At 44.1% G+C, this 71,227-nt stretch overlaps 4 protein-coding genes and 1 long non-coding RNA gene across 15 annotated transcripts; all 5 read left to right on the top strand.

The window, feature by feature from the left end:
• The first annotated feature begins 15,364 nt into the window (after positions 1 to 15,364).
• On the top strand, positions 15,365 to 18,255 carry LOC123119352 (glucan endo-1,3-beta-glucosidase 8). Its single transcript, XM_044539140.1, has 2 exons — positions 15,365 to 16,070; positions 16,811 to 18,255. Exons 1-2 carry the CDS (start codon positions 15,727 to 15,729, stop codon positions 17,937 to 17,939), a joined length of 1,473 nt encoding a protein of 490 aa, XP_044395075.1. The 5' UTR covers positions 15,365 to 15,726; the 3' UTR covers positions 17,940 to 18,255.
• A 2,379-nt stretch (positions 18,256 to 20,634) lies between these two features.
• Positions 20,635 to 24,354, top strand: LOC123119351 (uncharacterized). The gene is made up of 2 exons (XR_006458615.1): positions 20,635 to 20,798; positions 24,016 to 24,354. It is a non-coding gene; the product is annotated as an uncharacterized lncRNA (long non-coding RNA).
• Positions 24,355 to 27,186: 2,832 nt separating this feature from the next.
• Positions 27,187 to 30,148, top strand: LOC123119350 (DNA-binding protein HEXBP). Its single transcript, XM_044539139.1, has 2 exons — positions 27,187 to 27,352; positions 28,181 to 30,148. The coding sequence occupies exon 2, from the start codon at positions 28,195 to 28,197 to the stop codon at positions 29,620 to 29,622; it is 1,428 nt and encodes a 475-aa protein (XP_044395074.1). The 5' UTR covers positions 27,187 to 27,352; positions 28,181 to 28,194; the 3' UTR covers positions 29,623 to 30,148.
• A 3,176-nt stretch (positions 30,149 to 33,324) lies between these two features.
• On the top strand, positions 33,325 to 43,470 carry LOC123119348 (uncharacterized). Of its 7 annotated transcripts, none has more exons than XM_044539135.1 (6): positions 33,337 to 33,557; positions 37,635 to 37,723; positions 38,527 to 39,478; positions 39,841 to 41,915; positions 42,028 to 42,174; positions 42,717 to 43,470. In XM_044539135.1, exons 4-6 carry the CDS (start codon positions 41,832 to 41,834, stop codon positions 43,395 to 43,397), a joined length of 912 nt encoding a protein of 303 aa, XP_044395070.1. In that variant the 5' UTR covers positions 33,337 to 33,557; positions 37,635 to 37,723; positions 38,527 to 39,478; positions 39,841 to 41,831; the 3' UTR covers positions 43,398 to 43,470. The 7 variants fall into 7 exon arrangements, 5 of the variants coding, with proteins under 5 accessions (XP_044395070.1, XP_044395071.1, XP_044395069.1 ...); XM_044539136.1 differs by having other exon boundaries at positions 38,307 to 39,478; XM_044539134.1 differs by having other exon boundaries at positions 37,635 to 39,478.
• Positions 43,471 to 48,780: 5,310 nt separating this feature from the next.
• LOC123119347 (uncharacterized) lies at positions 48,781 to 51,988 on the top strand. 5 transcript variants are annotated; one of them, XM_044539129.1, is made up of 3 exons: positions 48,781 to 48,926; positions 49,479 to 49,548; positions 50,029 to 51,988. In XM_044539129.1, the coding sequence occupies exons 2-3, from the start codon at positions 49,500 to 49,502 to the stop codon at positions 51,879 to 51,881; spliced, it is 1,902 nt and encodes a 633-aa protein (XP_044395064.1). In that variant the 5' UTR covers positions 48,781 to 48,926; positions 49,479 to 49,499; the 3' UTR covers positions 51,882 to 51,988. The 5 variants fall into 5 exon arrangements, with proteins under 5 accessions (XP_044395064.1, XP_044395066.1, XP_044395063.1 ...); XM_044539131.1 differs by having other exon boundaries at positions 49,441 to 49,548; positions 50,035 to 51,988; XM_044539128.1 differs by having other exon boundaries at positions 49,441 to 49,548.
• Positions 51,989 to 71,227: the final 19,239 nt, after the last annotated feature.

Below are 71,227 nucleotides of genomic sequence, written 5' to 3'. Positions count from 1 at the left end.
ACTCATGTATGTAATAATAAACTGGTTAGTCCATCCACAGGAATAACATTCAGCCGGGTTTACCATTCATGTTTATTCACCGGGGATTTTCACTGAGATTGACACAGAGACTGACGCTGAGACGGATGTTGAGACTGATACTGATACTAATATGGATATGTTGACCACGATCCTTGACCATGGACACGGTTACTCGGATGGGTTTTGACTCTGCAGAGTTTGTACTCTTTAACCACAGCCAACGGATTTCAGTAGTCACAAAGGACTAGTTCCGTTTACGGTATTTTAGGAGAAACACATCTAACCAGTACACACCCATTCCACATTCCACTGCCAGGGATCACCCTAGGCAACGTTCAAGAAAAACTTTAAGACGGGGAGGCCACAACCTCGAGTAGCATGGGATCAAATTTATATCGCGCGCTCTAAGGGGTGCCCCCCTCTCGGTCCCAATCGGAAACACCCATGCCCCCTGACCGGATGACGGGCTTTAATCCAGGGCCATGGAACCCTCATCACGGCCCCTCTATTTGGTGTGTACGAGGAAAGAGGTTTGCAACTTACTGAACCGTATTCTTTGCAGAAAACATGTGGCAGCACGAAAAGGGGACGGACGGTAACGTGGCTTGATCCACGTTAACACTGGAGTTTAACGGTTGACATAAGACTGGCATGCTTCAACAATACCATCTTACCACCTTTCATGTCACCACATGATCATGTTATCTCCCATCAAATGATCACATCAAGTTTCGAAGCATACTGGTAGTTGCCTTGCATGCAATATAACACTCACTGATGCTCATATAAACATGCCATGAACTAACTATTCAAGAAAACATGCAAAACACTCATCATATCAAAGGTTCAAACATGCTTGCCTGGTTCGGAGCAGTCGGTGTCTAGCTCGGTGAAGTTTGCGGCTCCGTCACCTCCTCCGGTATCTACGGTATAAAGAGAATGCGTACTAACGTAAATACCGAGTGTGCATAAAAGTTGTTCCAAATATTTTTCAAATAAATATGATAAAAAACTAGACAGGAAAATAAAGCTGGCAGAAAAAGAATCAACTCAAAATCATCTTTTGTTTAAAAGTTATTAAGGTTTTAGTCCAGGGACCCATCTGTAATGAAACAGAAACTTTCCAGGGCTAGTTCATAAAAAGGACAGAAAACGTATTTTGCCCGAAGGCGTTTTCAGAAAATGTTTTGAAAAAGAGAAAAAGCTAACGAGGGGGTCCCACCCGTCAGGTTTGAATTTCAAACAGAGCACACCGGCGCCCGAGGACCGCGGTGGCCGCCGGCGTCGATCTCCGGCGAGGTAGGGGAAGTGGTTGGTACCTACGGACTCTCGGTGCTCTTCCGCACCTGTGGGTGGTGGAGTTGGTCGTCGGCGAGCACCACGTCGACGGCGGCCTCTACTCCGGCGGACGGTGGTTCGGGTGGTGATGGATCTCGCCGAGGAGGGCTGCAACCATCAAATTGGGGCTCGGGTTAGAAGAGTGGGTGCATGATGAGGCTGCTGGCAAGGTTTGGGAGGCGGGGGTGGTCTCACCAGAGGGAATCGTGCCGGAGCCCAAAGCGGATCGGGGCGGCCGGAGTCGGGGAAGAAGGCCTCCCCGAGGTCTCCCTAGTAGCTAGGCGTGGCTCTGGTGAGGTGTAGGAGTGGTGCTGGGTCGAAGGCGAGCTCGAGGCTCCCTTTCATAGCCGGTCCGAGGCGGTTGCCAAGAACGGGATAACTCTGGCGATGATTACGGCGAGGCAGCGGTCGAACGGGGGTTTTAGGCGACTGGGCAGCTACGGATTGGTCTACTGGTCCCATCCAGAGGCCGATCTTGGTACAACTTGGGTGATACTCCAGGCCTTCGACGGAACGGCCTCACGGGCTCGTCGGCGGCAGAGAGCGCGCTCTGCGCATCTCAGGCCACGGCGACAGTGCTGCAGCGCGTCCAAAGAAGAGGACGGCCACGCGGAGGCTCCTGGTGGTGTGGGCGGTGCTGGACGGCGCCGTACCTCGCTGAGCTTCTCTGGCGGCCGCAGCGAGCGTTGTTGTCGCCGCTCACGGGGGCAGTGTACCTCTGCCAGCTCACCGCCGATGCTCGCAACCGTCCAGACGACCGTGCGGCGCGATGGATAAGAAGAAGGAGCAGTGAGCAAGAGGCCAGAGCGAGCACTCGTGAGATTGACGCCGAGGCTCTGAAGAAAATGACGCTGTCGACTGAACCCAACACTGAAACTCTGAATTTTCTGAATTTGAACAGAAACAGTGCATGCCAACTGTTCGATGAAATGATTCTGGCATGTGGAAAAAATTTCTGGAGCTGATCTTTGGTGAGGTGGTCTCTCAATGCATCTGGGGGCTGCCTGATTTATCTCGGAATTTTTGGAGAAGAAAAATAATGAATTTCACCCAAAATGGCAAATCTGGTCCAAACTTGCAGCAAGCAAAATTTGAAAATTTTGAATTGTGGACAAGTGGATCTTGAGGGATCTAGGTTGGGGGTACTAAGGACTAGTCAGAGGAGTTTGTTTGGAACCAAAACTCAAAAGGGATCTGGTGGTTCCTTTGTAAATCACTAAGGTTCAAAATAAATGACAGAAATAGTTTTGAGGATAAAATAAATAGAGTCAAAATCAAAATGGGTTGAACTTGCTGGGATTGGATATATGACTTGACTCAAAGTGGAGGGAGGGGTTTTGGAAGAAAATTTTCAACCTAGGTCCTGGCAAGAAAAAATTTCTGAATGAGGAAGAATCAATTCATAAGTCATATGGTTATTTTTAAAAGAAAGGATTTCAAAGACTTTCCCAAAAAAAAAATTTGTGTTGAGTCAACACTAAATGAAAAGCCCTCAAGACCAAAGTAAATGTTGGGAAGAACACATAAAATACTTGCCTTAAAGGTTTTTGAGAAGGAGAGGTTTTAAAAAAAAATAACCTCCTTCCCCTAAAAAGGAAATTAATAAAACCAAATAATTTTTTTTTGGGTGATACACCTCGTGGGCCCCCTGTTGGCCCTCCGGTGCCCATCTTCTGCTATATGAAGTCTTTCGTCCGAAGAAAAATCATAAGCAAGCTTTCGGGACGAGACTCCGCCGCCACGAGGTGGAACCTTGGCGGAACCAATCTAGGGCTCTAGCAGAGCTGTTCTGCCGGGGACACTTCCCTCCGGGAGGGGGAAATCATCGCCATCGTCATCACCAACGCTCCTCTCATCGGGAGAGGGCAATCTCCATCAACATCTTCACCAGCACCATCTCCTCTCAAACCCTAGTTCATCTCTTGTATCCAATTCTTGTCTCTAAGTCTGGGATTGGTACCTGTGGGTTGCTAGTAGTGTTGATTACTCCTTGTAGTTGATGCTAGTTGGTTTATTTGGTGGAAGATCATATGTTCAGATCCTTTATGCATATTAATACTCCTCTGATTATGAACATGAATATGCTTTGTGAGTAGTTACGTTTGTTCCTGAGGACATGGGAGAGGTCTTGCTATTAGTAGTCATGTGAATTTGGTATTCGTTCGATATTTTGATGAGATGTATGTTGTCTCTCCTCTAGTGGTGTTATGTGAACGTCAACTACATGACACTTCACCATTATTTGGGCCTAGAGGAAGGCATAGGGAAGTAATAAGTAGATGATGGGTTGCTAGAGTGATAGAAGCTTAAACCCTAGTTTATGCGTTTCTTCGTAAGGGGCTGATTTGGCTCCGTATGTTTCATGCTATGGTTAGGTTTACCTTAATGTTTTTTTTGTAGTTGCGGATGCTTGCAATAGAGGTTAATCATAAGTGGGATGCTTGTCCAAATAAGGACAGCACCCAAGCACCGGTCTACTCACATATCAAATTATCAAAGTACCGAACGTGAATCATATGAACGTGATGAAAACTAGCTTGACGATAATTCCCATGTGTCCTCGGGAGCGCTTTTCTCTATATAAGAGTTTGTCCAGGCTTGTCCTTTGCTACAAAAAGGATTGGGCTACCTTGCTGTACTTTATTTACTTTTGTTACTTGTTGCTCGTTACAAATTATCCTATCACAAAACTATCTGTTACCTATAATTTCAGTGCTTGCAGAGAATACCTTGCTGAAAACCGCTTATGATTTCCTTCTGCTCCTCGTTGGGTTCGACACTCTTACTTATCTAAAGGACTACGATAGATCCCCTATACTTGTGGGCCATCAAGACTCTTTTCTGGCGCCGTTGCCGGGGAGTGAAGCGCCTTTGGTAGGTGGAATTTGGTAAGGAAAAATTTATATAGTGTGCTGAAATTTACTGTCACTTGTTACTATGGAAAGTAATCCTCTGAGGGGCTTGTTCGGGGTATCTTCAACCCGACCAGTAGAGCAAAGAGTTGCTCCTCAACCTACTGAACCTACTGAAAATGAAAATTTCTACTTTGAGATTCCTTCGGGTATGTTAGAAAAACTGCTAGCTAATCCTTTTGCAGGAGACGGAACAATGCATCCTGATGAGCACCTTATATATGTGGATGAAGTTTGTGGATTATTTAAGCTTGCAGGTATACCCGATGATGTTGTCAAGAAGAAGGTCTTCCCTTTATCTTTGAAGGGAGATGCATTGACATGGTATATGCTATGTGATGATACGGGGTCATGGAACTACAAACGATTGAAATTGGAATTTCATCAGAAGTTTTATCCTATGCATCTTGTTCATCGTGATCGCAATTATATATATAATTTTTGGCCTCGCGAAGGAGACAGCATCGCTCAAGCTTGGGGGAGGCTTAAATCAATGTTATATTCATGCCCCAATCATGAGCTCTCAAGAGAAATGATTATTCAAAAAAATTATGCTCGGCTTTCTGATAACAATCGCACCATGCTCGATACTTCTTGTGCTGGCTCTTTTATGATGAAGACTATTGAATTCAAATGGGATTTATTGGAAAGAATTAAACGCAACTCTGAAGATTGGGATCTCGACGAAGGTAAGGAGTCAGGTATGACACCTAAGTTTGATTGTGTTAAATCTTTTATGGAGACCGATGTTTTCCGTAAATTTAGCACTAAATATGGACTTGACTCTGAGATAGTAGCTTCTTTCTGTGAATCTTTTGCTGCTCACGTTGATCTCCCTAAGGAGAAGTGGTTTAAATATCATCCTCCCATAGAAGTAAAAGTAGCTGCACCTATTAAAGTTGAAGAAAAGACTATCACTTATAATGATCCTATTGTTCCTACTACTTATGTTGAGAAACCACCTTTCCCTGTTAGAATAAAGGATCATGCTAAAGCTTCAACTGTGGTTCGTAAAAGCAATATTAGAACCTATACACCTCCTGAGCAAGTTAAAGTTGAACCTAATATTGCTATTGTTAAAGATCTCTTGGTCGATAATATTGATGGGCATGTTATTTATTTCTGTGAAGAAACTGCTAGAATTGCTAAACCTTATGCTAAAGATAAACATAGACCTGTGGTAGGCATGCCTGTTATTTCTGTTAAAATAGGAGATCATTGTTATCATGGCTTATGTGATATGGGTGCTAGTGCTAGTGCAATACATATTGATTTATACAAAGAAATTAAGCATGATATTGCACCTACTGAGTTAGAAGATATTGATGTCACAATTAAACTTGCCAATAGAGATACTATTTCACCAATGGGAATTGTTAGAGATGTTGAAGTCTTGTGTGGGAAAACTAAATATCCTGCTGATTTTCTTGTTCTTGGTTCCCCACAAGATAGCTTTTGTCCCATTATATTTGGTAGACCCTTCTTGAACACTGTTAATGCTAGGATAGACTGCGAAAAGGATGTTGTTACTATTGGTTTGGGTGATATGTCTCATGAGTTTAATTTCTCTAAATTTAGTAGACAACACCGTGAGGAGGAATTGCCTAGTAATGATGAAATAATTGGTCTTGCTTCTATTGCCGTACCTCCTAGTGATCCTTTAGAACAATATTTGCTAGACCATGAAAATGATATGTTTATGAATGAAAGAAGGGAAATAGATGAAGTATTCTTCAAACAGGAACCCATCCCGAAACACAATTTGCCTCTTGAAATCCTAGGGGATCCTCCTCCACCCAAGGGTGATCCCGTGTTTGAGCTTAAACCGTTGCCTGATACTCTTAAATATGCTTATCTTGATGAGAAAAAGATATATCCTGTTATTATTAGTGCTAACCTTTCAGAGCATGAAGAAGAAAGATTATTGAAAACTCTGAAGAAGCACCGTGCTGCTATTGGATATACTCTTGATGATCTTAAGGGCATTAGTCCCACTCTATGTCAACACAAAATAAACTTGGAGAAAGATGCCAAACCAGTTCGTGATCACCAACGACGGCTGAATCCTAAAATGAAAGAAGTGATAAGGAAGGAAATACTAAAGCTTTTGAGGCAGGTATTATTTATCCCGTTGCTCATAGTCAGTGGGTAAGTCTTGTCCATTGTGTCCCTAAGAAGGGAGGTATTACTGTCGTTCCTAATGATAAAGAGGAATTGATCCCGCAAAGAATTATTACAGGCTATAGGATGGTAATTGATTTCCGCAAATTAAATAAAGCTACTAAAAAGGATCATTACCCCTTACCTTTTATCGATCAAATGCTAGAAAGATTATTCAAACATACACATTTTTGCTTTCTAGATGGTTATTCTGGTTTCTCTCAAATACCTGTGTCAGCTGATGATCAATCTAAGACCACTTTTACTTGCCCTTTCGGTACTTCTGCTTATAGACGTATGCCTTTTGGTTTATGTAATGCACCTGCTACCTTTCAAAGATGCATGATGGCTATATTCTCTGACTTTTGTGAAAAGATTTGTGAGGTTTTCATGGATGATTTCTCCGTCTATGGGTCCTCTTTTGATGATTGCTTGAACAATCTTGATCGAGTTTTGCAGAGATGTGAAGAAACTAACCTTGTCTTGAATTGGGAAAAGTGCCACTTTATGGTTAATGAAGGTATTGTCTTGGGGCATAAAGTTTCTGAAAGAGGTATTGAAGTTGATAAAGCCAAGGTTGATGCTATTGAAAAGATGCCATGTCCCAAGGACATCAAAGGTATAAGAAGTTTCCTTGGTCATGCCGGTTTTTATAGGAGGTTCATTAAGGACTTCTCAAAAATTTCTCGGCCTCTGACTAATTTATTACAGAAAGATATACCATTTGTTTTTGACGATGATTGTGTAGAAGCATTTGAAATACTTAAGAAAGCATTGATCTCTGCACCTATTGTTCAGCTACCTGATTGGAATTTACCCTTTGAAATTATGTGTGATGCTAGTGATTATGTTGTAGGTGTTGTTCTAGGGCAAAGAGTTGATAAGAAATTAAATGTTATCCAATATGCTAGTAAAACTCTAGACAGTGCCCAAAGAAATTACACTACCACTGAAAAAGAATTTTTAGCAGTTGTATTTGCATGTGATAAGTTCAGGCCTTATATTGTTGATTCTAAAGTAACTATTCACACTGATCATGCTGCTATTAAATATCTTATGGAAAAGAAAGATGCTAAACCTAGACTTATTAGATGGGTTCTCTTGTTACAAGAATTTGATTTGCATATTGTTGATAGAAAGGGAGCTGAGAACCCCGTTGCAGACAACTTGTCTAGGTTAGAAAATGTTCTTGATGACCCGCTACATATTGATGATAGCTTTCCTGATGAACAATTAAATGTCATAAATGCTTCTCGTATTGCTCCATGGTATGCTGATTATGCTAATTACATTGTTGCTAAATTTATACCACCTAGTTTCACATACCAGCAAAAGAAAAAGGTTTTCTATGATTTAAGACATTACTTCTGGGATGACCCACATCTTTATAAAGAAGGAGTAGATGGTGTTATTAGACGTTGTGTACCTGAGCATGAACGGGAACAGATCCTACGCAAGTGTCACTCCGAGGCTTATGGAGGACACCACGCTGGAGATAGAACTGCACATAAGGTATTGCAATCCGGTTTTTATTGGCCTACTCTCTTCAAGGATGCCGTAAGTTTGTCTTATCTTGTCATGAATGTCAAAGAATAGGTAATATTAGTAGACGTCAAGAAATGCCTATGAACTATTCATTTGTTATCGAACCGTTTGATGTTTGGGGCTTTGATTATATGGGACCTTTTCCTGCCTCTAATGGTTACACACATATTTTAGTTGTTGTTGATTATGTTACTAAGTGGGTAGAAGCTATTCCAACTAGTAGTGCTGATCATAACACTTCTATTAAGATGCTTAAAGAAGTTATTTTTCCGAGGTTTGGAGTCCCGAGATATTTAATGACTGATGGTGGTTCACATTTTATTCATGGTGCTTTCTGAAAAATGCTTGCTAAATATGATGTTAATCATAGAATTGCATCTCCCTATCACCCACAGTCTAGTGGTCAAGTAGAATTGAGCAACAGAGAGCTCAAATTAATTTTGCAAAAGACTGTTAATAGATCTAGAAAGAATTGGTCCAAGAAACTTGATGATGCATTATGGGCCTATAGAACTGCATATAAAAATCCTATGGGTATGTCTCCATATAAAATGGTTTATGGAAAAGCATGTCACTTACCTCTCGAACTAGAGCATAAGGCTTATTGGGCTATTAAGGAACTCAATTATGATTTCAAACTTGCCGGTGAGAAGAGGTTATTTGACATTAGCTCACTTGATGAATGGAGAACCCAAGCCTATGAGAATGCCAAGTTGTTTAAAGAAAAGGTTAAAAGATGGCATGACAAAAGAATACAAAAGCGTGAGTTTAATGTAGGTGATTATGTATTGCTATACAACTCTCGTTTAAGATTTTTTTTCAGGAAAACTTCTCTCTAAATGGGAAGGCCCTTACGTTATCGAGGAGGTCTATCGTTCCGGTGCCATAAAAATCAACAACTTCGAAGGCACAAATCCGAAGGTGGTGAACGGTCAAAGAATTAAACATTATATCTCAGGTAATCCTATAAATGTTGAAACCAATGTTATTGAAACCGTAACCCCGGAGGAATACATAAGGGACACTTTCCGGAACGTTTCAGACCCCGAAAAGGAATAGGTATGTGGTACGGTAAGTAAACCGACTCCAAAACAGTTCTAATGGCAATTTTTCTCCGTTTTGGAATATTTAGAAAAATAGAAAAATAAGAAGCAGTCCGGGAAGGACACGAGGCCTCCATGAGGGTGGAGGGCGCGCCCTACCCCCCTGGGCGCGCCCCCTGCCTCGTGGGCACCTCGTGCGCTCTCCGGACTCCGTTTTCTTCCACGATACGTATTTTGGTCGGTAAAAATTCATTATATAATCTCCCGAAGGTTTTGACTCATGTATCACGCAATTTTCCTCTGTTCTTGTTTCGAGCTGTTGCTGCTGCAGATTAGAGAAAGATGTCTTCTCAAGAGTCAGTCGGAGAGAGCCGGGTGTCTCATCCGGCATCGAGACCAAGGACAAATAGCGATGCTGACCACTTTGGGCCAGCAACGGAGGAAGAGATGGAGGCTGATTTGATGAGGATAGATACCACGGAGGAGGATCAAGAAGTCACTTCTCGCTTCCGGGCTGGATTCACGATGGGGGAACTACATAGCTCAGCTATTCCAAACTCGGTTATCCCTTCCAATGTTAGATTTCTTTCTTATGAAAATATGAAGAAGAGTGTCACTTGTTCTCCCGCAGCTATGCAACACCCTTGGGTGCAAGGAGCTTTAGCCGTTACAGGGAAGCTTCGTAAGGAGATAATGGATCTCAAGCAGCAACTCAATAAGCTCGAGGAAGAGAATCGTATCCTGAGGGGCATTATCGCCAAGAATATCACATCACCATCCCCGAAGAAGGAGACATAATCACATGGGTATGGGCACTCCCCTTGGCAACTGCCAAGCTTGGGGGAGGTGCCCCGGTATCGTATCACCATCACATCTCCTATCTTTACTGTTTTTCTTAGTTCGATCCTATTAGTAGTATCTTGATCTAGTAAAATAAAGTTTTGATATGATTTAGTTTTGAGTTTTGCTTTATGATCCCTCTATGTAATCAAGTCCGTGAGCTATATTTAATAAAGATTAGTGTTGAGTCAAGGGCTTGATTATCTTGCTATGATCTTGAGTGAACAAAAGAAAAGAGAAAAGAATAAAAAGAAAAAGAAAGGGAGATCATATTGATCTTATGGAGAGTAATGACTTCACATAGAAAGAGTATGATGATTAAAAGTTGTTGAGAGTTGACAAACATAGCTTTAGTCATCGTTGCAATTAATAGGAAGTAATAAAGAAAGAGAGGTTTCACATATAAATATACTATCTTGGACATCTTTTATGATTGGGAGCACTCATTAAAATATGACATGCTAAAGAGTTGATGTTGGACAAGGAAGACAACGTAATGGGTTGTGTTTTCTTATATCTAAGATAAAGTATATTGTCATGGATCATCCAACATGTTGAGCTTGCCTTTCCCCCTCATGCTAGACAAATTCTTTGCACCAAGTAGAGATACTACTTGTGCTTCCAAAAACCCTTAAACCAGTTTTGCCATGAGAGTCCACCATACCTACCTATGGATTGCGTAAGATCCTTCAAGTAAGTTGTCATCGGTGCAAGCAATAAAAATTGCTCTCTAAATATGTATGATTGATTGGTGTGGAGTAAATAAGCTTTATACGATCTTGTGATGTGGAAGAAATAAAAGCGGCGGACTGCATAATAAAGGTTCATATCACAAGTGGCAATATAAAGTGACGTTCTTTCGCATTAAGATTTTGTGCATCCAACCCTGAAAGCGCATGGCAACCTCTGCTTCCCTCTGCGAAGGGCCTATCTTTTACTATTACCTTCTACCTTATGCAAGAGTCATGGTGATCTTCACCTTTCCTTTTCACATTTTATCCTTTGGCAAGCACAGGATGTTGGAAAGATCCTGATATATATATCTAATTGGATGTGGGTTAGCATGAGTTATTATTGTTGACATTACCCTTGAGGTAAAAGGTTGGGAGGCGAAACTATAAGCCCCTATCTTTCTCTGTGTCCGATTAAAACTCCGTAACCACAAGTATTGCGTGAGTGTTAGCAATTATGAAAGATTAAATGATAGTTGAGTATGTGGACTTGCTAGAAAGCTCTGACATAGACCCTTTCTGATGTTATGATAAATTGCAATTGCTTCAATGACTGAGATTATAGTTTGTTAGTTCTCAATAAAGTTTCTGATTCATACTTTGCATTGTGAATAGATTATTACTTGAGCATTAGGAATCATATGACAATATCCATATATGTTGCTGTTATGAGAATAATCATGATGCCCTCATGTCCGTATTTTATTTTATCGACACCTCTACCTCTAAACATGTGGACATATTTATCGTTATCGGCTTCCGCTTGAGGACAAGCGAGGTCTAAGCTTGGGGGAGTTGATACGTCCATTTTGCATCATGCTTTTATATCGATATTTATTGCATTACGGGCTGTTATTACACATTATGTCACAATACCTATGCCTATTCTCTCTTATTTTACAAGGTTTACATAAGGAGGGAGAATACCGACAGCTAGAATTCTGGGCTGGAAAAGGATCAAATATTAGAGACCTATTCTGCACAACTCCAAAAGTCCTGAAACTCCACGAAAGTTGTTTTTGGAAATAATAAAAAATATTGAGCGGAAGAAATACGTCAGGGGGGCCTCCACTTGTCCACGAGGGTGGGGGCGCCCCCCCTGCCTCGTGGGCCCCCTGTTGGCCCTCCGGTGCCCATCTTCTGCTATATGAAGTCTTTCGTCCGAAGAAAAATCATAAGCAAGCTTTCGGGACGAGACTCCGCCGCCTCGAGGCGGAACCAATCTAGGGCTCCGGCAGAGCTGTTCTGCCGGGGACACTTCCCTCCGGGAGGGGAAAATCATCACCATCGTCATCACCAACGCTCCTCTCATCGGGAGAGGGCAATCTCCATCAACATCTTCACCAGCACCATCTCCTCTCAAACCCTAGTTCATCTCTTGTATCCAATTCTTGTCTCTAAGTCTGAGATTGGTACCTGTGGGTTGCTAGTAGTGTTGATTACTCCTTGTAGTTGATGCTAGTTGGTTTATTTGGTGGAAGATCATATGTTCAGATCCTTTATGCATATTAATACTCCTCTGATTATGAACATGAATATGCTTTGTGAGTAGTTGCGTTTGTTCCTGAGGACATGGGAGAAGTCTTGCTATTAGTAGTCATGTGAATTTGGTATTCGTTCGATATTTTGATGAGATGTATGTTGTCTCTCCTCTAGTGGTGTTATGTGAACGTCGACTACATGACACTTCACCATTATTTGGGCCTAGAGGAAGGCATTGGGAAGTAATAAGTAGATGATGGGTTGCTAGAGTGATAGAAGCTTAAACCCTAGTTTATGCGTTGCTTCGTAAGGGGCTGATTTGGATCCATATGTTTCATGCTATGGTTAGGTTTACCTTAATACTTTTGTTGTAGTTGCGGATGCTTGCAATAGAGGTTAATCATAAGTGGGATGCTTGTGCAAGTAAGGATAGCACCCAAGCACCGGTCCACCCACATATCAAATTATCAAAGTACCGAACGCGAATCATATGAATGTGATGAAAACTAGCTTGACGATAATTCCCATGTGTCCTCGGGAGCGCTTTTCTCTATATAAGAGTTTGTCCAGGCTTGTCCTTTGCTACAAAAAGGATTGGGCTACCTTGCTGCACTTTATTTACTTTTGTTACTTGTTGCTCATTATAAATTATCCTATCACAAAACTATCTGTTACCTATAATTTCAGTGCTTGCAGAGAATACCTTGCTGAAAACCGCTTATCATTTCCTTCTGCTCCTCGTTGGGTTCGACACTCTTACTTATCGAAAGGACTACGATAGATCCCCTATACTTGTGGGTCATCAAGCCTCTGCGTCTGATCCCCCGTTTTGGAAATCATAATTCCTTTGCATTTGCGCTTTGAATTAGTCAGTTGTTTCTATAATCTGATTTCTTTGCATGCTTTCTTCTTCTGGTTGAGTACCGATACTCACATCAGATCCCTCGTGGACCACCAGATCCTTTGTTGGGTTTTATCTGACAACGTCCTTCGTTTTCAATAACCTTGTGAGCCTTTGCTCGGATACATAATGCCTTTGGTAAATTGTATCCCCCGCTCTTGTCAACCATACTCTGCTTCCGGGCTTTATGTACTCATGAAGTTTGCGTTATTTGTTCCTAAGATGCCCCGATGGGTTGAATCTATGTCTTCCCTAAATCCGTGTGAACTCAAAAGTTATGCGGGTTATACTTTGCTGGCTTTTCGTCAGGTAAAATTTCAACGCTACAACTTCTTCGAATGCGAGAAGTGAATGGAAGGTTGTGCATTAGAGAAGTGGGAGTCGACCTTGGACCTTTGTGTTCATGCCCATGGACCCGATGTGGAACTTATCATGGAAGCTTCTTGTTATAATAATAATCCCCTTGTGATACTGGTATCTATATTTGGTCCTTTGCCACTGTGGTTCCGACCATATTGTTCTTCTTTGATCCCATTTCTCGGACAAGTTAAAGTACTTGTCTTCTGCAGATCTTTTTCACTTGTCCAACCTCTATTCTGCTCTACCCTCGAGTATCACCCTCTGGTATCTCGAGAATATCACGGAACTACGTAACTTCTTATGAGTTCTTCATCAATTATTATTTCTCGCTGATTCAAATTTTCGACGTGTTCTGAGTTGTTAGACACTCGGGAACACCGATAACTGATTCGAGTCTACACTTTCCCTTTCATTGTTTTGTTTAAACTTTCTTGTAGCCTATCATATCTGAGCAGAGATAATTCCCTGCTTATGTAAACACCTCGGTGTACAAACTCTGTCAGTAAGACCTTGTTACTATTATTGATGACATTCCGGTAGCCACCGATGGACCAGAACTTTGCCTATTGGTCCGCCTCGTCTTAACAAGCAGGAAAATGGTTCTCTTCGTCCCTCGCCCTTGGTACCAACGTTGTTGCCAACATAATTGACATGCTACCCTCTGACATGCCTTGCTATCATGACCATGCAAAATGATTAGCGCCTTCCTGCTTTTAACCCACATGGTGGGCCCATAACCCATAGTTCCACAGGATCGAAACCTGACTCTCCTGTACATCCCTGTCTTCCAAAATTGTTCCTCACGCTTGGCTTCGTATGTAATTCACGAGCCACCTTCCTGTGATCTGTTCTGGTATCAGATGCAATACTTATTCGCGATGCTCTGAACCCCTTTCACACTCTGTTTCAGACATCGAACGGTTGTCCATCCGCTTGAAGCTTCTTATTGCACCTTCTTACCTTACTCTCGACGTCTTTCTTAAATTTCAACTCGAGAGATGCCTCTTTGCCATGTTCACTGAGATAGCCCCCAGGTACCTATCTTGTGTTGAGCTCCGTCCTTCTCGAGTCTTTCCCCCTTACTTCACCCCTTAAATCTCGAGACGAGATTTCTTGTAGTGGAGGAGAATTGTGACGCCCAAATAATTAAGCTACAGTAATCCTCTGCTAATGATGCCACGTCACCATGATTACTCTTGGTAAACTCGCATTGGTTCGAAACCGGTTCAAATTTCAAATTCAAATTAAAGTCCAAAACTCAAAGTTTTCAAACATGAAAGCTAAAATGTTCAAAGTGTGGCAAATATTCTCTAGTTATTTGTCATGTTGGAACCAACCTCTTTTGGATTCCCAAGTGCCCCTGGAAATTTATTTAGTGGTCTGCCAACATTTAAAATTGGCCTTTTTAATTTTTAAAAATGGTTAGACAACTCCTTTTGGCCTCAAACTTTTTGTGACTCGTAGAAATAATGTGCTTGAGTTATGTGCCTAGGGCAGCGCGCGGTGAGGCGCGTTTTTTTATGTTTATTTAGGTTTAAGTGGACTTTGGTCAGCGTTTGACCAGAGTTTTAATGTTTAATTATGGTTGTTTGGAATTCAAATGCTAGGTTCTTTTTTTAGTCCACGCGCAAAAAAAATTACGCCGGGCCTGCGTCGGGTGCATGCCCCGACCCAAAACCATTAAGTTTGACATTTTTTATTTCTCGGTATATATTTCGGATTTGGATATGAATTTTTTAGGGGATGTCAACATATATGTCGTGAACATCCATGATTTTTTTCAGAATTTTTTGAAACGATTAAATTTGACATTTTTTGAGTTTGTATCATGGGAGCATTTAAGAATTGGTATCACCTTATGTTGGGAGGTGTTCACCCAGCCCAACGGCCGAATATGACTGTGCACGAAGTCTCTGGAAAATCAGGCGAAAAGGCCTTTGTTTGTGAGAGTTGATAAGTCCCCAGTCCCCACGTGACCGCGTGCGCCCGATTCTAAACATGAGCGAATAGACCGAAACGCCCCTCCCGTCCTACCCAAGCAAAATCAATGCAAACACCATCAGATCCATCTGCACTGGTTGGACTCTGGCCGCCGGCGCCCGCCCGTTTGATTGAGCTTCCCCCGTGGGCCGTGGCCGTCCTCCTCCTCTTTGCTCGATTCAAATACTCAAATTCTTACTTTCGTTTTGGTGGCCAGTTGCCCAGACAGACTCCCAGCATTGGTGAGCTGGGTTCTGGTGGTGTGGACCTGCCTCAAATTCCCCATCTTGAATCCCTCGCCAGTCGCCACTACGGCTCCCGTGTTTCCATCCCCCCCGCCCTTGCTTGCTGGTTCTCTTCGTTCCATCTCGCCACCGCACTAGTGCGCATTGCATCTAGTTCGAATCGAGCTCATGAGGAGGCTCGAGGCGGCGGCGCTGCTGCTGGCCGCGGCGGCGGCTGTGCTGGTGCTGGCGGGGGCGGCGGAGGGGCTGGGGGTGAACTGGGGCACGCAGGCGTCGCACCCCCTGCCGCCCAAGGTGGTGGTGCAGCTGCTCAAGGACAACGGCATCAAGAAGGTGAAGCTCTTCGAGACCAACATCGACGCCATGAAGGCGCTCGCCGGCAGCGGGGTCGAGGTCATGCTCGCCATCCCCAACAACCTGCTCCGCCGCATCGCCGGCGACTCGGGCGCCGCCAAGGACTGGGTGAAGCGCAACGTCAAGCGCTTCGACTTCGACGGCGGCGTCGTCATCAAGTAAGCTCAGCTCCCCCTTCCCTTTCTCTCACCCGTCGCCACTACCACCTTATCTTAGTATGCAAACATTCGCCGTGATACTGTCACCAACAATTTGGGTGTAGCACAGCACACCACACAGAGTAGCGATAGCTTCAGATTCCTCTTCTTCCTGCACAAAATTGTACTTACTACTTAATCCGGTGAAGATCTTCAGAACATCAATGTGCTTATAGAATGAGGGTTGGAGGGGGACACTGGTCAGTGGAGGAGGTTGGTGGGACGTTTTGGTTGGTCGTGGTGTGCAACCCAAGGGATCATATTCTTTTGGCGGGCCATCTTACAGCATGGATAATGTGGGCTGGCTGTCAATTTGTCATGGTTTGACAATTAGTTTGTTGAAACTCAATAGAGTTCTATCAATTTTTTTGACAGATTGGTAGTGCGATTTATATATGCTTCTTCACTGACAGTGGTAGCTTTAGGCCTTTAGTACATACTGGGATGCAGGATAACGGAGATGTGTCATGTGTGTGTGTGTGATGTTTGAAAAACAGAGAAAGAAAACCATAGCATGTCTCGCTATATTGGGCCGATTGACATAATAACCGTCGATATGGCGATTTCGACCGAAAATCACTCTAGCAAAGTCGTCATAATGCGAGTGCCCCGCCACGACATGGTTTTTTTTATTTTATTTTTGGCTGGAGTTATGCCATCAATTGTGACTGAATGAATTGTCATGGTGTGCTGCAATGCAGGTACGTGGCCGTGGGCAACGAGCCATTCTTGGAGGCGTACAACGGTTCGTTCATGAAGGTCACCTTGCCGGCGCTGGAGAACATCCAGAACGCGCTCAATGACGCTGGCGTCGGCGACCGGATCAAGGCGACGGTCCCTCTCAACGCCGACGTGTACAGCTCCCCGGCCAGGAACCCCGTGCCGTCGGCGGGCCGCTTCCGCGCCGAAATCTCCGGCGTCATGACGGACATGGTCAAGTTCCTGGCCAGGAACAAGGCGCCCTTCACCGTCAACATCTACCCCTTCCTCAGCCTCTACCTCGACGACAACTTCCCCCTGGACTTCGCCTTCTTCGACGGCGGCGCGACGCCGGTGAACGACAACGGCGTCATGTACACCAACGTGTACGACGCCAACTTCGACACGCTGGTGGCGGCGCTGGCGGCGGTGGGGCACGGCGACATGCCGATCATCGTGGGCGAGGTGGGCTGGCCCACCGACGGCGACAGGCACGCCAAGGCGTCCTATGCGCACCGCTTCTACGACGGGCTGCTGAAGCGGCTGGCGGCCAACCGTGGCACGCCGGCGAGGCCGAACCGGCACGTCGAGACGTACCTGTTCGGGGTGGTGGACGAGGACCGGAAGAGCGTGCAGCCGGGCAGCTTCGAGCGGCACTGGGGCATCTTCCGGTACGACGGGCAGCCCAAGTTCGGCATGGACCTCAGCGGGCAGGGCCGCCGGGACGCGACGCTGGTGCCGGCCAAGGGGGTGCAGTACCTGTCGAGAACGTGGTGCGCGCTCAACCCCAAGGCCAGCAGGGACGACCTCGGCAAGCTCCTGGGCGCCAAGATCGACTACGCGTGCAGCAACGCCGACTGCACGACGCTGGGGTACGGGTCGTCGTGCAACGGCATGGACGCCAAGGGCAACGCCTCCTACGCCTTCAACGCCTACTACCAGACGCAGAGCCAGGAGGACGAGGCCTGTGACTTCCAGGGCCTCGCGCTGCCCACCCAGACGGATCCCTCCACGGCGACGTGCAACTTCACCATTCAGATAGCCACCTCGGGGGCGGCGGTCACGCGGCTCGGCGTGGCGCCGGTGGCGGCCGCCCTGCTGGTGGCGTTGCTCCAGCTCTCACTGTTGTAGTGGTAGTATTTCGCATTCCCGCGGTTGATTTGTTCACCAGATCAATTGCCACTGTTGATTTGTCGCATTTCTTTTGAACGCATTAGGCCTTCTTTTGTACTACTACTGTTGTAGTGGTAGTATTTGGCATTTCTGCTTTGGAGATGCTGCTGGTGAGGCGGCTGCTGATTATGCCGACCTGTTTGGTTGTGCACATGGCCAATTTCCGATTAAATATCTGGAAATGCCGATTCATTATCAGCGTTTCATCATTGCGGAGTGAAAACATGTAGAGGGGCGTTTAGAGAAACGGTTGAGCAAGATGCTCTTGGTTGGAGGTCGGCTGGTTTTGATTAACTCTGTCCACATGTTGGCGCGATCGTTACCCTTCTTCACATGTTGTGCCCAGTGGCGATTCCACTAGGGGGGCTTCAATAGGCTTAAGTCTACCCTCCAAATATCCTATTTCAGCTAAGCATACTAGTTGACAATTTTACTCAGATGTTTAACATGTAAATTGCAATGTATTTGCTAATTAGACTTAGAAACGTGATGTTTTGGGCCTACCCTTCAATTTTGTGCTAGATTCACCACTGATTGCGCCTGCCATGCCGGGTCACACCACATGTCAACCAGGGCCTCTCGACAATCTTCCTTCATCCAGGGTTACCTCGGTTACCTCACCTAGTCAGACAAAATCGAATCATTGACTAATGCATCTAACAAGCGGCGGATGACTCAAAGTACTAACAACCAATAGTGTGACTTACCACTGACAAGTATTCTTCTCTCTCCAAGTACGTCTGGCAAGCAAATTTCCTCGTCATCTTCAACCCCTTGTCATCAAGTTGCCAACACTGCATCACGCCCTTGTACCGCAGCGTGTGCTTGACGTGAAAGAGTATCATCCGAGCTGATTTCATGAGGGCTTTTGTCGCCTTCTCTTTCTCACCATCCACGCAAGGAAATGCTTCCTACAAGAAAGCATATGGCAGTTAATTACAAGAATTTGAATACGAAACAATGCAGTGGCAAAGATACTACATGAAAACTATTGATGACCCGGCGGCCATGGTGACATCATGCTCATCCTTAGTGTGCTGGTAGTGCTCCCATGTGAAACCTGGCGACGGCGGGTCGTCGTCACCCGACTTGGCCAACCCGGGGAAGTACTTCCTCACGAGGGAGTCGATGATGTGGTTCGGCAGTCGCGCCCCCTTAGGCTTGGCAGGGAGAAATTCCCACTAACTGCATAATGAAAAAGACAAGCATATGTGAGTGGAAAAGTTGGGGTATCCAAAATACTTTGCAAATCAAATACTTACCACTCTCCCGTCGGAGTTATGATAGGACGGTCGTCGGCAACCATTGGTTCCGGGACCTTCCCCGGACCACGCTCGGATTTTTCCTCTTGGAAGTGTTGCTCGACGTAGACCCCGAGCCGTCCGAGGCCACCACGTCGGCCGACTCGGTAGCGAGCGGATCCTGTCCTTCAAAGGCCCCTCCGACATCGTCATCCGATGTCGAGTCCTCGTCGGTAGCGAGCTGATGGGAGCCGGACGACTCGGTCGTGGTAGAGTTGTCGACGTGGGTAGCTTGCTTCGCCAAAAGGCAACCGATTATGGGCTAGCACAGTAGCGCCGATGTCACACCCGCCTTTTCTTCTTATAATTTTTTTTTCTATTTTTTCTCTTATTTTTTAATTTCCATTCCAATTTTCCTTTTAGTTTTCAAAGTGTTCATCGTACATGCATTCAATTTTGTTTAACCTGGTATAATTTAATTTTTTGTTGGCATGGTTTTAAGTAAAAGATGATAACATTCAAAAAATAAGTTTGTGCCAATATAAAAAAATCCCGTCTTTAAAAGACAAATGTATGCGAAATTATTAAGAAATGTGTACAATTTTTAATTTTTTTCCATAATGTAAAAAATTGTTTTGTGCCATTAAAAAATGTACATCACATTTGATAGAAACATTCCCACATATCCAAAAAATGTGCATGCATTTAAAAAAAGATATATAAAATATGTAAGAAAAAATCATGTTGATTAAAAAAATCCACTAAAAAAATCGTATCGTGACATTTTCAAAATATATTCGTGTGTTTCCGAAAAACATCCATGATCTTTAAAAAAATTATACAATGTAAAAGCAATGTTCATGACATCTGATTCATATTAATTATTGTTGATTTACTAGTATGTTTAAAAATGTTTACGTGTATTTGAAAAAAAAATGTTCCCACATATTCAAAAAAAAAATGTTCCGCGCAATTAAAAAGGTATATGTCACGCATTTGAAAAATGTCTAGCTTGTATCATAGAATTGTATCCCGTGTGCTCTAAAATGTACATTGTGTAATGATAAAAATTAGACATGTGTTGAAAAGAGAAATCCGGTAAAAACCATAAGAAACAAAAAGGAAATACGAAGAAACCCCTAAAGGAAACGAAGAAAACCTATGAGAAAACAAAGAAACCAAAGTATAGCGGAAGAAAGAATAAAACAAAGGAAAACCAATGAGAAAACAAACAAACCAAAGAAAAGTGAAGAAAAAAAACCCAAAGAAAACCAGTGAAAAACAAAACAAATCAAAGGAAAAAAATAAAAGGAACCCAAAAAGAAAAGAAAACGAAAAACCCCGGAGCGAGCGAAGCACCCGCGCTAAAATGGGCAGGCCCGCAGCCCGCTACTGTCGGTCCGTTAGGTAATTCCCCACTGCCTGCCTGCTTGCTTCAACCCCCAACCAAAACAGAGAGCAGCCGCCGCCGGCTGTTGACCCCGCCGCCACCAATTCACCACCGTCGTCGTCGTCGTCGCCGCCGCCGCCGGGGCTCCCTTCTCCTGCTCCCCGCTACTCACTCCCCTGCCCTCAGGTAGTAGGCCTTACGCTCCCCATCTCCTCGTGTGTCTCCCCCGTCTTTTCTTGATCCATTCCCCTTCCATTTAGATCGATTATTATCCCGCCTGCATCCACTAATTCGGTAGGTGATTTGGTGCATGCGGTAGGTTAAAACGTTGGTTGAATTCCCATCATACCGAGCAGAGCAGTCCCTCCCACTGAACCCTCTTCTTCTCCCCCATGATTAGGTCTTGAATCCTATTTGTTCATCCGTCACTATTTCCCCCCCTCTTTCATATATGCTCCTGAAGCATTTGCCCTGTTTAGTCGTTTCTTTCTTTACAAAGGACAGAGCTTTGTACATCACAGAGTTATGCTGTTACAATCTCTCGCATCACATGTTAGATTTTTCGCATCGGCAGTAGGAGGATATCAACACTTATGCTCAAACACAAGTATATGGTTGAGGCATTGTTTTGCACCTATATTATATAGTTGAGGCATTGCTTGTATGGGCGCACATCAGTGGATGCTGTTTAGCTGTATGGGCTACAGGGGCGCAACCAGGATTTGAGTATAGGGGGGGCCAAGCTAAGTAGATAAAAAATCCAGTGTAAAAGATAATTATAGCACGTCAGCCTCATTAACAATTTCAGTATGTCAAGAATTTGAAGCAACTGGCTTCGAAAACAAATTAATCTTAATGTGGTTTCGCAGCGTTATCTCTCTTCATGGTTGAGGAATTTCAATTTTAGAAGTAACTAGCTTAAAAAATGAATTAATATTAATGGTGTTTGGCTGCATTTTTCTCCTCATAGTTGAAGAATTTCAATTTCAGAATTAGCTACTTTGTAAGGTCCCCATAGAATTCTTTTGCATCAATAAATATAAACTCATACAAGATAATTTGCATCACGGTAATTTTAGGACACGTACAAGGTATGAATTCTTGATAGAATCTCAAATGAGAAAACAAAACAAATAAAATCTGATATATATAGTTTCAACACTGAGATGAGAAGTGAGAGAGATTAGTATAGTGTGATGTGTGAACCTGCTAGTTCGTTGGCTGAAGCTATGAAGTAGGTTGTGTCGCTGAGTCGTCGTACAAATCAGATCGTGAGCGGCAAAGCGGGGAGATCAGAAGCTGATCGGCGGCGGCGGCGGAAAGGGCACACGGCGCCGCAGCCGTCTATGCTTGTACGTCTGATTTTGCTGGTTGCGTACACCAGCTCCAAGAGTATCGGGGGGGGGGGGGGGGGGATGGGCTGGCCCCTGCTCGTCCCTCCCTCCTTGCCTCCGCCACTGATGGGCTATATTCTGTTGCATCTGTGGCAAAAATCATTTGCGCAGTCTGTGGCAAAAATGGCCACTGTAGCATGTGGTGTTGCCAGCAGAACAAGTCGGAGAATCGCGCTTGCACCCGCTGTGGAGAGATAGGGCACAGTACCAGTACACATGGTCTCAGTTGCTCAAGCTGTGACGAGTATCATGAGGATGGAGAGTGCCGATTGGGCGGTGTTAAATGCTTTCTTTGTGAGTGTCAGGATCATTATCTTGCTAAGTGCCCCTTGAATTCAGTATTGACTGAGGCATTTCAGAGTCAGAGAGAGAACTTCCAAGCTGCTCTGCGGCTTGCACTATCAAAACAACGCGACCCATCATCTACACCTCCCAAGTGTTCCGCAAAATCAGAAGGAAAAGTACTGGCCGCCAACAAGCCTAAATCGATTGTCCGATGTGTAAGGTGTGGTGAGGAAGGGCACAGGCGCAAGAAGTGTCCGTTGAAACATCAATCGTAGACCGTGCACAAGTCTAGTCCTTTGGTTACAGTAGACAACACATCAACATGAGTGGTTACATGCTTCCGTTGCAAGGAAGAAGGCCACTGCGCCAAACGATGCCCTCAGAAGCACCGGAAGCATTAAGACTGCTCCACCAGGAGCTATCGGTATAGCAAACAGTGGTACTCATAATGACTATACATGGCATTACATTTTCAATCACGCCGAGAAGCAGCTTGGGAAGAGATCTTGGCACTAAAGATACAACCAAGGGAAAAGATACTCACTGAGCTGAGCCAGACCTCCTCCCTTGACCAAAAAGTTACTGCACAGTTACTGTCTTTTTCTTGTGATACTCTAGCGGTTGAAAAGTTTTCAAGGAAGGGCATTTTATATCATGTGTTTTTGGAATGTCTTTCTCTGAGATGATATTGGTGCCAATTGATGATCTGATGAGAAGACATTCCCAAGATGGGATTCACAACCACTTGCATTGTGCAAGTTTACTGGCATATTCCTTGGTAGTAAATGCTTCTCCATACTTCATGCACTTGATGAACAAGTGTACGGGATACATCTGGGTAAGAACCTTTTTGTTTTGTTTCTGGTAGAGGGCCTAGTGAAGTTTTTTGGCAGGAGCACACATAACAAACTTACTAACTTAGGCATCAGGATGGGAACGGGCCGATCCGGACCTGGCCTTGGACCCGGCCCTAACGAAGGCTTAAAAAGACTAGTGTTGGCAGACTGAATGTTCACTAACGAATAACCTTCAAAGTACTGCAATTGCTTTCTTTCAAACCAATCCTCTGTATAAGTGTTATTTGTATCGAAATACATACTGCTGTTGTCTTCTCAAAGATCCAAAATAAGCTCCCCACTTAACCATTCCATAACATGCATTCAGAATAAGGATTTGCCGAAGAGAAAATGGTTACTCATCCTTGCTCAATACATGGGGGGTCGATTGCTGGAACATAGATAATGTTGATCCATAAGTTATACTGTGGTTAATTTGTAGAACCGCACTTTAGGACCATTGATTTTCAGTGACTACATAATGATATAATCATACAACTTCATTCTAGCCTGAAAACGTGGAAACCCTACATTGAACTTCTACATGAGTATGCCCCAAGTTTTGTTGCTTGTATAGTCAAAGAAGTTTGAACTTTGAACTGAAAAATGCTAATGTAGGATGCAGTCTGTTAGTTTGCACTTAGCAGCTTTTGCTTATAATGCGCCAGATTAGCACTTAGCAGATTACCTTGTACAGTAATGTAAAATTAGGTATAGAACCAACATTTGAGCGCTAGTCCATCGCCTGGGCGATCCCTGATTTGCTTGCTGCTTACTTTAAAGTTATTTTCGTGTCACTTCTATTATCTTCAGAAAGAAGGAGCTAGCTTCATTTGCTTGAATATTTCGGAGTTCTACTTATGATTATTATCTATGTGTATGTAACAGGGCATCAGTAGACAGCACAGAGGATGGAAAGTGGAAACTCGCCGTGTGTAATTCGAATTATCCGGCGTTCGTATTTTGCTCACCAGGTTTCATGGCTTGTCTGTATAAGGGCTGAAACTGTGCGCTCTTGAGGGCTCATCTTTGAGAGTGGGGTGTTTTGGAGCCCCTTTCTGTTTTTTTTTCTTAATTACAAATCATATTTTTTTAAAGTTTACAAAATATATGAAAGTATACACAAGTACTTAAGGATGTATTCTACATGTGTGTAAAGTTTCATGATGAGATACTTGAAGAGTTGAGCTCCACAGGAACAACAAAAAACAAGTTCATGTGTAAATATCTTTGGCCTCTCCTTTTTTAAATGTTTAATTTTTCAGGGGAAACCCCGCTAAGGGCGTCTCCAATGTGGACCCTCAAAACGCCAGCAAATATCCGGACCGAGGGGCCCCACATGGCTGCCCCACGCATGTGGGCCCCTAGCTTTTTGGCTTGGCCGTGTGGGGACCACACCTGGCCCCTCTCGAAATTTTCTGAAATCTTCATAACTTGGAAAAAATCATATTAAATCCCCGGTATAATTTGACCTTCGTAGATATGGATTTTCTGAAAAGTCGAAAACATGTAGAAAACAACAACTCGCTTTGGCCACTGAATTAATAGGTTAGTTTGGGATTTTCTTTTTGCTATGTATAGTATTCAAAGTGATATTATAATAGCATGAGACAATAAAATTTTATGGATACGTTTGAGACACATCAAATATATATTATGTTCGAGATGTCGAATCCGAACCTCCTACACTAGCTCCCTGACTGAAGGCGTATTTTTGAAAAAACAAAACTGGAAGTATTCCTTATTTTTTGGATCTTGGCTAAATCAACCCGCCGTGAAGTATTTTTCGATGGTGGTCCTCCCTCTCGAACACAACATTTTTTTATGTCTTCCTCAAGAGACCCAATCTTTCCATCATACCCTCAAGATGATCCATTCCCCTCTTCTGTGATGAAAAATCTGACGGATTGCTAATCACAAAACACTAATCAATCTACTCGGAGAAACTCCTTGAACCCCGTCGTTGCCACGTATCACCAAGGCCGAGCATCATTGTAGAGACCGCCTGGATCAACCCGAGCGAAAGTCATGGTGAGTGATGCGACACCGTCTTCGGACAAGAGGGTGTACAAGGGGAGGTCCGATCTTCACGGCGTAGGATCGATAAATGGATGCGGATAACAAGTTGCAAGCAGCCGAAAAACAGAAAATAAGAGATTATGACGCGACGAGGAGGATGCTCACCGAATCCTGCAATCCGAACATTCGCTGATCCACAACCCGCAATACTACCCCACACAACCACGCTCAAGTCGTGGAGCACGGGATAGGTGCAATCCGCAAGGGAAATCACGAACTCTAACCCACACAATACGATCTAGTCGTGGAGCACGAATTAGGAGCAATTTCTCAAGGAATCACGAGAATAAGGATAATAAGAGCTCTCCAATCTCAGGAGGAGTCTATGTCTTGGGTCTTTGATAGAAATGGCAAAAGTCCCCAATGAAGGGAAGAGCTAGCCTATTTATAATCAGGACAACCCCCTTTGATAGGTGTCAAAACAAAACTAGCTTTGGGAACCAGCTTAGATGTGAAAAGAGAACCAACTTTGGTAGGACTAAATGGTTTCGAGACTTAATGAGGTATCTTCTGGAAATCTCTCATCGGAGGTGGTTGGCAGTTCCCGACCAAACATTGTTCACTGGGGTCGAACAATGTTTCCTTCAACAACAAACTCGAGTTCTGAAAACCTTTCGCAAGTTGGGATATCCAAACTCGTGCAAAACATTGTTTCGCCAGAGTTGGAACAATGTTTCTTCAGCAGACAACTCATTTCTTCATGAACTCCTAACTTTGTTTCTTCACCATAAAACATTGTTTTGCACGAATTGAAATGTGTTTGGCTTTCTTCGACATTGCACCTGAGTTCAACCAACAACAAAGGAGGTGATGGCACAACCATGTTTTCAAGGTCAAATGGTAAACTTAAGTTAGTGTTCACTTGATCATATATTTGCATTGCGCGACTTCTTGTAATTGACCCGTTGATGATTGGTGGTGTGGTGTCCATGGTTGGGATGTCCTCATCAGTGAGGATGGATGAATAGGAGGAGAGAAAGCTCTACACCAGCGAAGTCAGCGAGAGAAGGAACAAACCCTGGCGAGAGGGATAGTGTATTCAAATGTTGATATCCCTAAAAAAAGTAAAAGTTGACAACATTCAAAAAAAATATTTGTGGCAATAAAAAACTTCCCGTGTTTAAAAAAGAAATACATGCGAAATTATTAAAAAGTGCGTACACCATCTTATTTTATTTTTGATAATGCAAAAAAAATTGTTTCGTGCCACTCAAAATGTATATAACATTTGATGGAAACATTCCCGCATATCATGAAAATGTTCATGCATTTAAAAAATGATATATAAAATATGTAAGAAAAATTCATGTTGGTTAAAACATTTCCACGAAAAAGCGTATCATGACTTTCAATAAATATCCGCGTGTTTCCAAAAAAATTCTATGATTTTTTAAAAAAACTATACAATGTAAAGCAATGTTTATGCCGTCCAATTCATATTAATCATCGCCGATCTAGTGCAAATTTATACTAAATCAGCGACAATTAATATGGATCGGAGGGATTAGTTTAAAAGAAATATTTTTGTGTATTTGAAAAAAAATCCATGGATTTAAAAACTGTTCAAAACATGAGTTTAAAAAGTTATTTGTCACCCATTTGGAAAATGTGTAGCGTGTATCATAAAATTGTATCATGTGTGCTATAAAATGTACACTGTGTACTGGGAAAAAGTAGACATGCGCTGAAAAAGAAACAAAAATGGATAAAACCTGACTAAAAAGAAAAAGAAAACCTATTGTATTGAGAAAACAAAGAAACCAAAGCATAGCGAAAGAAAGAATAAACCAAAATAAAATCAATGAGAAAACAAAGAAACCAAAGTAAAGCGAAGAAAAAATAAAAAAACCCAAAGAAAACCAGTGAAAAACAAAACAAATCGAAGAAAGAATAGAAGGAACCAAAAAAGAAAAAAAACGTAGCGAGCACCACAAAAAGAAGGAACTTTGTCTCCACAAAAAAAAAAAAAAGAAGAAGAAAGCCTTGTTTACCCTGTTCGTCATCCCCACCACGGCCTGCTTGCTTCAATTCCCAACCAAAACAGCAGAGCAGCCGCCGCCGGCTGTCGACCCCGCCGCCACCAGTTCACCACCGTCGTCGTCGCCGCCGCCGCCGGGGCTCCCTTCTCCTGCTCCCCTGCCCTCAGGTAGTAGGCCTTACGCTTCCCATCTCCTCGTGTGTCTCCCCCGTCTTTTCTTGATCCATTCCCCTTCCATTTAGATTTTAGATTTTAGATCGATTATTATCCCGCCTGCATCCACTAATTCGATAGGTGATTTGGTGCATGCGGTAGGTTGAAACGGTGAATGAATTCTTCCCCATGATTAGGTCCTGAATCCGATTTGTTCATCCCCCCTCTTTCATATCTTAGTATATCACGCTGCTCATTAAGCAATTTGCTGTTGCTTCTGGCAGCACAAAACAAGCAAAATTGACTGCTACTGAAGCAATTGCCCTGTTAGTCGTTTCTTTCTTTACAAAGGACAGAGCTTTGTACATCACAGAATTATGCTGTTACAGCCTCTCTCTTCACATGTTAGATTTTTCGCATCGACAGTAGGAGGATATCAACACCTTTGCTCAAACACAAATATATGGTTAAGGCATTTGTTTTGCACCTATACTATATAGTGGGGGAGACTTGTATGAGATCTCACATTTAGGTGAGATCGTGAGGGAGATCAACACCATCTAGTCATTTCAAAAAAATCTGAAATTGTTTGATAGTAACATTCATGTGGGGTATGTCTACAACTCCGAAAAAATTCAGCTAAAAACTCGATGTACATTCGGAGATTCAAAAAAGACAATTTGTTTGTTTGCATGCACATCAGCGGATGCTCTTTAGCTGTATGGGCTATATTCTGTTGCATCTACACAGCAGCGTCTAGAATATCAATCGTTTCATCGTACACCTCAAACTACATTCTTCCTTGTCTCATGTTTTCTCCTCTTGTCTGTTATCCCTGGTCAGAAACAATTAACCAGATGGGATCATCTGCCAAGAGTCAGGAAATCGGGTCAAAAAGAAAGTGGGAGAACCAACACCAACATACAGCGAAGCACATCGCATGGCATTCCTTTGGGTACCAAGGCCACTATCCGCAACAGAGGCCTCCATGGAATGGTGCTTCACTCACCCCCTCGCCAGGGAGGCAAAATAATTTCCATGTTTCAGGAGATCGATTCTTTCTGACGTCCAGCCCATACCAACAAGATCTGGAAAGTAGGTACATTCAGGACAAAAAGAACGGTGTAATCACTTGTTTGGTCTGTGGCAATGAAGGACATTACAGTTCTGAGTGCCATTTCAAGGACCAAGAGCACAAAATCATTTGCGCGGTCTGTAGCAAAAATGGCCACTGTAGCATGTGGTGTTGCCAGCAGAACAAGTCGGAGAATCGAGCTTGCACCCGCTGTGGAGAGATAGGGCATACTACCAATACACATGGTCTCGGTTGCTCAAGCTGTGACGAGTATCATGACGATGGAGAGTGCCGTTTAAGCCAAGTTAAATGCTTTATCTGTGAATGTCAGGATCATTATCTTGCTCAGTGCCCCTTGAATTCAGTATTGACTGAGGCATTTCAGGGCCAGAGAGACAACTTCCAAGCGGCTCTGCGGCTTGCACTATCAAAACAACGCAACCCATCATCTACACCTGCCAAGTGTTACGCAAAATCAGAAGGAAGAGTACTGACCGCCAACAAGTCTAGTCCAATTTGCTTTACATGCCGTGAAGAAGGTCACTTTGCCTTTCAGTGTCCTCAGAACAGCCCCGGCCAGTCCGAAGAATTTGAAGAGAGCAACACTATAGCTACATCGGCCAACCTGTCCAAAGAATTAGAAGAACGGGACCCTGATACAGGTACTGCTAAACAATCATCAGCAAGGAAGCCGATATTGTACGATCAGTGTTGCCCCTCAAAAGCAAAAGTACTGACCCCCAACAAGTCTAGTCCAATGGTTAGAACATGTAAAACAAAAACAGAAGGGAAGAAAAGGATGTGCTTTACATACCGTGAAGAAGGTCACGATGCCCGTATGTGTCCGCAGAAGTTCGGAGCTATATCTGGCAACGCGTCAAAAAAATTAGAAGAGAGAAGCACTATAGCTACATCCTCCAACATGTCCAAAGTATTGGAAGAACAGGACCCTGGTACTGCTAAACATTCATCAGAAATGAAGTGGGTTCTTCGATGTGTTAGCTGTGGTCAGGAAGGGCACAGGGCCAAGGGCTGTCCAACACGAGTGTTTATATGCTCCTTATGCAATGAAGAAGGCCACAAAGCCAAGAAATGCCCTCAGAAGGGCCAGAAATCATCAGAAATGAAGCGTAAATCGAATGTCCGATGTGTAAGGTGTGGTGAGGAAGGGCACAGGCGCAAGAAGTGTCCGTTGAAACATCAATCATAGACCGTCCACAAGTCTAGTCCTTTGGTTACAGTAGACAACACATCAACACGGGTGGTTACATGCTTCCGTTGCAAGGAAGAAGGCCACTGCACCAATCGATGCCCTCAGAAGCACCAGAAGCGTTAAGACTGTTCCACCAAGAGCTATCGGTAAAGCAAACAGTAGTACTCATAATGACTATCCATGGCATTACATTTTCAATCACGCCGAGAAGCAGCTTGGGAAGAGATCTTGGCACTAAAGATACAACCAAGGGAAAAGATACTCACTGAGCTGAGCCAGACCTCCTCCCTTGACTAAAAAGTTACTGCACAGTTACCGTCTTTTTCTTTAGATACTCTAGCGGTTGAAAAGTTTTCAAGGAAGGGCATTTTATATCATGTGTTTTTGGAATGTCTTTCTCTGAGATGATATTGGTGCCAATTGATGATCTGATGAGAAGACATTCCCAAGATGGGATTCACAACCACTTGCATTGTGCAAGTTTACTGGCATATTCCTTGGTAATAAATGCTTCTCCATACTCCATGCACTTGATGAACAAGTGTACGGGATACATCTGGGTAAGAACCTTTTTGTTTTGTTTCTGGTAGAGGGCCTAGTGAAGTTTTTTGGCAGGAGCACACATAACAAACTTAGGCAGATGAAGGCTTAAAAAGACCAGTGTTGGCAGACCGAATGTTTACTAGTCCTGCACTAACTAATAACCTTCAAAGTACTGCAATTACTTTCTTTCAAACGAATCCTCTGTATAAGTTTTATTTGTATCGAAATCGAAATACGTACTGCTGCTGTCTTCTCAAGATCCAAAATAAGCTCTCCACTTAACCATTCCATAACATGCATTCAGAATAACAATTTGCCGAAGAGAAAAAGGTTACTCATCCTTGCTCAATACAGGGGGGGGGGGGGGTCGATTGCTGGAACATATATAATGTTGATATAATGTGGAAACCCTACATTGTGCTTGTACATGAGTATGCCCCAAGTTTCGTTGCTTTGAACTGAAAAATGCTAATGTAGGGTACTGTCTGTTAGTTTGCACTTACCAGCTTTTGCTTATAAAGCGCCAGATTAGCACTTAGCAGATTACCTTGTACAGTAGCAAAATTAGGTATAGAACCAACATTTGAGCACTAGTCCATCGCCTGGGCGATTCACTGCTTTGCTTACTAAGGCTTACTTTCAAGTTATCATTGAAGATGAACGTATAGTTATCGTGTCACTTCTATTATCTTCAGAAAGAAGGGGCTAGCTTCATTTGCTTGAATATTTCGGAGTTCTACTTATGATTATTATCTATGTGTCTGTAACAGGGCATCAGTAGACAGGACAGAGGATGGAAAGTGGAAACTTGCCATGTGTAATTCGAATTATCCGGCGTTCGTATTTTGCTCACTAGGTTTCATGGCTTGTCTGTATAAGGGCTGAAACTGTGCGCTCTTGAGGGCTCATCTTTGGGAGTGAGGTGTTTTGGAGCCCCTTTCTGTAATTTTTTTTTAAATTGCAAATCATATTTTTAAAGTTTACAAAATATCTGAAAGTATACAGAAGTACACAAGGATGTATTCTACATGTGTTTAAAGTTTCATGATGAATACTTGAAGAGTTGAGCTCCACAACAACAACAAAAACCAAATTCATGTGTAAATATCTTTGGCCTCTCCTTTTTTTCAATGTTCAATTTTTCGAGGGAAACCTTGCGAAGGGCATCTCCTTTTTTAAAGTTATCATTGAAGATGAACGATATAGTTATCGTGTCACTTCTGTTATCTTCAGAAAGAAGGAGCTAGCTTCATTTGCTTGAATATTTCGGAGTTCTACTTATGATTATTATCTATGTGTGTGTAACAGGGCATCAGTAGACAGCACAGAGGATGGAAAGTGGAAACTCGCCGTGTGTAATTCGAATTATCCGGCGTTCGTATTTTGCTCACCAGGTTTCATGGCTTGTCTGTATAAGGGCTGAAACTGTGCGCTCTTGAGGGCTCATCTTTGAGAGTGGGGTGTTTTGGAGCCCCTTTCTGTTTTTTTTTTTGAAAAAATTGCAAATCATATTTTTTTTAAAGTTTACAAAATATCTGAAAGTATACAGAAGTACATAAGGATGTATTCTACTCCCTCCGTTCCTAAATATAAGTCTTTGAAGAGATTTTACTATGAACCACATACGGATGTATGTAGATGCATTTTAGATTGTGGATTCACTCATTTTGCTCCGTATGTAGTCCATAGTGAAATCTCTACAAAGACTTATATTTAGGAACGGAGGGAGTACATGTGTTTAAAGTTTCATGATGAATACTTGAAGAGTTGAGCTCCAGAACAACAACAAAAACCAAATTCATGTGTAAATATCTTTGGCCTCTCTTTTTTTCAATGTTCAATTTTTCGAGGGAAACCTTGCGAAGGGCATCTCCAATGTGGACCCTCAAAACGCCAGGAAATGTTCAGACTGAGGGGCCCATTGACCCCACACGGCCTCTCCACGTGGGTGGGCCCCTGGTCGCCTAGCTTGGCCGCGTGGGGGCCTGGGATGACCCCTTGGCCTCTCCCGACATTTTCTGAAATCTTCGTAACTTGGAAAAATCATATTAAATCCCCGGGATATTTTGACCTCCGTAGATATGGATTTTCAGAAAAGTCAAAAACATGTAGAAAACAAGAACTCGCTCTGAGCACTGAATTAATAGGTTGGTCTAGAAAAAATTGCTATAAAAAGTACTCAAAAGTGATATTATAATGGCATGAAACAATAAATAATTATAGATACATTCGAGACGAATCAAATATACTTTATCATCGAGAGGTCGAATCTGAACCTCTTACACTAGCTCTGGCACCCCTCATATCTAGCCCAATATGAGGTAGATATGGGGGCGCCTGGCGCGCCTGCCGCATCGGACTGACGACGGAGTCCCATGCGGAAACGCCCGGAAACCCGGCGGTCCGGAGCTCGTCTCCTCCGTCGAACCGATGTCGTCGCTCTGGCGGGCCGCGTGGTGTCTAGCCCGACTATTTAAGTCGACCGGCAGCGCTAAAACCCTACCATCCATATTTTTCGCCGTCTGTCCATCGCCGCCGCCACTTTCCACCCCCCTTGTCCGCCTAGTAGCCATGCCCCCACGCCGCTGGGTGAGGAGCGAGCCATTTCTAACGCCGGAGCGCCGGCTCGAGCTCCTTGAGCAGATCCCGACAACGCGCAAGCTCGGATCTCCGCGGGGCTATCTCCGGATGCAGTGCATCCGGAGGACGAGTTGGAGGAGGAGGAAGAGGTGGTGGTGGTGGAGGAGGAGGGCGAGGAGGAGGAGGTTGAGGAGGAGGATGAGCCGAGGGAGGAGGGTGTGGGGGATGCTAGCGACGCAGATCTGTAGGCGAAGCAGCAGGCCATCCTCGATTCCCTCCGCTCGGAGTCGGCTGCAGAGGCCACACGTCATCGCTGGCAGGAGATGGAGGCGCAGCAGGCCGAGATGCTCTTCTACATGGATGAGGTCGAGCAGGAGGAGGATGAGCAGAGCCCTCCTACCCGCCCGTCCAGCCGACGCTCGATACCATCGTTGTGGACATCTCCGACGATGAAGATTAGCTAGGGTAGTACATAGAATTTTTTTTCACGTTTTGTATGGATTTAAGGGTTAAAATATGAAAGATTCAAATGCAGACTAGCTAATTTGAAGCGTGACAGAGGACGTTTGGCCGGATTTGCAAAGTCCGGCCGGAGATGCTCCAACAGTGTTCTTGTTTATCCTTTCCTCAATCCCTCATCCCTACTCGTTGCTGCTTCTATTTTCCCGTCCCCAACAAAGTTTCAGAATCGAAACGCAAGACGGCACTCCGGTTGTTGACCCCGCCGCCCGAGCTTGCTGCTGCACAACCATCGTCGCCGCCGCCGCCGGGTCTCCCTTGTCCTGCTCACCGCTGCTCACGCCCCTCAGGTATCTCACCGTGGATCTCGCTCATCTTCCGTTGATCCAATCCCCTTCCGTTTAGATCCTCAGAATAGGCAGCTGATTTGGTGCGCGCGTTGGGTGGAAACAGAGAGTGAGTTCCAAGAGTTCATAGCAGAGCAGTGCCACTGAACCCTCTTTCTTCTGCCTCGTGATTAGGCCGGCCTTCACTCCTACCATGTGTTTCATCAGCCACTTTTTTTCTTCTTCTTATCCATATCTTATCAAATATTCCCTCCATTTCTAAATATAAGCGAGATATCAATACGGACTACAAACGGATGTATGTATACATATTTTAGAGTGTAGATTAACTCATTTTGCTCCGTATGTAGTCCATATTTGGAATCTCTAAAAGGTCTTATATTTAGGAACGGAGGGAGTATATATCACACTGCTCATTAAGCAATTGGCTGCAGCTCAAGCATTGCCCTGTTTATCTTTTCTTTCTTTTGGAAGGAGGGAGCTTTGTACATCACAAAGTTATCTTCTTACAATCTCTCTCTTAGCAGTAATATCCAACACACGCAACCTGATGATTAGCCCCTCTCTTCATATGTTAGATTTTCACATCGACAGTAGGAGGGTGTCGACACCTGTGCTCAAACAGAACTACTATATAGTTGAGGCATTGTTTGCACCTGTATAGTTGAGGCCTTGTATGCATGTACATCAGTGGATGCTGTTTAGCTGTTTGGGCTATATTCTGTTGCATATACACAGTGACTTCTACAATATCATTTTTATCCTACTACTCAAACTAGATTTTTCCTTGTCTCATGTTTTCCCCGCTTATCTGTTATCCCTGGTCAGAGACAATTCAAATGGAAACCAATGGGTTATCTATCAAGAGTCAGGAAATCGGGTCAAAAAGAAAGTGGGAGACTAACGCAGACCTCAGCCGCCGCTTTTGCACTAGCCAACATGAAAGTCCATGGGAAGGCGGTACAGCGAAGCACATCACATGCCATTCCTCTGAGTACCAAGGCCAGTCTTCGCAAGAGTGTCCTCCATGGAATTATGGTTCGCTCACTACCTCGCCAGGGAGGCAAAAAGATTTCTGCTTTTGCAGTAACCAACATAAAAGTCCATGGGAAGGCGGCACAACAGAGCACATCGCATGGCATTCCTCTTGGTACCAAGGCCACTCTTCACAAGAGTGGCCTACACGGAATGGTGGTTCACTCACCCCCTCGCTAGGGAGGCAAAATGATTTCCGCTTTTGCAGTAACCAACATACAAGTCCATGGGAAGGCGGCACAACAGAGCACATCGCATGCCATCCCTCTTGGTACCAAGGCCGCTCTTCACAAGAGTGGCCTACACGGAATGGTGGTTCACTCACCCCCTCACCAGAGAGGAATGATTTCCATGTTTCAGGAGGTCAATTCTTTCTGACATTCAACCCATACGAACAAGATGTAGAAAGTAGGTACCTTCAGGACAAAAAGAACGGGGTAATCACTTGTTTGGTCTGTGGCAAGGAAGGACATTACAGTAGTAAGTGCCGTTTCAAGGATCAAGAGCACAGAATCATTTGCACAGTCTGTGGCAAAAATGGCCACTGTAGCATGTGGTGTTGCCAGCAGAACAAGTCGGAGAATCGCGCTTGCACCCGCTGTGGAGAGATAGGGCATAGTACCAGTACACATGGTCTCAGTTGCTCAAGCTGCGACGAGCATCATGACGATGGAGAGTGCCGATTGGGCGAAGTTAAATGCTTTATCTGTGAATGTCAGGATCATTATCTTGCTCAGTGCCCCTTGAATTCAGTATTGACTGAGGCATTTCAGGGTCAGAGAGAGAACTTCCAAGCTGCTCTGCGGCTTGCACTATCAAGACAACGCAACCCATCATCTACACCTGCCAAGTGTTCCGCAAAATCAGAAGGAAAAGTACTGACCGCCAACAACTCTAGTACAATTTGCTTTACAAGCCGTGAAGAAGGTCACAATGCCCATATGTGTCCGCAGAAGTTCGGAGCTATATCTGGCAACACGTCAAAAGAAGTAGAAGAGAGCAGCACTATAGTTACATCCTCCAACATGTCCAAAGTATTAGAAGAACAGGACCCTGGTATTGCTAAACAGTCATCAGAAATGAAGCTGGCATCGGTTGTCCATTGTGTAAGGTGTGGTCAGGAAGGGCACTCGGCCAAGAGCTGTCCAACACGGGTGTTTACATGCTACAAATGCAATGAAGAAGGCCACACATCCAGGAATTGCCCTCAGAACCAATCATCAGAAATGAAGCCTAAATCGAATGTCCACTGTGTAAGGTGTGGTGAGGATGGGCACAGGGCCAAGAGCTGTCCAACACGGGTGTTTATATGCTACAAATGCAATGAAGAAGGCCACATATCCAGGAAGTGCCCTCAGAACCAATCATCAGAAATGAAGCCTAAATCGAATGTCCACTGTGTAAGGTGTGGTGAGGAAGGGCACAGGGTCAAGAGCTGTCCAACATGGGTGTTTACATGCTATAAATGCAATGAAGAAGGCCACACATCCCAGAATTGCCCTCAGAACCAATCATCAGAAATGAAGCCTAAATCGAATGTCCACTGTGTTAGTTGTGGTCAGGAAGGGCACATGGCCAAGAGCTGTCCAACACGAGTGTTTACATGCTTCAAATGCAATGAAGAAGGCCACATAGCCAAGAATTGCCCTCAGAAGCGTTAAGACTGCCACACCGAGAGCTGTCGGTAAAGCAAACAGTGCCACACACTATACATGTCGTTACATATTCAATCACGCCGAGAAGCAGCTGGTGAAGAGATTTTGACACTGAGATACAACCAAGGAAGCTCGCAAAGTTACTCACTGAGCTGAGCCAGACCTCCACCTTTGACCAAGAAGTTGTTGCAGAGTTACTCACGCCGAGAAGCAGCTGGTGAAGAGCTTTTTCTTGTGATATTCTAGCTGTTGAAAGTTTTCAAGGATCGGTCTATTTATGATATGTGTTTTAGAATGTCCTTTTCTATGAAGTTGGTGGTGCCAATTGAAGATCTGATGAAGAGACATTCCCAAGACTGCGTTCACAACTGCCGGACTGTGCAAGTTACTGGCATGTTCCTTGGTTTAATAAATGCTTATCCATACTAAATGAACTTGATGAAGAAGTGTAAGGAATACATCTGGGTAAGTTGCGGCAATATTCTGTAATATCTGAAGAATGCATAGGACATCTTAGTTAGTACTGGAAAGTTCTGTAAACACCATGAGTTGGTACTGGAGAAGTTTTGGAACCATTTAAATGATGAGTTCATCATGTGTGAAGTCCGAATGATGGCAAGTTGCCTTCTTACTTCGTAGTACAAGATATGTCTGCAGAAGGAGTTGCATTGATACTTGGGAATGCCAAGATTTACCTGTTTTTTTTTTAAAGACGTGTTGATGATTTCGAAATAGTTGTAACCCTGGGGCTCTTCTGATAGAGGACCTAGTTACGTTTTTTGGCAGGAGCACACATAACAAACTTAGGCAGATGAAGTCTTAATACCAGTGCTGGCAGACTAAATGTTTACTAGTTCTGCATTAACTAATGACCTTCATTTACTGGAATTACATTCTTTCAAATGAATACTCGGCATAAGTGTTATTGGTATTAAAATACATACTGCTCTTGTCTTCTGAAAGATCCGAAAGAAGCTCTCCATTTAACCTTTACATAACCATGCATTTTGAATAATGACTTGGCTAAGAGAAAAAGTTACTCATTGTTGCTCAGTACATGGATGCTCGATTGCTGGAACATATATAATGTTGATCCCTTGTTATATTGCGGTTAATTTGTCGAGCTGCACTTTACGGCCCTTGATCTGAAGTGACTACATAATGATATAATCATACAACTCCAATCTAACTGAAAACATGGAAATCCTACATTGTGCTTGTATATATGAGTTATCCATAGTTTCATTGCCTGTTTTAGTCAAAGAAGTTTGAATATTGGTCTGAGAAATGTAGAAGTAGAGTACAGCCTGTTAGTTAGCAGCTTTTGATTATAAACCGCCAGATTTTGACAGCTTGTAAATTGTGGCTGTTACCTTGTAATGTAATTTAGGTATAGAATGTTTCCGGAGGATGGAGCGTGTTTGAACAAGCTGAACCAACATTTGAACACATTGCCTGGGCGATTGACTGCTTTGCTTGGTATGGCCTACCTTCTCAATGCATAGCGTTCATTCGTAATACAATTAGCTGCTGAAGAGAAAAAGTTACTCTTTCTTGCTCAATACTGTTACCTTGTAACTCAATTTAGGCACAGGGCAAATTCACCCCTGAACCACTAATCGTCTACCAAGTGAACAAACTGACATTATTTTTCAAGAAAAAACAATAGATATGCTAACTCAGTGCAGCTACGCTACCAAAAAAAAAAGATGCATTGCTGAATGGTAAACCACAGCTTCACAAAGGCTCAACCAGAGCACCATCCTTTTCTGAAGAACATAACGAGACCGCACTGCAGTTCGATATGAAGAAATTATAGTTGTGCATGCACCTGTTGTTCAGTAGCTCACCAACTGGTCCATGTTACTTTCAACTGCTGTTCTCTGCCTAGTTTGCAGCATTGCAAGGACATTTCGAGTCTAGTTCTCCGGTTCGCTGGTCAGTCGCACCTCTATTTACAATGTTCATTTGGAACAACTTGGTTTTGCACCTCCATTTGCAATGTTCATTTGGAACAACTTGGTTTCATACTAGTACATTCTCATCCGTGTTCTCTTGACAGGATGCAATCCAACGCAAACCTTCCCAGGAAAAAAATATGCAAGGAATCTACAGGACCCCTTTAGGAACAGCAACAGCAAACCATGCCATAAATATTTATACGCATCTTACATGCATTGCAGCAATGATGAACTATCGCGATTGGTTCCATGTTGCTGTATACTTGTGCCAAGTGCAGTTATCTCTAATGATGTTTTGTCCTTGTTGTTTTTATCATCCAGTTCAAGGCATGGCGTCATTGGGTTTGAGGTATGACTGGACCTGGCCGTTGGGATGCCCACCATGGATGATTCAATGGCTCCTCTCCAATTTCCTTACTACTTTGCGAGGCTTTTGCCAGATCCAAATTTTTGTCTGCTTTGTACTCCATCCGTCCCAAAATAAGGTGATAGACTGACAGTACTAAATTAGCGACACTAATTTCGAGATGGAGGAAGCACGTAGTACATGCAGGTTAGGCGTCGGCAGATCGATGGGGACTGCTATGAGGATCCTTGGCGTGCCTTGGCTATATCTTTGAACAATTTTCTGTCGAAGATTATATCGGACAATTTTCTGAACTTATGGACCAGTTGACAGCCTATGAGCCTGATCCTGATATGCCTCATTATATGACTAGATTTGTTTAGGATACAATGTTCGTACGATTGTTGTTGTTCAAAGGCCCGCCGATTCAGATGCTGCATATCCTATTGCTGTTGTGCACGAAGAGATGGGGGAGTTTGATGCTGACTTTTATTCGCCCAATCGTCGGTCCAGTGTTACTTCTAAGTCTTACTGTCAGAGCAAGCAAGCCAGCACTCGAATTCCTGGATAGCCAAAGAGAAATGACAATTTCAAGAGCAGCCCTGTTGGAGATGACAAGCTGGCAACATTGAAGGCTTACCGAAGAGCAAAGGGATTTGCTTCATCTGTGGCGAAGTGCAATACTACTGTTCAGTTGCATATTGTCCAAGAAATACTTGAATTCTATTCAGTTGACAATGCTGATTGTGAGGGCAGCAATATTGAACTTAGGTTTTGTCAGCAGAGGCGCAAACAACAAATGGTGCCATTCGCGTAGATTGTCAGATAGCTGAGCATACAGTGGACTCTGGCAGTTCTCATTCCTTGGTCAGTGCTCGCTTGGCAACACAACTAGTAGGACAAGAGCCACTACCTAAGATGCAAAAGGTCCGTATAGCTGGTGGTGGGCATCTACTTTCACTCAAGTTATTCCTCGCTGTAAATGGACTGCGCTCAAATGATCATGAATTCCAGTATGATTTTAAGGCGCTACCTCTGCAATATTACGATGGTATTATTGTTGGAAATATGACCTAGAGGCAATAATATAGTCATTATTATATTTCCATGTTGATGGCTCTATTTTGTACGCATTTTGGGAGCTCATTTGTTGCATATTGTCTCCGTATATCATGTCCTACTGAGCCAATTACATGTCCATTATGCATGCTTCTCCGTTTATACACTTTTCATTGTGAGCATTACATAATTTGTGGTTTTATAGTTTTCTTTGTTTATTGTGTCTATAGGTGAGAAATCATGGACGAAGCACGATGAAATGGTCAAGATTGAGATTAAAAAAAAGGAGGACCTTCAGGTACCAGGCTTGCACATTTTGGAGTGTCAAGTATGACATTTTGCAAAGTGCTCAATTTGAATATCCAACACTACCGGTGCATCGGCATCGTTCATACAAATCTAATAAGCCCAAGAACGTCAAAAATTGAGTTCGTATGAAGGAATGCCGGCAGATTCACCAAAGGAGTCCAAAGCAAAAGACAATCTTCGCGAGCGGGAAGTTGACAGCTTCAGTCCACACGAACCAACACGCCGAAGAAGCATTGTATCAGGGCACCACCGGTTTGGAAACATCACCTCTCTTGCCGGCGATCGAGAGAGAGAGAGAGGAAAATCTGGCGTGGACCTGACCATCGACGAATATCTGCAGTCGCAGCACCGCCGGCGCAATGCTCCTGTAAAAGCTCCAAGGCTCCACAGGGACGCCGGAGCACGCCTCACCGCGGCAGCGAAGCTAGAGTAGAAAACGAACCACAAGGCAGCAGTCGCCGCCATGCCTGCCTCGATTGGAAAACCTGTTTCCAGATCCACCGACGACTTCCGCACCCAAGCAGCAGGGAAGAGATCCGGAGCACCTTTATTCAGCGCCGCCGCCATAACCGTCGAAACCAAAACAACAGACCACAAAAAACCTAGCCCTAACCTATCCACACACCATGAATAAGATGAGAAGGTTCCCCCATCATCCCGCTGCCGGAGTGGCTGACAGAGAGCGATGGCACACGAGTCGCCTCCCTTTCGCCTGTCGTGAGAGCAAACAAAGAGAAGGGGAAGGAAGACGGTTCTCATGTCGAATCTTAGCCCATCAAATATCTTTGATTGCAAGCTTGTGCTATGTGGGATGATGTTTCAGCCAATATTTATTCAGCGATTTTATAGATCTTGCTTCAAGAGGTGAGTGACTAGTGTGATTTTTAAAGCCTGGTACGACAAAGTGTTTAAAGGTGACCCTTTTATTTACCGTTGGTACAAATTCAAATGCTATTTTTACTCCGACAGGCTGCATACAATTAAAGAAAGTAGAAGACCAGTATGATTTTATTTTAATTTTTTTGTAGTCGTTCTACGTCCAATTGTCTTTGCATTATAATTGTCTTTACAGTAAATTCATTTAAAATAGTAAAAAAGCTTTTATTTTTTATTCTTTTGTGATGCTAGATGCTCACGTGCGTGAAGTCCATGCCAAATTTCATGGAGTCTGGACATTTCAGTAGCTCTCAGCAAAAACGATAAATTTTGGAGCTGTAAGAAAGTGTACTGTTCATGTACTGCTTCGACTGAATTTTTCTTTTTTGCGTGAGCTCCTCAGATGCCCAAACAAATTGAAATTTGGCATGGACATCACGTATTGAAACATCTTCCATCTAAGAAATTTCAGAATTTTATAAATTTGTTTAGTATTTTTTTTGAGTTTATTTACTCTTCGCCCGGTGCAGATGAGCCTGGGCACCGAATTGAATATCCGTATTGAAGCCCAATTTACTCTTCCCCGCTAAAAAAAAGCCCAGTGACCCAGTCTACTCTATATCTATATTCAGGCTCATAATCCGAACCAACCCAGTTTACCTTACTAGTATTTCTCAAAAAAAAAAAACAGTTTACCTTACTGCTCCTCGATCCCTCATCCCCGAGATAATTACACGATAGTACCACATTTGGGGCGGTGGTGGCGAATTGGTACCATTTTTGGAAATTTTTACGTGTCAGTACCACGTTTGGGTCTAACCGTTGCAAATCGAGCTAATCTTCGTATTTCTACATATTGACGCTGGAACTGACCGCCCGGGCCCGCGCGTCAGCTGCCACGCTGGCGAATCGGCACCCCCCCGCTCGCTCGATACGTGCGGTCCGGCTCGAACCGGACCGGCCCGTGCTCTGTCTCTCCCTCCTCGCTCGTGCCTTCCTCCTCGCTCCTCTCTCGCCGCCCTCGTCGCCGCCCGCCATGGTTTTCGAAGACGAAAGCAGTGAGGAGACGTCCAGCCTGCCGTACATGCACTCGACCTCATCCACGGACGGGCTTAACCAGGTGATTTCCCTTGAGCTAGGTTTAGGGTTAGGGTTTCAGATTTGGGGCTTTTTGATTTGGTTGATTTTGCTGGGTTTTGATTTGGGCATTTTGTTTGTATGAGGTTCGGCAGGTCCCTTTCAGCGTTGAAGATCCAGATTACCAGGGGCTTGAGCTGGAAACGATGTCTCCATGTGAGAAGCACGGGAAGGCATCTGAGAGGCTTGTCGCATTTGAAGGAACAGACACAGGGAGAAGGTTCTTAGCATGTGCAGAGCCGGTATGAATTGTAGGGTGATAGTTGGATATTATATTTTGGTTGATAGTGTCATTTTATTGTTGGTTTGACAGTGGCATATTGAACATGACTACAAGGCCTGATTATTAGAGCATATTCACTTTTGCAACAGCAGTGGCAGTAATTTCATGACAGTGGTACTGTTATTTAGCAGTGGCATTGTTCTTGGTATCATGTGAAATATTCAGTTTAGGACTTCTACAGGTTTTATGTTGCTGTTGTGGCATTTTTATGTACTTAATGACAGTGCACTGTTAATTATGTTGCTGTTACACTTTACTCCTGTTTGGAACTAAATATTGAGTGCAAATCTGTTCAAATCTGTAGCTGAGTGGTGTTGTAATTTGTCATGTTGTTATTTAGTGGGTAGGTACATCTCAATTACCAGTGTAGCTTAGTGCTGCTATTATTACCAATTTAGAAAGGAAAAATAGTGTTAGGAACTAATGTAGCTTAGTGCACTAGTTATTTACCTGTGGTATGAACTAACTTGTTTATTATTTATCTTTTTGCTCTTTTTGCAGGAAGGGCAGAATTGTGGGTTTGTTGAATGGGTTGATCACCAGTGGCCCCCAACAATGCAAAATGCATTGTTGAAGCTGTGGGCAATGGTTGAAGATAGCAGGAGTGCTAGGGTGAATGATAATCTTGAAAGTTCTTTCACTATCCACCATCTGACAGAAGAGAAGAACAAGTTGGAGGCCAACTATGACAAGCTAGTCCAAGATGTGCATGAGCTTATGAGCTTCCAGGAGGAGAGAGTGGTGGATTTCAGACATCTGCAGTCTGCCATTACATATCAGCATGAATGCAGAAGTGAACTAGTGGCTGATATGAAGGCACAGATGGCAAAGAGAGATGCAGAGTCTGAGAAGCTTAAGCAGAATTATGAAGTGCTACTGAACCTGACAAGAGCTCAAGCTACAGTCATCCAGAACCTGAAGTTGAAGCATATTACAGACAAGCAATTGCTTAGTGAAGCTAAGATGAACTTGGAGTTGAAGAATGCAGAGCTCACAAAGTCTGAGGAGAAGCTCACCCAAGATAAGCTAGAGTTGAAGTTTCAGGTTTTAGATTTGCTTAAGGGAAAGGAAAAGCATGGTGAAGAGATGGTGCAGCTAGAGCTTCAGTTTGCTGAGCTGATGAAGGCAGAGGAGAAGCTGAAGGAGAAGATCAAGGGGATCCAGGCCATCTTAGAGAAGTGAAGAAAATGAATATGAGCTAGTGGGCAATGCTGACCTTTTGGGCATGATGGTTGTGTAGTGTATGGCTCTACTAAATGCGAACTTCTCTAAGATGAACTATGGCTGTGTATGTATGTAGTAAATATGCTTTTCATCCTTTTGTGAGAAAAGGATGAACTATGCATCTAAACTCCACTATGTATTGTGAACAATGGTTGTGTACCCTATAATATGTTGAACTCTAGTAACTATTGTGTGTTATGTTTGCTAGACTTGAAATGATGTTATATCATGCATTGGAAGATGGATTAGATATTCTGTGTTATGCTTGCTAGACTTCAGATTATGATTTCTCATGCACTAGGTTTTATATTAGATGATTATGTTAGCATTGGAAGACTATTTGATGGTTATGTTAGCACCGTAAATCCTAATGGTTAGGTTTAGGTGGCTTCGTCGACTCCGAGGCACCGTAAACCCTAAAGGTTAGGTTTAGGTGGCTCCGTCGACCCAGGCACCGTAAACCCTAAAGGTTAGGTTTGGGTGGCTCCGTCGACCCCGAGACACTGTAAACCCTAAAGGTTAGGTTTAGGTGGCTCCGTCGACCCCTAGGCACCGTAAACCCTAATGGTTAGGTTTAGGTGGCTCCGTCGACCCCTAGGCACCGTAAACCCTAAAGGTTAGGTTTGGGTGGCTCCGTCGACCCCGAGACACTGTAAACCCTAAAGGTTAGGTTTAGGTTGGTTCATCCATATGACCATAGCCACCATAAATACTAATGCTTAGGTTTAGGTTGGTTCATCCATATGACCAAATAGCAAAACAATGCCATTAAAGTATGAACATAAACCATCAAGTTATCCACCCAAGTGGCATCAATCCATGAACCATCAAGTTATCCCCAACAGAACCATCAAGATATCCATTGGCATCAGCACAAGTTGCTTTAGTGGCATCAAACACAAAAGAAAACACATTGTAGTGGCATCAAACTCTAAATAATACACATTGTACCATGAATACAAGTTGCTGATGTATCATCAAAGCAAAATAAAGCACAGTGTATCATCAGCACAAGTTGCTGTAGTGGCATCAAACCAAAATAAAGCATCAGCAGTAGTTACTGGAGTGACATCAAACCAAAAGATAACATTCCACATTGTAGTAGGTGCACATTGTAGCATCAGCAGAAGTTTGCATCACCTTCTGCCACCTCTACTAGCATTGAACCAGGTCATCCATCCAGTGTGTGTGCCATCATTTGGTGGAGGAGGAGCACTAGAAGTTGAGGCACCATACTGCCTTGGGGCAGAGAAAGGCCTTGAAGAATGAGCACCTCTCCGAGCAGTAGATTGAGCACTAGAAGATGCTCTTCCAGATCCTCTTCCACCACCAGCCCTTCTTCCAGCACCTCTGCTAGCACCACTTCCACCACCTCTGCCAGCACTAGCAGAAGCTCTAGGTGTTGCTGAAGCAGTTCTAGGTGTTGCTGAAGCAGCTCTAGGTGTTGCTGCAGGAGCTGTAGGAGCAACACCTCTTCCTTGTGAATTCCTTGCAGCAGGCTTGGAAAACAATTCAAAGGAAACACACTTAATAATACTACAAGTAAGAAATGTACAAGGGACAAAGGTAATTTACAGAAACATCAAAGTGAAGAACTAGTTCCAAGGGCTTACCACATGTTTGTTCTTTCTTAAGGCCAACTCAGGTTTCAACTGTTTAAGGCAGCTTGTGTATTTATGCCCTTGTAATCCACAATTGCTACAAGTTATTGTCCCCATTCTTGAGGTGGACTTTGGCTTTGGAACTTCAAATTTTCCCTTTATCCTCTTCTCTTTCTTTCTTCCTTTCTTGACTTTAAATGCTGGAGGTTCTATGTCTGGACCTGGGGTCTTTGTCCAGTCATGCTCACCAGGGACAGGATATATCATTGGTTCATATGCTGCCAAGTAATATGGTTTCTTGAAAAATTTGCTTACATAGTCCTCTGGAAACCTTTTTGCCTTGTTAATTGCTGAGATGGCATGGTTACATGGGACTCCACTGAGGTCCCACTTTCTGCAACCACAGGTTTCAAGTTCCAAATTGACAGCATCCGTTTGCTCCCCACTAGTTACTTGCCACAAGTTAACACCTGCTTGAATGGGTTTGCAATACCTGGCCCTTTCCTTCTCAATCTCCAACTTCTCACTGTAATGTGGTGTGATCTCCCATCTAGCTTCCTTTCCACTCTCTCTATTCCTGTGCCACCTAACCATCTGCTTATCCTTTATGCCATCACACATAGTTCTTATTGGTTTTTTTTCCTATGATCTAGGATGTACTTGTTAAACACCCCAGACAAATTGTTGACAACCAAGTCAGTCTTGCAATTTGTGTCAAATGCATGCCTAGCCCAGGTTTTCTTGGGTATTGCACTAAGCCACTGCCAAGCTTCCTCACTCTCAGCTTTGAGATCATCCATTGCTATATTAAATTTGTGTTCATTATATGCATAACTGGCATTATCCATGCACTTCTTAAGGTCTTCCCCCTAAAGCCAGCATTTTGGAAGTTTGCATATATGTGTCTTAAGCAGAATCTTTGATTATTGTTAGGAAAAACTCTATCAACTGCAAACAGTAGCCCCTGGTGCACACAATTTAAACAGCTAAGCTACTGTCTAATACACATGTAAACACATATTTAGCAGGCAATGCAAGGTGGATAGACATACCTTCTGTCTGTCAGACATTATAGTATATGGACCATACTGTCCAACTTCTCCTCCAAGACAAATTTTCAGTTGGTGTAGAAACCAGCACCAGTTTGCTTTGTCCTCTTGTCCAACAATGCCAAATGCCAGTGGGTATATGTTGTTATTGCCATCTCTACCAGTGGCAGCAAGGATTTGTGCACCAGTGGTTAGCTTGATAAAACATCCATCAATACCTAAAACAGGAAGTAAACATAACATGTTAAATGCATTTATATGTGCAAGCTCTTGAAACTAACAACATCAAAGTAGTGTACAAGCTAAAATAAACTAACCAATGAATGGTCTACACCCCTGTAGAAATCCCTCCCTTGCTCCATTGATGCAGTAAAATATGGCATGGAATCTGGGTCCTGGATGTGGGATTTTTTCAGTGGCTCTTGGAGTTACAGTGCTGACTACAACTCTACTCCCAGGGTTTGTATCCATGACAGTCTGAGCATAGTCTCTCAGCCTTGGGTATTGCTTCTTATGATCTCCCAACACAGCCTCAACAGCTAGGTTTTTTGCCCTATATGCCATAGCCTTGGGCACATCCACACCATACTTTTCCATGCATGCATCAATAAGTGTATGTATGCTAGTAGTGACATCAGATCTGAATAGTGGCTCATATTGCTTTGCAAGCCACTTGGCACTTACCCTGGTTGTTTCAGTTGAACTAGGGCAAGTGTGTTGTAATCTCATCTTCTTAATTGCAAAAGTGTTTTCCCCTTTTATAACAGCTGCCACAATGCAGAACTTGCATTGTGAATTCTTGCAATGCACAATGATCCTCTTATCTGAGTTCCTGTGATACTTGAAGTCTCTGCACTGAGTGATGTGCAAGCTCAACAAAGCATCTCTGAATTGATGTTGATCTATGAAACACATTTGCAGTTGTAGTTGTTGGTGTGGTTGCTCCAAATCCTCATTGTACCATACTCTAGGTGGCCTCTTCTTTGCCCTGCTCTTCCTTCCTTTAGGTAGCACAAATGCTAGTGGCTGAAACCCATCATCTTCACTGTCCTTCAGTAAACTATTATCTTCTTCATCTGATGATGGTTTCCAATCAGGTTGCACTTCTTCTAAAACACTGGAATGTGACCTTGTTGTTGGTCCCCTCCTTACTTGCAGCTTCTGCTTCTTCTTTGCTGGCACAGATATTTTTTCTTCCTCTTCTGGAACAATAGGGTCATCATCCTCCAAATCAAATAATTCCTCTACCGCTGTGTCACCCTCATAATGCACTTGTTCTTCCTCCTCTGTTTCTTCTTCTGATTCTTCATCCTTTGTTTCTTCTTCATGTTGTTCTTCTACTTCTTCCTCTATCTGTCTGTTCCCTGTTCCATCTCCATGTCTTCAGCATCATTCATTTCCTCATTATAGTTAGGCCTTAAATCCCCAATATAATAAGGGTTAGTGTCACTGTCATATTGCCCTTCAGATGAAGATGCATAACTGCCATCATAGCCATCTTGTTCTTCTTCCACAACTTCTTTTAACTTTGGATTTAGAACACTCATGTTCTCTTGTGTTAAAACAGCAGGGCCTACAGCTGCAATAGAGCAGCTACTCTGACCTTCATAAGCTACACCTTGCTGATCAACAGCATACACAGAAGGATCAGCCAGATCATAAACCACAGGCTCAGAATAAACAATTGCATCTAATTTTTGCTTCTCTACAAAACCCTTTTGTGCTAAACTAACAGCTGGTGGACAAGCCCTAAATAGTAAATTAAGCACCAAACTCTCCTCATTCTGCCTCTTGATCAACTGTAGTTTAACATTACTATCAACCAATTCCAAACCCTGCTCTCCTGGGGTCTCCATGTAAAACAGCAGTGAATTATCAATACTAAAGCCTTGTGTTTCCATCAATGCAACCATATTCAGATATGTCACATCTGAACAACTTAACTTCCCCTCTAACAGATCATTATTGTCAAAATGGATCCTAACATTCCATATGTCTTCATATAAACTACAATTCACATGCAATTTGCCTAATCAGTACACTATAACCCTAATTAGCAAATAAATGAGAAGAAAAAAAAGACAGAAACAGAAACTTACAGGACGCCGCCGAGCCCGTGGGTTAGCTCGTGGCTATTGCTAGGGTTCGCCATCCATTGTTGTGCCAGCCGTACCCGCTGCTCCATGGACAGTGCGGGCTCCATGAACTCGTCGTCGTCGCTGGAATACTCAGAGCTCGAGTAGCCGTCGCCGCCCTCGATTGGAGATCTCCCCTCGATTCCTCCTGCCGCGCCGCTGCCGAAGAGGGGAATGTTTGCGCCGCCACCATCGCCGTTGCCGCCATCGCCGCTGCTGCCACCACCGCCCGGGGTCGCTGCCGCCATCGCCGTAGAGACGTGCGAGGGAGCTAGGGTTCGTCGACGAACAGAGGAAGAGAAGAAAGGAGAGGGAGAGACAGAGCACGGGCCGGTCCGGTTCGAGCCGGACCGCACGTATCGAGCGGGCGGGCGCCGATTCGCCAGCGTGGCAGCTGACGCGCGGGCCCGAGCGGTCAGTTCCAGCATACGAAGATTAGCTCGATTTGCAATGGTTAGACCCAAACATGATACTGACACGTAAATTTTTCCCAAAAGTGGTACCAATTCGTCACCACCGCTCCAAACGTGGTACTATCGTGTAATTATCTCCTCATCCCCACTCGTTGCTGCTTCTATTTCCCAACAAAAGTTCCGAACCGAAACGCAAGGCGGCACTCCGGTTGTTGACCCCGCCCCCGCCGCCGCCGTCGCCGCCGCCGGGTCTCCCTTCTCCTGCTCACAGCTGCTGACGCCCCATCAGGTATCTCACCGCCGATCTCACTCACTCGTCTTCTGTTGATCCAGTTCCCCTTCCGTTTAGATCTTCTTAGGTATAGGTACCTGATTTGGTGCGTGCGTTAGGCGGAAACAGAGAGTGAATTCCGAGCCTACATAGCAGAGCAGCCCCACTGAACCATCTTTCTTCTGCCTCGTGATTAGGCCGGCCTTCAATCCTAACCATACCATGTGTTTCATCAGCCACTTTTTCCTTCTTCTTTTTATGCATATCATATCAATATACAGTAGTATGTCCAACACACACATATTAGATTTCGCAACTAATGTATTTGTTGCATGAATGGTTGACGATTCCCCAGCAAACATTATAGTATGGTATTCATGAATAAATAAATAATGAAAATCAGATTTTTGCTTTACCTCGGTCTTACGAAGATGCTTGTATATATAGCAGTATACACAATTTTCGATTCTGACACCATATTAGTTAACCGGGTCTTTTATGTGATGTAAACTTTGCTTTTTTCAAACACCAGGTGTTTTTCAGAACTATTATTAATATAGCTCTTCCTAGAGCACTGGCAGCAACCGCATCATGAAAGGGTCGAGGGAAGGCGATCCGATATGCATCAGTGACAGCGAAGGTAAAATTCCAATATCCGAGCGCATGTCGTGTATTAAAAATAATTGTTCTCTGTCCTGAAGGCATATGCGTGGGTTATGCATTGTATAGGTTTCAGACTCCTCGAACCTTTCTGCATGCTCTTATAACAATGATGTGAGGTGTGAGATTTGTCTGACTCTTGTATGATTAACTTTTAAGGAATCGTTAGCCATTCATGAATGTTTAGCCCCTCTCTTCACATGTTAGATTTTCAGATCGGCGGTAGGAGGATATCGACACCTGTGCTCAAACAGAACTGCGTATATAGTTGAGGCATTGCTTGCACCTGTATAGTTGAGCCCCTGTATGCATGTACATCAGTGGATATTGTTTAGCTGTTCTGGGCTATATTATGTTGCATCTACACAGTGACTTCTACAGTATCATTTTTATCCTACTCCTCAAACTAGATTCTTCCTTGTCTCATATTTTCCCCTCTTTATCTGTTATCCCTGGTCAGAAACAGTTCAAATGGAAACCAATGGGTTATCTCTCAAGACTCAGGAAATCGAGTCAAAAAGGAAGTGGGAGACAGCCGCAGACCTCAGCCGCCGCTTTTGCAGTAACCAACATGAAAGTCCATGGGAAGGCGGTACAGCGAAGCACATCGCATGCCATTCCTCTGGGTACCAAGGCCACTCTTCGCGAGAGTGGCCTCCATGGAATGATGGTTCGCTCGCTACCACGCTAGGAGAAGTACTGGACCCCGACAAGTCTAGTCCAATATTCAGAGCATGTAAAACAAAAAACTCAGGGAAGAGAAGGATATGCTTTACATGCCGTGAAGAAGGTCACTATGACCGTCAGTGTCCTCAAAAGTTAAGAGCTATGTCTGCCAACCTGTCAAAAGTAGTCGAAGAGTTGCCTCCACGGCATGATGGTTCACTCACTACCCCGCTAGGGAGGCAAAGCAGTAACCAACATAAGAGTCCATGGGAAGGCAGCACAACAGAGCACATCGCATGCCATTCCTCTGGGTACCAAGGCCAATATTCGCAAGAGTGGCTTCTGTGGAATTATGGTTTGCTCACTACCTTGCTAGGGTGGCAAAATGATTTCCGCTTTTTCAGTAACCAACATGAAAGTCCTTCGGAAGGCGGCCAAACAGAGCACATCGCATGCCATTCCTCTGGGTACCAAGGCCACTATTCGCAAGAGTGGCCTCCACGGAATTATGGTTCGCTCACTACCTCACTAGGGAGGCAAAAAGATTTCCACTTTTGCAGTAGTCAACGTGAAAGTCCATGGGAAGGCGGCAAAACAGAGTATCAGGACAAAATGAATGGGATAATCACTTGTTTGGTTTGTGGCAAGGAAGGACATTACAGTTGTGACTGCCCTTTCAAGGATCAGGAGCACAAAGTCATTTGCACATTCTGTAGCAAAAATGGCCACTGTAGCATGTGGTGTTGCCAGCAGAACAAGTCGGAGAGTCGCGCTTGCACCCGCTGTGGAGAGATAGGGCATACTGCTAGTACACATGGTCTCGGTTGCTCAAGCTGTGACGAATATCATCTGGATGGAGAGTGCCGACTGAGCGAAGTTAAATGCTTTGTTTGTGAATGTCAGGATCATTATCTTGCTCAGTGCCCCTTGAATTTCCAAGGTGCTCTGCGGCTTGCACTATCAAAACGAGGCAGCACATCATCTGCACCTGCCAAGTGTTCCGCAAAATCAGAAGGAAAAGTACTTAGAGCCGATGGGTCTAGTCCAATTTGCTTTACGTGCCGTGAAGAAGGTCACTTTGCCTTTCAGTGTCCTCAGAACAGCCCCAGCGTGTCCGAAGAATTTGAAGAGAGCAGCACTATAGCTACAGCCACCAACCTGTCCAAAGAATTAGAAGGCCAGGACCCTGGTACTGCCAAACAATCATCAGAAACGAAGCCGATATTGTACGATCAGTGTTGCCCCTCAAAAGCAAAAGTACTGACCTCCAACAAGTCTAGTCCAATGGTTAGAACATGTAAAACAAAAACAGAAGGGGAGAAAAGGATGTGCTCTACATGCCGTGAAGAAGGTCACTATGCCCGTATGTGTCCGCAGAAGTTCGGAGCTATATCTGGCAACACGTCAAAAGAATTAGAAGAGAGCAGCACTATTGCTACATCCTCCAACATGTCCAAAGTATTGGAAGAACAGGACCCTGGTACTGCTAAACATTCATCAGATATGAAGTGGGTTCTTCGATGTGCTAGCTGTGGTCAGGAAGGGCACAGGGCCAGGAGCTGTCCAACACGTGTGTTTATATGCTCCTTATGCAATGAAGAAGGCCACAAAGCCAAGAAATGCCCTCAGAAGCGCCAGAAGCGTTAAGACTGCCGCACCAAAAGCTACCGGTTAAGCAAACAGTGATACACACCATACATATGTCGTTACATTTTCAATCACGCCGAGAAGCAGATGGGAAAGAGACGTTGACACTAAGATACAACAAAGGAAGCTCAGTAAGATACTCGCTGAGCTGAGCCAGACCTCCACCTTTGACCAAGAAGTTGCTGCACAGTTACTATTTCTTGTGATACTCATAGCTGTTGAAGACATAGTGTTCCCTGTTTCGCTCCACCTGTGTTTCGTCTGCCTGCCCTTCGTGCTCAGTTTCCTCCCAAACCCACGTTGCCTCTGCGCACCTCCGTCGATTGCTGTCTCCGTGCTCGTTTCCCACAGCCCTCACCCTGAGCATCGCTGTCCAATCCTCCCCTCGAGTGTCTGCCTCAGGGCTAGGATGGGACCACCTGACTCAGCCTCCTTCCCTCCGTACGGCTAGAGCAGACGCTCCTGGGCAACGGCCGGCAGAGCGTCGATGACTGTCGCAACGAGCGGCAGTTAAGGCGATGTCGGAGGTCCTCACTGATGGTGTTGAGGCTCGGTCTGGGATCGTTGTCCATGATAATACCAGAGGACTCGCCCTGCCTGGTGATGTGTGTGTGCGGTGTCCTTTGTTCGATTGACGTTTCCGTTGCAGGCATGCTATACTCGATGAACCTTTGGACGACCATGGAGGTGCAGGCAAATCCATGGTGCCATATCGGTTCTGCATGGCGTGCCGCGTGTGGGTCGGTTTCTTGAAATTCCTAATTGGCACCCGGTTGTTCTGAGATAGCACCAGTGCATCGGAGATATTTAATATCTACAGTAGTTTTTGAGTTGTAAACTGTCCTGAGCTCGATGGTTGAACTGGATGTTTGACAAACTGTGATGAATAATGTTCTTGCTAGCTGCACTGGATGCTTGACAAGTTGTACATAATTTTTTTTTCTAGCTTCAGACACTTCAAATAATGTTCTGTAGCAATCGGCACAGGAAGATTGTAGCAATAGACTCCAAATATAAATATAGCTTCTTTTTTTCTACAGACAACAACAAATATCTTGTAAAGAATAGTTGCTAAAGATTGATAGCTTAGTTATTATAATAATGATGCCTTAATGATGGTAGTAGCAACACATGTCTGCATTAAGAGAACATATGTGAAAAATAAGAATTTGATTATCTATTTATGGGCTAATGTGCAGAACCACCTCTGTAGCCGTGTCTCCAGGCCCCACTGCTTCTTTGTCTTCATTTCTGAGAATATTTAGTAGTGAAGTCAATAATACAAAATGGATCAAATGGACTTAAGATTCTTTTTTGTGGCTTGGTAAATAACACAACTATATGCTACTGAAGATGATTCAGAGTTTTTTCTTATCACTGATTTGTTTTTATTCTTTCAAGTTATGTTAGAATTGAAAGTCCTCCTTTATATTTACAACACCTATATATTGACATTAATGGAGGATAACACATCTTGTACATGAAGCATCTGTATTTTTTTTTCTAGGATACGCTGAAGCATCTGTATTTGATAGCTGGTGGATCAGAAGGGTGAAGTCTGAACTTGGTACCATGATCGGAGAGCGTATTGGTCATGAGGTTTTGGTTTCTACTCTACTTACTAATCCATGTTTCTTCATTTCTTCATGCATTATTGTTCAAGTAACCAAAGTCTACTAGTATGTCACTGCCAATTATGTTTTGCTGTCTATTCTATCTGTTGTAACAAATCTCACGTGCAAACAACAACATTAATCATTGGTAAGCATGGATGATTCATGTGCGCGGAGTCAGGGACCGTCGGTATGTTGAACTTAGGGCACTGCCAGCCTGCCTCCACGACCTGATGATGGGAGGCGAGGGTTATCCTCACTGGCATCGGTCCGACTCCAGGGGCAAAGAGTGCTTCTTCTGGCGGTACGACTTCTACATAGCGAGTTGTTCCACCATGAATCCCAATGCACTTCTGGAGGCGGCGGTGCCTTATGTCCCATGTTCTACTTTTCCTCGTCGGAGACCGCACTTTTACTTCATCGGTCTTATCGCCGGTGCTCATGGAGATGGCGGATAGAGGACGACACGGGCTTGGACATCGGGCGCCGCCGCCGTAGGATAGGTTTAGGGCTAAGTTGTTTTTCTTGTTTAAAATGTAATGAAAATCCGCCGTGTTTATATGAAATCCGTCATGTTTATATGAAATCCGGCCTTATTTGCACGAATTTCGTCCGGTTTGTTGAAAAAGAGTTTGAAATGTATGTGGCTGATACGTCCATTTTGCATCATGCTTTTATATCAATATTTATTGCATTATGAGCTATTATTACACGTTATGTCACAATACTTATGCCTTTTCTCTCTTATCTTACAAGGTTTACATGAAGAGGGAGAATGCCGACAGCTGGAATTCTGGGCTGGAAAAGGAGCAAATATTAGAGACCTATTTTGCACAACTCCAAAAGTCCTGAAACTCCACGAAAGTTACTTTTAGAAATAATAAAAAATACTGAGCGAAGAAAATACCAGAGGGGGCCCACACCCTGGCCACGAGGGTGGGGGGCGCGCCCTACCCCCTGGGCGCGCGCCCCTGCCTCATGGCCCCCCTGGTGGCCCTCTGGTGCCCATCTTCTACTATATGAAGTCTTTTACCTTGGAAAAAAAAATCACAAGCAAGTTTTCGGGACGAAACACTGCCGCCACGAGGCGGAACCTTGGCGGAACCAATCTAGGGCTTCGGCGGAGCTGTTAGAAACATCCCTCCGGGAGGGGGAAATCATCGCCATCGTCATCACCAACGATCCTCTCATCGGGAGGGGGTCAATCTCCATCAACATCTTCACCAGCACCATCTCCTCTCAAACCCTAGTTCATCTCTTGTATCCAATTCTTGTCTCTAAGTCTGAGATTGGTACCTGTAGGTTGCTAGTAGTGTTGATTACTCCTTGTAGTTGATGCTAGTTGGTTTATTTGGTGGAAGATTATATGTTCAGATCCTATATGCATATTAATACTCCTCTGATTATGAACATGAATATGCTTTGTGAGTAGTTACGTTTATTCCTGAGGACATGGAAGAAGTCTTGCTATAAGTAGTCATGTGAATTTGGTATTCGTTCGATATTTTGATGAGATGTAGGTTGAGGAGAGACAACATACTAGAGGAGAGACAACATACATCTCATCAAAATATCGAACGAATACCAAATTCACATGACTACTTATAGCAAGACTTCTTCCATGTCCTCAGAAATAAAGGTAACTACTTACAAAGCATATTCATGTTCATAATCAGAGGAGTATTAATATGCATATAGGATCTGAACATATAATTTTCCACCAAATAAACCAACTAGCATCAACTACAAGGAGTAATCAACACTACTAGCAACCTACAGGTACCAATCTCAGACTTAGAGACAAGAATTGGATACAAGAGATGAACTAGGGTTTGAGAGGAGATGGTGCTGGTGAAGATGTTGATGGAGATTGACCCCCTCCCGATGAGAGGATCGTTGGTGATGACGATGGCGATGATTTCCCCCTCCCGGAGGGAAGTTTCCCCGGCAGAACAGCTCCGCCGGAGCCCTAGATTGGTTCCGCCAAGGTTCTGCCTCGTGGCGGTGGAGTTTCATCCCGAAAGCTTGCTTATGATTTTTTCTTTGACGAAAGACTTCATATAGCAGAAGATGGGCACCGGAGGGCCACCAGGGGGCCCATGAGGCAGGGGCATGCGCCTAGGGAGGGTAGGGCGCGCCCCCACCCTCGTGGCCAGGGTGTGGGCCCCCTCTGGTCAGGGTGTGCATTCGGTTTTTTCGGTTTGATTCGGTTTGGTTTATACGGTTTTTATACTTCGGTTTATACGGTTTTATACATAGATACGGTTCGGTTTCGGTAATAACCATTTAATTTCGGTTTGGTTTCGGTAATAACCAAAATAACCAAAGTTAACGCGAATTTTTGAACAATGCATACTTTTTTTATCACATGATTCAATCTGTGTATGCAGGTTAGTTTTTTCTTTTGAGAACTGTGTACGTAGATTAAATCATTAGATTGAGCTCAAGTCGTCGGTTGTTCAACACAGAACGAAACGAAGCTAGTTTCGGTTTATTTCGGTTTAACCGAAAACCATCGGTTTTAACCGAAAAAACCGATTGTTAAATGGTTTCCAGATTTGGAAACTGAAACTGAAACCTGAAAAAACCGATTTGTTGGTTCGGTTTGGTTTTTTTGGTTCGGTTTTTGGTTTTCGGTTCGGTTTTGCACAGGGTGACCCTCTGGTATTTTCTTCGCTCAATTTTTTTTATTATTTCCAAAAGTAACTTTTGTGGAGTTCCAGGACTTTTGGAGTTGTGCAGAATAGGTCTCTAATATTTGCTCCTTTTCCAGCCCAGAATTCCAGCTGCCGGCATTCTCCCTCTTCATGTAAACCTTGTAAAATAAGAGAGAATAGGCATAAGTATTGTGACATAATGTGTAATAACAGCTCATAATGCAATAAATATCAATATAAAAGCATGATGCAAAATGGACGTATCAACTCCCCCAAGCTTAGACCTCGCTTGTCCTCAAGCGGAAGCCGATAACGATAAATATGTCCACATGCTTAGAGATAGAGGTGTCGATAAAATAAAATACGGACATGAGGGCATCATGATCATTCTTATAACAGCAACATATATGGATATTGTCATATGATTTCTTATGCTCAAGTAATAATCTATTCACAATGTCAAGTATGAATCAGAAACTTCATTGAGAACTAACAAACTATAATCTCAGTCATTGAGGCAATTGCAATTTATCATAACATCAGAAAGAGTCTATGTAAGAGCTTTTCAGCAAGTCCACATACTCAACTATCATTTAGTCTTTCACAATTGTAACACTCACGCAATACTTGTGATTACGGAGTTTTAACACTACAAAAAAATACACTTTCGTGATGATACGTGTTTGTCACAGTAGGTCGCGTTTTTTGTCATGCATGTACATCCATGACAAATTTATGACAGACCTGTGCTGTCGTAGAAGTGTTCCATGACATTACCAAAATTATCATCACGGAAGTGTCCACTTCCATGACGATAAATCGCGCGTCACAGAAGTGCTTTCGTCAAGGGTGACCGACACGTGGCATCCACCATAACGGAACGTCGTTAAGCTATCGGGTCGGGTTTTGGATCCGATAACCCGTTAACAGCCCCGACCAATGGGGATTTTCCACGTGTAAAATCATCATTGGCTGGAGGAAACACGTGTCGGCTCATCGTTGGGACAGATGGCATCCACTCATTGGACAGAAGGCGCCTATGATACGTCGACACGTGGCACGACCCAACAGAGGTCCATTCCTGTGAAAAGGCCGGCCCGTTTGACTTGGTCAAAAGGTGGCGGGCCGGCCCATGGAAAGCCTGTTAACGGCCTGTTCGCATATAGCCCATTTACAGCCCGCTAACCCAAGGCCCGTTACGCCCTATCCGAATTAGGCCCAGTAGCGTCACCTGGGCCATCCAATATGATTCCAGCCCGTTTTCACTTTTGGCCCATGTATGGCCCATGACGTCTTTCGGCCCATATGAGGCCCTATGTAACTCTTAGCCTATTAACGGCCCGTGGTGAAACTGGCCCGTAATGAACAGTGTATCACTTTACACCCATTAACGGCCCGTGGTGAAACTGGCCCGTAATGAACAGTGTATCACTTTATACCCATTAACGGCCCGTTATTCCATTGGGCCGTTTCCAGCCCATGTTATCTTTCGGCCTTCTCAGAGCCCATTTATTCTTGGGCTCATTTCCAGCATTCGTTTACTTACGGCCCGTTACTGTCATTTTCTGCTTGTGGGCCAAATTCAGCCCGTGGTTACAGTCGGCCCGTTTGTGGTCCGTTAATACGTTGGGCCGTTTTCATAGCGTCATCAAATACGGCCTATTAACGATGGCCCGTTATGGTCGGCCCATGAATGGACGATTCCAACTCTAGCCCGTTTACGGCCATAATGCGGCCTGTTATTGGCCCATGTTTGGCCAATCGATCATACGGCCCGTATAAGGCCCATTGATGATACGACCCGTAGAAGGCCCATTGTTTCTACGGCCCGTAGAAGGCCCATTGTTTCTACGGCCCGGAGAAGGCCTACTGTTTCTACGGCCCTAGAAGGCCCACTGTTTCTACGGCCCGTAGGAGGCCCAGTGTCACTACAGTAAATATTAGCCCATGGTTATTGTGGCCTAGTTTTAAAAAATAGGTTATTGCAGCCACTAGCAAACCGCGGAAAAAGAACTGCACTGGCTGCAAGCAAACGAATAAACAAGACAACAAGGAAATAAATAAGCAAGCAACTTATGCTAGGCTATCACGTCTATTACACATATTACATCCACTGGGCATCAAAGTTCGCCACCAGTGATCATAAAGTGCAACGAAGAAGCAGATTACAAAAACTGGGCACCATTGCAGCGTAACAAAATAATACTGAACCGAGACCACTTCCAAGACAGTTCAAGAAAGGTTAGCCTTGCGGGGGAACTGCTGCGCAAGCTGCTGAGCAAGGCTGTGAGACCGGCCTAGCATGTCGGTCATAGCTTCCAGGTGTAGCTGTTTAGCGATGAGGTTCTCACTGGTGTTCTCCGCAATCTTTCTTAGAGATAGGACTTCAAGTCAAAGTTGAGTTGCAGAATGCCTTTCTGCTAGAACTTGGGACTGAAGAAGTCGAACTGATTCAGACAACGAATTCTGTGAGCTTGTCTGACTGTTAGTCTCAAGTAACTTGAACACTGCATCAAGACAAGACTTTGGGGTTGTCTCGCTATCTTCAAGATGTTTTGACTTCTTTGCTGCAATATATGTTGGGTTTGTCTCACAGCCTTCAGCTGACTTGTGCATGCCATCAGGCATATCACCCTGAAACAAAGCAGAGAGATGATAGGTTTTGCACGTGTATAAACAAAGATGATAACTGTTCTGTCAATTCTATCCAATTTCAAATTAGAAAATAAAGAGTAAGTTCAAAATATCAATAGCATAATTTGGCATTGTTCATAATGCGGGGAGCTTCACCACACTACTGGATTACCATGTCAACATAACAAGCATAGATGAAGGGCAAAGAAAATCATTATATCTATTTTGGATAATGTGCATGGCATGTTGTTCATATCATCAGCCACATCAGTAAGATAAAACAGGAGATGACAAGGTGCAAACGTGGGCTGCTTCACCACACACTGGATTATAGATCCACAAAAACAAGCATACATATAGGGAGTATTAAGTAATGTGCATGGTATGAATAAGGAATTTGGTTTTACAAGTAAAACTTAGAACTTACGGTTCTTACGAACATGCATTTTGGTAGAAACAGCAAACTAAACAGCAGTAAATGATAGGGAGTATGAGCAAATTAAACAGCAGTTGAGGATAAAGGCTTTAGAAGGACTGACTTACATTAACAGTTAACACCGGCTTTATAATGCCCTTCTCCATGTCAAGGGAAGGATAACTCAAGAATTTCAGCACAGAATCTTCTTCATAAGCATTGCCTGTACTCTACATTTTGTAGAGAGTAATTATAGATATGATAATACTGGAAGGGATAGAGGATAATGAAGATAAGATGCAGATTGATGCTACATAATCAACTACCAATCCCTGGAAGTACAAGCGTTACAGGACAAAATGTACTGACAAGAGCAATGGGCTACACTTCTACACTGGCATTGTCTGTGTATTCTACTTGTTGGTAAGATTAAATATACATCTGATCTTTTTTAGTAAATGGTGGGCGAGGGAGATAAGATGCAGAATGCTACAAAATGAACCAATCCCTCTTCCCATAATACAAGAGTGTTTTGAACACTGGTGTACTGTACAAAACATTCTTATATTATGGGACGGAGGGAGTAGCTGTTAATGTAAGTACAGTGATAGACCACGTTCAGTCCTTACAAGAGGACTGTAGAGCTAAACCTCTTCAAAAGCATTGGGTTGATTCTAAATTTATGTAAGAGTCCATACGGATCTTATAATGTCCACCAAATGGACGATTACGAGGCTAACATGTGCAGTGATGCTACATAATCAAACAGCTATGAAAGTAAGTATGGTCATACAGGGCAAGAGGTACTCACAAGAGCAAAGCAGTGTGCAGTATAGCTGCGAGATTCTGTGGTCCCTTGAGAACGAATGTTCTTCTGCTAACAGTTTTCGTACAAGTGAGACATTAAGGCAAATGCAGAAATGTAGTTCAAATTGTGATGTGATATCATAGACAGTACCTTACGCTGCAGCCGAGACCAATGTGTAACAAGATTATTCCAGTCACCGTCGGATAAATGTAGCACCGGAGACTTTACAGAAATTTCGTTCAGAGGCTTGCCATCGAAGTGCGCTTGCCTCAGGTAGGAACGATACTTCATCAACGAGTGCTTGAAAAGCGCAACCAACCCTTGCTCGTCATCACAATCCAGTTTGCTCCTCGCCTATTTAAAAGAATGAAATCTTGTGTCTTCTGTCAGCAGAAACATATGCAGTAATGACCATGAATAACATTAGTACATTACTTACGCGTAAGTTGCGGAGGAAGACTGGAAATTGTTCTGTGTCTGCGGTATAATCTTTCCATGAAGGAAAGATGCGCACAAAGTTCCTGACAACAACATAAGCTTCGTCTTCTAAACTGGGAAGAAATGGAACAGGGGTCCTATTTGCTGCAATTGGGGCTCTCTCTGGTTTGAAAAGGGATTTGGCAACTGGATTTGGTGTACTCTTTGCTGGAACGGGGGTTTTGCGTCGTACAGCTGGTGCTATGTCAACTGGCATAATCATACTATTTGCTGCAGTTGGGGTCTGTGTTGGGAATCGTAGCATAATTTAAAATTTTCCTACGCTCACCAAGATGCATCTATGGAGTATACTAGCAACGAGGGGAAAGGAGTGCATCTACATACCCTTGTAGATCGCGAGCAGAAGCGTTCCAATGAACGTGGATGACGGAGTCGTACTCGCCGTGATCCAAATCACCGATGACCGAGTGCCGAACGGACGGCACCTCCGCGTTCAACACACGTACGGTGCAGCGACGTCTCCTCCTTCTTGATCCAGCAAGGGGGAAGGAGAGGTTGATGGAGATCCAGCAGCACGACGGCGTGGTGGTGGATGTAGCGGGTCTCCGGCAGGGCTTCGCCGAGCTTCTGCGAGAGAGAGAGAGAGAGAGGTGTTGCAGGGGAGGAGGGAGGCGCCCAAGGCTGTTGCATTGCTGCCCTCCCTCCCCCCCTTTATATAGGCTCCATGGGAGGGGGGGCGGCGGCCAAAGCCCATCTAGGGCAAGGGGCGGCGGCCAGGGGGGTTCCTTGCCCCCCAAGGCAAGTGGGAAACCGCCCCACCCTAGGGTTTGCAACCCTAGGCGCAGGGGGAAAGGCCCATGGGGGGGCGCCCAGCCCACTAGGGGCTGGCTCCCTTCCCACTTCAGCCCACGGGGCCCTCCGGGATAGGTGGCCCCACCCGGTGGATCCCCGGGACCCTTCCGGTGGTCCCGGTACAATACCGGTAACCCCCGAAACTTTCCCGGTGGCCGAAACTTGACTTCCTATATATAATTCTTCACCTCCGGACCATTCCGGAACCTCTCGTGATGTCCGGGATCTCATCCGGGACTCCGAACAACCTTCGGGTTTCCGCATACACATATCTCTACAACCCTAGCATCACTGAACCTTAAGTGTGTAGACCCTACGGGTTCGGGAGACATGCAGACATGACCGAGACGCCTCTCCGGTCAATAACCAACAGCGGGATCTGGATACCCATGTTGGCTCCCACATGTTCCACGATGATCTCATCGGATGAACCACGGTGTCGAGGATTCAATCAATCCCGTATGCAATTCCCTTTGTCAATCGGTATGTTACTTGCCCGAGATTCGATCGTCGGTATCCCAATACCTTGTTCAATCTCGTTACCGGCAAGTCTCTTTACTCGTACCGCAATGCATGATCCCGTGACTAACTCCTTAGTCACATTGAGCTCATTATGATGATGCATTACCGAGTGGGCCCATAGATACCTCTCCGTCACACGGAGTGACAAATCCCAGTCTCGATCCGTGCCAACCCAACAGACACTTTCGGAGATACCCGTAGTGCACCTTTATAGTCACCCAGTTACGTTGTGACGTTTGGCACACCCAAAGCACTCCTACGGTATCCGGGAGTTGCACGATCTCATGGTCTAAGGAAAAGATACTTGACATTGGAAAAGCTCTAGCAAACGAAACTACACGATCTTTTATGCTATGCTTAGGATTGGGTCTTGTCCATCACATCATTCTCCTAATGATGTGATCCCGTTATCAATGACATCCAATGTCCATAGTCAGGAAACCATGACTATCTGTTGATCAACGAGCTAGTCAACTAGAGGCTTACTAGGGACACATTGTGGTCTATGTATTCACACATGTATTACGATTTCCGGACAATACAATTATAGCATGAATAATAGACGATTACCATGAACAAAGAAATATAATAATAACCATTTATTATTGCCTCTAGGGCATATTTCCAACAGTCTGCTGAGTTGGGGCATCAGAAATGACCAGTGTAGTAGGGCTAGAGTCTGCTAGAGTTGGGGTATTTTGTGGGTCAGGTGATATTGCAACTACACCTAATGGGCTATTTGATTTATCAGGTGCCACTACCTTTTCCAAATACTTTGCTTGTGGTCCTCCACGATCAGCAATCGCCCTCTTCCTTTTGAACGTCTGATACACAAGAACAACATTTGAATGGATAAATATGGTATGATGACAGATGGAATATGTCCTGAAAATGGATAGGCAAGGCGTATTCACATACACGATGTGTAAACTAAGCTAATGGCAGTTCAACAAAGTAGAAGCAATGCAAAGCATCAGTTGCAAGATATGTGCAAGCAATGTAACCTTGGAAAGTTAGAGCAAGTACCTTGATGGGTGAATAAGATAGGGCATCTTCCTCTGACTCCTCCACTAGGGAGCTACATTGACTTAGGTCTCCCTCTAGCTCAGAATCACTGTTAGGATCATATTCTGAGCATGAATCTGTAGGTGGAGAGCGTTTGCATTGCATTGCATCCAGACTTGATTTCAGTCCCTTAATGCCAAGTTTGACAGCCATGGCATTGTTCTGCTTTATTCTTTTCATGCGCGCAAGCTCATAATCATTATGATGGTGTTCAGAATCTGAGATTCATGAAAACATAAAAAGTAGTCAGATTATCTATGGAATGCATTGCGGATTCAACTCGGAGAGTGTCTCCCTATAAACCCCTGCATATGCAAAGTTCACCTCCCCAACCGTGCTGACCAGACCACACAGAAATACAAACCCCTTATGTCTCTATAACAGGCATGCACACATTTCAAAACTGAAGTAGGAAAATCATATGAAATTCGTATTTGAACAAATAAACTAAGAAATTATGAGTGGCGTAATGTTTAGCTTCAAGGGTGGAGTGTTGGTAGTGCGACACAAAGCAAGTAGGCAGATTGTATTCCATGTAAAAGATCAAAACCTATGTAAAAGCTGGAAATGACACTTTCTTTCTATACAATGCAGTGTTCATTACCCACACATGATGGAAGAGATCACATAGAGAAATACTATTCACTCATGTCTACGGTTCCAGTATTTAGAAACAGGGTGGTCCACCCTAAAAGAATATTGACAACAAATATGACAAGGCAAACATAGATGTAGTGAATCAATCATTTACTTGTGAGCTTACTAGGACAAGTATGCAGAATTGTAACTGCAGTAAGAGACCGTCCAAAATCCGAATGAAGAAGTTCGTCTAGCACTTATTGTTTGCAACTAATCGACGTGAATAATTGGATATTATATCGAATGAGTAAGAAAGACAAGTAAAATTGTCAACAAACCTGGCTTGCAGTAGTAATCTGGGTCAATGTCACTACGACCAACAATCCAAAATGACTAGTTTCTGTTCCGAGGGCCGGAATTTTGAAAACCCTGTGAACTTTAGAGGTACTAAAGATTACCGAAATACATATGAACCATTAAGTGTAGGTAGCACTGAGCACACAACAAACCCTAATGACAGTCCTGCCTAATGAGTAATGAATCAATTAGAAAATGGGTGATGAGGAGTGGCTGCCGAGTGTTGAGGACGTATCTCAGGATAAATCGGGTTGGCTTGGTGGGTGCTGCACGCCTGAGCCCTGAACGGACTGGGAAGGTAGGCACGGCGGCGCGCCCGGGCAGCGGTGACGCTGTTGGGCGAGCGGCTCCTGGCCTCCTGTTAGTCCGGCGTCTCCTCCTAGAGTCATGCCGTCCGGGACGACAAGTCGCCGGCGAGGCAGGCGGCTGGGGGCGAGTAGAGATCGGAAGCGCGTAGCAGAACAGAGGGGAATCGGGGCCTGGGACGACCCAAAATCCCAGGGTGGGCCAGCCCACCGTGGGCACCCTGTAGAGATACACACCCGAGCGGCGAACATGCATTTTCGAAACTAATTTAGGAACATTTAGCTGACCAATTAAACAACTCTGTTTTAATAATATCAGATTCGTATTTGAACAACTAAGCTTGTTTAGCTTGATGGGTGGAGCAGTGTTATTATGACACGAAGCACGTATTCTGATCGTATAGTGATCATAAAAGGGGGAAACTCTAAGCATATTTTTTTTAGCAAAAGAGGGTTTCCCCTCCGATTTCTATTAAAGAAACCACCACGGAACCAACATGATCAATTAAACCCTAAGCATGATCAATTAAACCGTATTATGGCCGTGCCATGGCAGATTTGAAGCTGCAAACCGGAGAAATGATATTTAGCATCCATTGTTTGCTTCGAACTAAGAACTAAATTCTAAGAGCTGAAAAGAAAGTAGAGTAACCAAGTTAAGATCTATTTTCTGGTTGAGATCAAAAAGTTGAGGAGATATGAAGTACCACCTCTCTTGCGGTGCCGTGTAGGCATCGGGGGTGCGATGGCTGTCGGTGGCGTTGAAGCAGATCTGCGACGGTAGACGAGTGCATCGGGGGATAAGTCCCGTTGCGGTGGAAGAGAAGGTCGTGTGAGCGGCCCCGGCAAAGAGGACGACGACGCCGATGAAGCGAGAGGACGCGATGCAAGGCTAATGGTCGCCGTGGATGAGAAACGTCCATCTCTAGCAGTGGACGACGCGGTCTTGGTAGGCGCTCCGGCATGGTGGAGGACGGTGGTGATGGATGTGGTGGAGGATGGCGGCGATGGATGGGGTGGCGGACGGAGGCTGGTGTGGGGATGGGGTGTTCTAGCGCGGACGGTGTATGAATGGGAAAATGGAGGGAGAGGTACGGGGAACCATGTTTTTGGGACGCGCCTGTCTGAAATATGGGAAAGTTACGAACTTAGCCCCCGTTTAAAATTTGGACGTCTCGTCGGTTGGGGATAGGACGGTAATCTCGCATCTCGCCAATATTTGCCCAGAGCGATTTCGGGCGAGGAGAGGGTGGTTGGCGCCCACGGTGTATGAACGGGGCTGACAGGTAGGGCGGTTGTGTCACGTCTGAGTGAAGTTACAAACCTGCCCCTATTGAAAATATTTGCCTAGATCGATTTCGGCCGAGTCGAGTTTGTTTTGCCGCCCACCGTGTATGAACGGGGAATGGAGGGAGAAACAGAGGTCTTTCGGACGAGCTTGAATCAAATGAGTTTTGCCGCCCATGTTTGACGCCCACCGTGTCGGAATGGGCTCAGAGGCGGTCGTGTCACGTCTAATTGAAGTTACTAACCTACCCCTATTTAGAGCAGTGGAAATCGGGCCGATGGATTGTCCGTGTAATGGGTAGACAGTAATTTCCATCTCCCAAACACTTGGCTTCGGGCAGCCGACGTGGGAGTGGACATTTTGCTACTTCTTTCGAATTTTGGGACAATAAGCATCCACGTTTACCCTGGCAACTAAATTCAAATCCATTTTGTATTCCTATATGAATCTTTATAAATCATTCTATGTGTTTTTATATATCTTCAAAAGGACGACAAAGATGTATTCCACTGTCATGTATGAATATGGTTTACAAATGCCGATACTCAAATTCAGAAACTAGAATCCAGTTTAAGGTGAATTCGAATATTTGGAACACTTCATGTCCAACTCAAATGTCACACGCAACATAATGTGTACTCCCATTTAGATATGTACACAAGCGATGTATCAAGATTCAAATACCGAGTCAATCAACCAAGAATGTACAGAACTAACAGACATATAAACACTTATAGAGTATATGGATCAATAATATCAACTAACATACATAAGCCAGGCCGCTGTACTTTTTTTTGGCTACAACAGCATCCTTTTTTTAGCCAGCATCTTGGCCCTTTCCAATGCGTGCCACTTATGATCCATCTATACTAATACTATTGCTGAATGCACATTCAGCCCGATTGGCATATTTGTAGGTCTGGCACAGCAATCCAAATGAAATGTCTCCGAGTCTTATCAATTGATACAGACTTGTGCTCAAATAAAATTACAAACCAAAAAACAAAAAAACAATTATTACATGATCTCTAAAACAAATGGTTTGATTGATTACATGAACAGACAACACAAAGGTTATTCAACTATGGAAATTACATTTCACCTATGATTTACCAAGTAGGAATTTAATTTCCTTTTTTCCTTCAGGACCTTAACAATCTGGTCAGTCTCAGCTTGCTTCGTTTTGAAATCCACCAAATATTTAATGGTTGTCTTGAGTACTGCTTGTGATTGTGCTATTTGCTTCCTCAACATGTCAACTTCATCTCTAAGTGCAGAAGCAGAATCTCTTTCTACCACTAGTTTAGCCTCTAGAGCATCAGCAGTTGGCAATTCATAATGCACGATTGGGCCGGTGCCACTGCTGTGGGATGATGCAACGTCCATGGGGACCTCGCTCTTTGATCTTGGGCTAACCTGTTTTGCCATTAAAGTTCCGATTGGATTCAGAAAAGTTGAAGTTAGCAAAACATCTCAACTGGGAGTTATAACAGCAAACCAGTTAAACAAACAAGGAATTAAAGAGTTTCAATTGGATGCTGAAAAGTAGTTATTAACATCATTGTAACCCGCTGTTGCAGCAGCAAAGCAGTTAAACAAACAAGTAGATATTTAAGTTAAGGCAAACAGGTAATTCTTAACAGTAAATATCAAACACATAGATAGGCGCAGTCTACAATATGATTAACAGGCTGTGCCATTATGTAATCAGTAGCAAACTAAATTAAGCCAAGCAACATAATTGAACAATTTTGCAATAAGTGGCTACCTAAAATTCCGAGAAGCAGGTAACTGAACTTACGCTAGTTGTTTGTACAGGCACACTGCAACTTCTTTTTCGCTTACAAGGTTGTACGAAGGAGTCCATGGCATCAATTGCTTGGATACGCAGTCCCAATACTTCTTTCTTCCCACACTGCATGGGTAAGTCGAATGGTTAATCTGGTAAGATGGTGCATCCTTGATATGTTATATGAGGACGTGTAGTCAGACTAGTTGTAGCCAAACACATCACACTGGCTTTTACTGTATATTTCATGTGATTACTTTTGGCATATCAAGATCTAAGCAATCTACAATAGGATGAAAAGACTGGCATCCTTCACATTATTGGCGAACTCAGTTCATAGAAACAAGCAATTCAACCATTCTGTGGGTAAATCAAAAGCGCCACTGGTATATTTTTCACTATCCAATCATACACGCAAAAAGGGGCGACGCCACCATAGGGGCTGGTATGGGCGGCCGCCTCAGGTGGCTGGAAAGTGTGCACCTAGTTTGAGTCGTCCAGGTTGGCCCACGCTAGTTTTGTTCGTTCCAACGCACGAGCAGGCAATGTAAAAAATGAAGAAAAATGTTTCAATTTGGATGGGCCAATAACATAAGTGCAAGGCAGGCCCAATAGCAGGCTCGCGGCCCAAACGAGCGCCTCCCATATCGATCGACAGGAGGAAAAATCCCAATTCATTCGCTCCAGCCTCCAGTCTGGTTCACTCCTAACCTAGCCGCCGCTGGATAGACCGACACAACACTTCCTCGCGCCCTTGTTGGAGGGCGGTCGCCGGGCTTCAAGCAAACGGAAGGACAAGAAGATGAAGATCCAACCCTGGGTGTAGCCTGCGTGGGAGACAGCGGCGGCAGCACGGGCATGGCATCGAGCTTGCGCAAACGGACAGTCGCAGCTTGCAAGAGTAGCATGCGCAACGAGCAGGTACATCACATCCCTGGTTATATCTAATTCAACTCTTCAATTTCTGGCCAATAGTTAAACCTGACGGTGTTGTAAAACTGCTTGTATGTAGGGAATCTATGAGAAAATGAAACCAATTTCTACTTATTTTATAACTCCCCCAATCAATACTGAACTGACTGAATCTGATGTATCTAATCAAGTTTCCGGTGCAAACATACAAGCTCATGTTGTTCTTGAGCCTGAAGTGTCTAATGAACAGACTGCTAATGAAGGATTTGATGCAAACATTTTACATGCTCCTGGTGATGAACATATAGTGTCTAATGAGGGATCTAATGCAAGCATTTTGCAAGCTCATTGAAGGATTTAGTGTCTAATGATGATCTACTATGTTGAGAGAGACAGAGATTTGCAGGCATTGATGACAAGCAAATTATAGTGCATTTTCATAGCTTGAGGAAACGTCGAGGCCATCTACCAGAAAGTCCCCGTATCATGACAACATAGCATAAATACTTTTCTAATCTGTTGTTTGAAACTATTGCCATATTTGTGCAGGATAGATATATTGATATGCGGTTTGCGCACTGGTTATACGTGCAATTACACTTCGATATTTTCAGCCAGAGAACGAATAATTCAAGCAGGTACGGACCATGTTTGTAGTCCTTGTACACCATGTTGCATTTTGTGTTTTTTGGTGCTTGCATCATTTAGTGTTTATAATCTGAACTACTTTGGATCATTAGCTGGTTTTCAAAGTGCATGTAGCTTCACATTTCTCAAGTTATATTGATATCCGGAGTGCAAGTGCCTTCGTATTTTTTAAGTTAAATGTTCGCCCCTGATAACTTGAATTCGTGGATCAGCCACTGCACACAAATCATACACGAATGCCAGTACGAATTAAATGAAATGCAGGGACTTACACTAGCTCGTTGTACAGGCTCACTGCAGCTCTGCTTGCGCTTGGGATGTTCCATGTACAAGTCCATGTTACCACTTGCTTGGATGTGCAGGCCTTGTGCTCCTTGCATCCCCCTCTGCATTTTTGACACGGCGAATGGTTGATCAAATAAGAGGAATCGACCTTGATGTTGTACCGGAGGACAGATACTTACAAGGTTATACGGGTGTGCAGGATGTGTACCAGATCCCGTAGCGCCGTCATGCTTCGCTAAAAAATGGATTTGCTTGTTTCAGATGATATCTCCAGAAGAAATAAGAGTTAAAGTCAGAGTTGCGTAGGCGTGTAAGCTAAGAGAGCAGTGAAAGGATATCCGAACATCGTCGGAACAGTGCACAAGGGAGTGATGTGTGGATACCTAGTTCGGGCCGGCGTTTGGGCATGCTCGCCTAGATAGAGTGCGGGTCACTTCAGAGCCGTTGAGGGTGATGCGCTGGCGTTGGCTGGCCACGCACGGATGCAGATCTTGAGTGTCAGCGGAGCGCTACGATGCGGTGGACGAGACCGTTGGTGAAGCCCCAACGGCCTCGGGGGGCGGAGGTGCGACGATGTGCTCGGTGAAGTAGCCCCGGTGAGCTGGGAGACGGCGTCGGTGAAGCGCACCTGATGCGGTGGAACTCGGTGTCTGTGAGGCACGTCGGTTGCGGCGGCCGACGTTGTCGGTGGACCACCCGGTCCGGTGGACGAGGGCGTAGATGAGGTAGCTCCGGTGCGGTGGTGAAGCGCAACCGTCGTCTTCGTCGTCGTCGTCCGACACAGAGGTGGGGAACGGTGGGGAAAGAGACGAGACGAGGGGCGATTCGAGGGTTGGCGACGAATTAGGGATTTGAGCAATCTGGGCGCGGAAGGGGACGGTGGAGAAGAGAGATTTTGCAGGGCTGCAATTGGGGCCGCCAGATATTTCAATCCGAAACGTGGAAGTGCGAACTTATATTGTCGTCGTCCTTTTTTTGGGGGGGAGGGGGGTGGGTGGCTGGGTGCTACGCATCCGTCCGACACACGCGACCACCCCGACAGGACTATGCTTCGGTGCCTTAAGGCACCTGCCTTTGTTTCCATGACATGTGGGCCCAACAGGTGGCTGGCCCACATGTCAGTGACCCAAAGGCAGTTGCCTTTAAGGCACCGAAGCAGCGTCCACCCCGACACGACCTTGGTCTGCCTGGTGCGCCTACATTTGAGAATGCAAACGAATCTTCTTTCATTTGCAAACGAATCTGTATGTATTACCATGCCTGTGTTTTCCTTGCAATAATTAGTCATTCGAAACGAGATACTCCATCCGTTCACTTTTGTAAGTCGTTTCAGACAACTTAAAATGAACTGTTTTGCACATTGTCTGAAATGTCTTCAAGGTCTTATAAAAGTGAACAGAGGGAGTACTATAAATTAATTAATGAGGAGTTATTTGAAAAAAATCGAAACGGTACCCACGCTAACGTGGATTAGAGTGTGTGTCACATAATTAGTTATTTGAATTAGAGTGTGTGTCACGTAGTTAGTTATTTGAATTAGAGTGTGTGTCACGTAGCGATCTCCAATTCTAACGTGGATTTCGCATTTCACTGTATCCACGCTACTTTTTTAATACAAATTCATATGTATATGATGAACACCATGGTAGTGAGAAAACTTTTGGATGGATTCAAACATATGACCTACAAAATAGCACAACAAACTGAGTCAATGTCAACTTTTCGAAACTTAGTATGGCACGAATTCGAAATAATTACCCGTATGCCTGGTCCTCGGTTCAAATCTTACAATGTACACCGAATTGAAACATCGATATTAAGTCTCGTACTATGTACATTCAAATGTTGTTTTTAGCCCCCCCCCCCCGCACAAACGCTACATACTTCCTGTATCGGTCAATCTTCCTCTCCTAACCACCTTAGGAAGCTATCGGTTTCCAACACACGTTCATTCTTTCTCTCCATGTTTCGATCTCTAAGTCTCTCAACTACACAACCCCTTTTCCACTCTGTTACCAAATGTATTTACCTCACACACCCGCCATTGCACCCCATGCCGAGCTCTCTCTCTCTCCCCCCTCTCCCTCTCACCCTCTCGCGCTAAATACATGCATTGCCTATCTAGCCCCCCAACCTCTCGTGCGCACGCACGCACGTTGTATATCTAGGTCACTCCCTC

This window comes from Triticum aestivum, chromosome 5D (genome assembly GCF_018294505.1).
Source record: "Triticum aestivum cultivar Chinese Spring chromosome 5D, IWGSC CS RefSeq v2.1, whole genome shotgun sequence".
Classification (NCBI taxonomy): domain Eukaryota; kingdom Viridiplantae; phylum Streptophyta; class Magnoliopsida; order Poales; family Poaceae; genus Triticum; species Triticum aestivum.
Note: the sequence above shows the minus strand (reverse complement) of the source record. Positions and strands in the feature narration are given on the sequence as shown.

Bases quoted from the DNA above. Each gene is read 5' to 3' on its own strand.
- LOC123119352 (XM_044539140.1), top strand. From the start codon at position 15,727: ATGAGGAGGCTCGAGGCGGCGGCGCTGCTGCTGGCCGCGGCGGCGGCT. The intron at 16,071-16,810 runs GTAAGCTCAGCT...GCTGCAATGCAG, and splicing joins GACGGCGGCGTCGTCATCAA to GTACGTGGCCGTGGGCAACG.
- LOC123119350 (XM_044539139.1), top strand. From the start codon at position 28,195: ATGGGATCATCTGCCAAGAGTCAGGAAATCGGGTCAAAAAGAAAGTGG.
- LOC123119348 (XM_044539135.1), top strand. From the start codon at position 41,832: ATGGTTTTCGAAGACGAAAGCAGTGAGGAGACGTCCAGCCTGCCGTAC. The intron at 41,916-42,027 runs GTGATTTCCCTT...GAGGTTCGGCAG, and splicing joins CCACGGACGGGCTTAACCAG to GTCCCTTTCAGCGTTGAAGA. The intron at 42,175-42,716 runs GTATGAATTGTA...CTCTTTTTGCAG, and splicing joins TCTTAGCATGTGCAGAGCCG to GAAGGGCAGAATTGTGGGTT.
- LOC123119347 (XM_044539129.1), top strand. From the start codon at position 49,500: ATGAAAGGGTCGAGGGAAGGCGATCCGATATGCATCAGTGACAGCGAA. The intron at 49,549-50,028 runs GTAAAATTCCAA...ATCCCTGGTCAG, and splicing joins ATGCATCAGTGACAGCGAAG to AAACAGTTCAAATGGAAACC.